The following is a 69685-nucleotide window of genomic DNA, read 5'->3' on the forward strand; positions in this document are numbered from 1 at the left end:
ACGTAAATAAGCATAAGGAGTATAATGATATCTGGAAACCGTTTTTATCCTATATTGTAAAATGATGACTCTTTGTATTGGAAAACTGGCCTTATATTACTCTCCCCCTCCTGGCATACAATGCATAGCATAATGCTTTTTTCCCCTCTTTTTTTCAGTTTTTCTATTATTATAATCTTATGTATTTTGGTAATATGTATTTACTTGTTTACTTCTTTAGGCATACTATGAATATGTGTGTGATATATATGCATATACATGTAACAGTATTTAACTGAAAAGAATAGCTACTAAGTGAGGAAGGGGGAGGAATAAGAGAGGTAGATGAGTGAGATGGCAGGGGGAGGAGAGAGTAGAGAAGGGGGAAGTGATAGAGGGATAAAAAAAATCATAAATATAAATGGGAAAGGTACACAGAGGGGGAGGAGAAGAGGGGGAAGGGGGGAGACAGGAGAAGGGGAGAGGGGAAAAAGAATACAATGGAAGAAATAAAAGTTTAATTTAGTGTTTTGCTGTTTTTGTGTCATCATTTTTTTATATGTATGCATATGTTGTTTTGTATATATATATGTTTGTGCATTTAGAATAAAAAAAAATGAAAAATAAAAAAGAGGGTGCAGGTGGTGCACTTCACTTTAACGTGACTTGTCGTCGGTTGAAGAAATAGCTTTCAAAACAGCCGCCACTCTCCTTACCATTCCAAGTCTGACAATGTTGTTATAACCATCTATGTGTGGACCGCACTACAGTAAGTATACTGAGTCTAACGTGATAACAGCTTGCCACTTCATTGAATATTGGGTCATGTGTTAACCTGTGCAGAGAGCGAAGTAGCATGCAGTCATTCTGGAAAAAAATACAGAAATACAAATTTTAATCTTGTGATCTGCACTGATTCAAGTAGTGGCATTTTTATTAGGGGTATCCTAAATCAAATGGTACAAAAGACGTTTCAGGCAGCAACTAGTCAACTAGTCGGTCAGAAAGCTGGTATGGACTAGTGCTAGTACTTGCATGGGAGAAACTGAAATGTCCTTGGAAAACTGAGTTTCTGGAAGCAGTGTTGGCGGGCCAGTTGGGGGCGATCTTCCCTTTGGTCAAATACACTCCAACCCCCCAGTGCAATTATGGGGACACAATGCTGTAGGAGATCCTGAATAAGACGTTTAACCGAGGTCCTGACTCACTATTGTCATTAAAGATCCCAAAGGCACTCATCTCAAAGACTAGAGGGTTGCCTGGATTCCTGGCTAAATTCCCAAGCTAGTTCTGTCAGCCTGCCACCTAATCATCCCCTGGTTTAATTGGCTAAAAATTGTTCTCTCCCTCTCCGTCTCGGCTGATGTGGTGAGCGCCTGGCACAAAATGGCTGCCGTGCATCAGCCAGGTGCTTGCTACACATTGGTGGATTTTGAAGCAAGTTTCACCCTCAACATTGTAAAGCCCTTTGAGTCACCGGCCAGTGAGAAGAGCACTGTGCAGAGTACATACAAGGAATTTATTCACAAAATAATTGCTTACACAATGCAGAAAACAAAGGATAATGAGAAATCATAAAATTGTAATAGTTTTTTTCTGGGATTACATGATAGACAGTGTGTACAGTGCCCACCTGGATTCCAATTTGGGTGAAGAAGGCAAAGACAGAGTCACATGTCATGACCTTCTCTGTTTACCAGATCAGAACTCAGTCTAGCATTATGAGAGCTTCTGTGTCAATGAAACAGTACAGGCCATATTAGCAGGTTGCCCACCATTTTTCCATTTTGTGTTCACTACCTGCACTACTATGGAATTAACGTGGTATCTTGATAATTGTTTCTGTCTTCCATATTCATTATCACTGATTTTGATATTCAGGTTAAATAATCTCCCCTGAAATAGCCTACAGTAGCACTGCAGTTTTAATCATTCAAACCAAGCCTAACAGCCTATATCCTAAAGAAATGAAACAACAAATATGTTGTGTGTACATAAACAGAGTGATGGGATTCTTTTTGGTTCTAAATATATCAATGAAAAGATCTAGCTTGTAGATTTTGATCAAGTATTTTTCGTTTCAGTGCAGTACTTCCACACAGCAGGTATGTCCGAGGTTTCGTCAGTTCACATTCATAACCGCATACGCCCGTTCGCTTGGTGTGCTGTGGCGTATAGGTGGCCGCGCGACTATAATTTCAGAACTAATTTAAGAGTAATTGAATTCTGTAGACCCCAACTGTGTATGAGAGGCTAGGATGGACTACAGCACAATTGTGGTTTTAATTTAAATCAATACGACCAAGCATACCTGCTATTTAAACAGTTGGAGTCTACAAATTGATTAAAAATAAAATTCTGAGTTGTAGGAAGATCTGAAGTTGTGGAGAAGATAATTAATTTGGAAAAAAGGGTAACTGAATGAAGAAACTCTTACTTTAATTTAAAATATCGCTTTAATTATTTAAATACATTCATATTGTTTTATGAACAATTTATAATAACCTTGCCGTGGTAGCAATTAAATACTATTTACGTTAGCTAGTCTTACACTAGGTCCAGTCGAGGAAAGAAAAGCAAAAGGAAAATAGCTCGATATAACTAGATATGTACTGGGTACTGAAACAATAATGTGAAAAAAGTTTTAACTGTAAGTACTCTGAGTGGAGTCGGTCTCTTCGCCCGCTGGGGGTAGAGGGTAGGCGGGACCGGGGCGGAGCCTTCGCTCAAACCCTTCGGGCGAGCTGGCCCGATGCTGATTACATTTCACCTGCTCGTAAATACTGGAGAGGGCTAGAGACAGACAATAAACGACAAGAATTAAAGATCCGTTTGATTAAATAAGACAGATAATCCCACTCCGTTTAATAGAAACACGTGGAGAGAAAGGGAAGTCGTAAATCTATTTTTATTTTTGTCTCTAACTGGAGAAAAGATAAACTCTACGAGTTTACTCGCACTGCAGGTAAATCGTGGAAAAAAGACCAAGGAAGGTTATTTTCTAAGGATGCATTCGACAGTGTACTACATTGGCGCCTTCGTCTTGTCTGTGACGCTTCTTCAAGGTAACTCTTTTTTAAAAATATATTATACAGAAATATATAAATAGTCATTTCGCTGTGTAAATACATACTTGATTATAATCAACGTATAATACGACTGTGACGGAGTAGGGTATATGACGACGGTTTTAAGGAGCATCATGCTCTGTCTTCAGCTCCGAAGCTTTCCAATACTTGCGTAGAACTACATACTATCGTTCATCGAATTAAGTGTTTTGAAGCATCTCGTAGTTTTAGAAAATTGCCACTCGATTATACTAATAACAGCAGCAACAAGTTTTGATTTCCGAAAGTAGGCTAATTGTGGCGTTTTAAATGAGGGTCTGGGTGTGCGCAGCGCATTCAGGGTTTGAACTGTACGACGCAGAGCATTCTTGCTATTGCGGTCGGACACGGTATACGCTACAAGCAGTAAATTAAACAAAAATATTAATACATCATTAAAATGGTCCACCGATACATCAATACTTGTGAATTGTGTGAAGTGGGCTCTAGGTTAAACTTCGTGCTGCACTGCGCCTGATATAATGTGGTTTTCTTTACAGTTGTTACATCAATATAGCCTACACTGTTCAATAAACATATTAAGTAGATGTATTATGAAATTGCGTAAAACTTTATTTCCTAGTTGTTTCAATGGACACTGTCAGTGGTAATAATTCAAGCTTTTAAATATGATTGGTGGTTCTTGCAGAGTTGTTTTTACGATCTATGAGCTATGGGCAGAATTTAAATTTAAAATGTCAATAACCATGCTTGGCCGTTAAACGTTTCGTTTATGGTTGCAAGTTTGCGCTCGTTTAAAGAAAGCACTCACGCAAACAAGAGTAGCGCGGGCATGCGGCGACTTTGCTGGTCTCTTCGCCCTCTAGCGAGAAATCCTTTGTACCACGGGAGTCCCTCACTCGTCTCGTCATTCTTTTATTGACCACAGTTTCTAGTTAGAGTAGTCTTGTCGGGAAAAAATGAAATCAACTCGAATTAGCGTTACGCGGGTTTCTATGCGGGGTTTTAGGTATTCTGAGAATTTGTCTTGAATTATTTTGAATGGAAGCACCATATGTTGCCGTGCAGAACGGTCGTGCTTCCTTGAAAGTGCTGCCTTGCAATAATTTGATCAAAATTCGCTCGCAGATAATCCACAGTGGACGTAGCCTAATGTGTCTGTTCTTTCCAATAATCTGAAATGCAAGTACCCTCTTCTGATGGTCCCCCAGCCACGACCCCTTCTACATACTCACACGCGCGCGCACACCAAATCCAGCTGGTCAACTGGTCTAGTACGCAGTGACCAAAGATTAAACGCATCATCAATTTTGAGAACACGGCCCACGATGGAAGTAATACTGCAACTAATAGGTGTACCTGTAATAATGCGCACGTGGTACTAGTGAGTGAGTCATCAGCACTGTGTGGTATAGCTTTATGACATCACCCTGTGATCTCTGGGAGATGTTAATGGAGGTTCTCCGGAGAGGGTAATGGGAGCCATTTGGGTGTATTTGCAAAATGCAAATTCTGTCATTCCGTCATGTTATCCAAGCCTCGCATTTCAAATGATGTCCCCTCATCGTTGACGTTTTATGTTTTATTCTACCTGAAAAGGGTAGGGTCACATGCCATACATTCTACTCGCATGGAAAATGCATCCGAGTAACCATATGAGATAGATTACAAAAATATTTGGTTCGGTATCATGCTTATGAAAGATCAAGGAGGCTAACTTATTGATTAATGGTTGTCATCTTGATAGAAATTCTGCATAATTAAATACAGTAATAAAATAAAGCCAGTAGAATGTTGAATATTGTAGTACAGTAACAGAATGTTTGTCTTAAAGGTTTTCTTGCTGCAGTGTTTGAAATGGTCTTTCGCTGCTGGCTGTTTTGGTAACCAGAGCAGTATTTTCCTCTTGGAAAGATGGAACAGTCTGGGCTTTGAGGTGTCCGCTGGAGTCGATGGTGGAGTCTGAGCCTAATTTTATTTTGCTGCCAGCCCGCAGCGATAGGGCACTGGGTGTCCTGTTTCCCCCTCGTTCAGTGTCTGCTTGATTTTATCTAAATAAGTGGCCCTTCGACCTTGTTATCGCCTAGCAAACGCAAGCTGTCGGAAGAACACATGCCTGTTTTGTTACATCCAATGTGAGTTATTGTAAAAAAAAAAAAGTGCTTTTTTCCCCCATGATGTGGGGGGGTGGGGATAAACTTGCCTGGTCTCTCCTGTGCAGTCGCAGAACAAGCTGTGTGGGAACATAATACAGGATTTTCTGCACGGGTGGTGTTGCGGAGAGCCACTGATAGCAGCCGAAAAGCACTGAGAGGAATTTAAATCACACACATACGTGTGTTCATTCTGACACTGAGCCACAGAAACACGCACCAGCACTGACACAATGAAACTGGTGGGAGTAATTGAAAAAAATTCTATGAAAATGCTTTAGTGTTTTATATTTCAGCTCACTGAGTAGCCTATTTAAGAATTTTACCTATTTATAATTAATTAGCCTAAATTATTTTAAGTGTATCTTGAAGAATGAGAGTCAGAAAGATTCAAATGACTGAAAGACCCTTGTTTTCAGCTGTCTTACTATTTGAAAAGTTTTAGCTACTTCCTGGATGTTTAGGGAGGGGGGGTGGGGGGTGGGTGGGTGTAGGTAGGCTGTCCATTGATTGCAGCTCAGGACTATAGACCAGTGGACCCGTTTTTCTTGTTTTTGAATGTAAACAAACGTGTTTCGTTTTTTTTTCAAAGAGCATTTTCTTGTCCAGAACGGAGAACAAAGGAGCAGAGAGGGAGGGAGGGAGGGAGAGGGAGTGGGTGTGAAACGGCGGGCAGGAGAGAAAGAGAGAGATGATGTGGCGGCGGTGCCATAAGAGCCTTTGTCATGACAGAGAGTGCGTCATGATACCCCAGAGGAAACGCTATCCCATTTAATCTCGGAGCCGAACGGTTTTTTTTTAAAAAACGGCGTGCGCACGTATTCATTTGTTTCGCGGCTGTGCGGATAATTGCGTGTGAAAGTTGTGCCATTCTTCTGAGGCCAGACAAACGCTGAAAGCGCTAACGTTGGCGATGGCGTGGGGGCACAGCGGACAGTCGTGGAGCGGTGCGGTCTGAACCTTGTAACCTACGCACTAGCGTACCGAAGTCGGCCCGTGGGCAGTTTCGCGGTCACTTTGAGCTCGTGCCGGCGTCCTTGGGACGGACAGAAGGCCCGAGGCATTAGCCTCACAATGGCAAGAGTCCGCCACCCCACTTTGGACTGGAAATGTCAAACGCTTTTAACGGTCGCGCAGATGTTTTTATTTGAACTGCGTTGGGCAGTGGGGAGTGTGTGTGTGTGTGTGTGTGTGTGTGTGTGTGGAAGGGGGGGGGGTGTGGTGGTGAAAGACAATCCACGTGATCAGTTACAGCGTGTTGTAAAAACCTCGCCTGATGAGATAGTGGTGGGCGTGGCACGGGGGTCATGTTGCTGTTAGGCCGCCGTGCTGTTAAGACCGCTGTTAAAATCCTTTCAGCGCCCCCCTCCCCACCCCCCCAGCCTAGCCCCCCCTCCTCCCCCCCACCTGCAGCCCTTTTTAAGATATCACTGCACACTGTAAACCCCTCGCTGGTTTTTCATAAACGGATTGTGTTTGTTTGTGGATGCCTGTGGTGGGTTGATGTGCGTGTGGGTGTGTGTGTGTGTGTGTGTGTCTGTGTGTGTGCGAGTGTGGGGGGGAGGGGGGTATGTATGAATGTAGTTGTGTCTGTAAAAGGAGCTCCCTTGAGCGCTCTGTGTAGCTAAGACTTACTCCCCCATGTTATAAGGCCATTTGCTTTCAGATACAAGATACAGCGTTTCAGATGTACCAGATATATAGTGTTTGTTTTTAACATCTTTATGCAAGCTTGTCTCTCCTCTCTTGTAAACCAAGGTTTCAGTGTTTCACCCGTGTGATCTACATATTAACTTCTGACCCGTATTTACACGGACGAAGTGTATAAAGTCTTCCACCAGCACCACTATACATCCACAGCCTCCCTTCATTTCTTGTAGTCAAATGATCTGTGAAGGAAAATCAAGCTTTTTTTTTTGTGATAATAAAATGATATGACAGTTCTCTATTGACTAACAAAACAATTGTGCTTTCTTGCATCTCTATCCATGAAGTCTTATCTATTATCTTTTGTTGTGCGAGAAAGGTAAAAAAAGAAAAGAAAAAAGAAACGTTTATCTCCAATTGGAACCGTTGGAACTCTGTCAGGCTTAGATTACAGATAGAGGAGCGCACTTCCCCCTCGAGTGCAAGCTCCCCGTTTTGAAATATGACATGTGATGTCATGTGGTTTGACAGTGACTTCTGTTGTCATGGTAAATATCATGTGACCTACATCAACTGGAAGCGAAGTTCAAGTCATTTATTAAGCCTCTGGAGAGAAGGAGCTAAGGGAAAACAATTCTACATGTTTAATGTGGGGGAAAATGAAAAACGATAAAACCTCTGTGTCAGGGAAATAAAAAAAAAAGCTCTTTTGGGAAACACCGACGCTAATAGCTATATTCACTCATTTGTATGTATTTATTTATTTACATGTTCGTTTTCTTTTTTTCATTTTTGGTCTTGTGGAGTGATATATATTTGTAGACCTTGAGGAGCATAATATGCGTAGGTTAGGTCTAAGGTTCCTGTTCATTCAAGTCAGAGGTCTGTTTTTGTAGTGAAACCACTTCAGTTGAACGATCGTGCTATGTGGCCGTTTTCGAGAATGATAACAGAGCATGAAAATTCATCTTGGTCTGTAAGAATTAGCTTGTACAGGAGATTTTGTGGCCCAAGTAGGTCATTTTGTTAGTGCTTTATGCTGAAGAAAAGCATCCAGCTTAGAACGATTTTATATGGGTTGAGTTGTTCTGACCAATCTGATTGGAATGTGCATTATTTAAGTTATTTTAGTTAGTTTCAGTTCAGTTTTATTTAAACATACAGAAGTAAAAGTAGTAGTCTTCATCTAACACCAGTACAGATATGCAGTGAGAAAAACTGTTTCATGCAATATATTCATTGCAACACTTTTAAGGAACCATAACATCTTAACCACTTAAAATGCATTATGTGTACAAGAAAAACCAACAAAACATGCCGAGCATAAAGTAAAAATACAACATGGCTGCAAACCCAACTTCTTGCTAACCAGCCAGAAGCTGTATACTGAAAGGAAATTTTAAAAAAAAGTTTGCTTCTGACACTGGAATGGACTTATTTTTTATAGTGAGCTTGTCTGGGAAACCAGTCTTGAAAGCTGATAAGTGGACATGTTCCCAACAGGTGAGAAGCACCATTCCATGATAGAAAGCCTCTATTTTTATGGAATGCTTTATGGACTATTGCCAATGGGAATTATCAGAGAAAACAGACCCATTAAATACTTTGTCTTGAGCGAGACATCTGCTGATTTTCTACCCTTTCAACACTTTACACCCCCCATCCCTCACTCCCCCCCCCCCCTGCTGTTCTCCCCCACCCCCACACCTCTGTCTGACCTTTGCCACTTCTGTTCCAGAGGGATCAGCTCTTCATTTGCTAATGGACTCTCTGTGGCTCAGCTGAAGTGAGACCCTACTACTGAAATGCGCTTCTAGGACATTTAATTAATTTATAGGGAAAAAAAAAAAAAAAACGGTTTTATTCATTAACACGATCTCCTTCCTTTCCCCCTTTTCTCTCATCTGTAAATGAAAATGAACATTTTTACTCAAATGTCGAGTGCCCTTGGTGAAACGTATAACGCTACACTTCAATGTCAAGAAAAAGCGAAAAGGAAATGGAATTTAGGCTAGCGCTTGCGTTCGCGTGTACTTGCCCGTCGTCGGTTTGGGAGGACGTTCGGACGTGGGGCGCGTCTCGTTTCCGGCTGCTTGGAAGCGCCCGTCCCTCGGGCCGGAGACGGGCACGTCGGGTGCGAGCGAGAGAGAAACGCGTCCGAATCTCGCGGGGGGGGGGGGGGGGGGGGGGGATTCACGTCGCACCGCGGGGGCCCTCTCCGTAATGCGACACGAGGCTTATGGAAACGCTTCTTAATTCCGGCCGTCACCGGCGTCCCACTGGGGGTGTTCCGATTTCGATTAGATTGTGAAAAACTAAGAGCTGCCTGTCAGGAGGCACTTAACGGAAATCAATTTCCAGAGAGAGGGGGAGAAAACCTTTACTTACCATAGACTCACTTTTCAGTCTGTCACCGAGAAACCGAGCCTTTAAAACGGAGGTAACATGGAATGTATCATAATAACATATTTGCAGACCGTGTAGGGCATTTTATTGGCTGCGTTAGAACGTTAAGGTCCATCTGAATTTTTGGCTTGACATCCATCGGTGTAGAAAGAAAGCTGCGCCGGATGTCTGAATGGGTGGTAGCTAACTTTAGCTTGTTGGCTTTCCCAAAACAGTCACGCTTTTTTTGATGTTTGAGTTGGTACTCGGACAAATCTCCCCAGTTGGCTAGAGCGCACAGATTTGATTTTCCAGGACACAGCGGCTTGAATGCATTCCTCCCCATTAATTCAGGCTTTAATTGGGCAGTTTTAGTTGTCTTTACACGCCCTCGGGCCCAATAATACAAATGTATTGATGTATAAATCGATGCAGGAGTCGGGGGAGAATTAACATTGATCTGCAAAGCACCCAATTACTTACCTGAACCCGTTATTTAACTTGCATTTGCCCGGTTTGACGACACAATCATTTGTCATTTTCTTTTAATAGATCTACATGTTCCGTCTCGAGTCTTGATAATGGCAACGGCGAGGGAACACAATTAAGATTGACTCGGAATCCGTCACGTGGAATGTTTCTTTTTTTATGACGTAAGATGAAGGCATATGTTATCTCTGAAAGACACGTCTGAATCCGAGAGAGGAAGATAAGGCCTCTCAGTTCTTAAATTGCTCTGATAAATCCCCTTAGAGAGCATTGTTTTAAATCCAGGTGTTGATGTAGTCCCACGTTGGAGGAGGGGGAATTCCTCAAAAGGGACGCGAGTTAACAATGCAGAAGGAGGTGGCAGTGGGACTCCCGCTTTCTTTGTTTCCCATCCAGCACGTGCTGCTTGCTTTTTGTGCTTTCAGGCTGTTTCGCGTCGTTATCAATTCCTCGTTCACAAGGGCAGAACCGCATTTAATTCAGAAGAATTCTGACGTGGTGTTTGTTTGTTATTAAGTATATCTGTCTGTCCTGTGGAGACGGTTGCACTTTGCCATTAACAACTTTATCGAATCCAAACAGCAAGCCTTCTGATTCCCTGACTGCACCAATTTAAGCTTGACATTCAAAGCTGTGTGTAACCTTTATGCATTCCATGGTAACCAAAGTAAAGTCGTTTTTTTTTTTTTTTGTTGTAAAAAATCACTTTTGAAGCTTTTTAAATGTCAGTATATACTATATTTTTCATTTTAACTGACGTTTTTTTTTTCCCCGTACAGTCAGATAGATAACAGGTACTCTGCAGGGAGGTACGCGTTGTATGTTTGAGCGTGGGGACGGCAAGGAGGAGCAGGGCCAGAGCTCGGCGGGTGAAATCCATTATGGGTGCGACGGAGCATGGCCATTTTATGGTGATGACCATGTTCAACGAGACTTACTGCCAACAACATGGAGGGAGCGGAATGCCTGACCAGGGTCATGTGGAGTTTTTCCTTCATTATTCCTCTCCGCTGATTTAGCCAATGATAACACCTACAGTGTGTTATTTCGTTGGTGTTTTTTTTACTTGTCACTCTCTCCACTGGTTGCTATTATTATGTCAACTTGTTTTTTTGATTCAACACTTACTTCTGAAGGGGAAAAAAACTTACTTAAGGGTAAATGTGTAAAGTAATAATTGTGCCTTTTTTTAGCTTTTTTGAGACTGGATATCAGATTATTCCCCCTGTAGAGAACTGTTTACCCTCCACAGTATCACACAGTGAGTGAGATGATCGTGGTGAAAATATGGGTGAGAATATCATATGTCCCAAGACTCTATGTTCAGTATTTAGACGGAGAACAGTAAACAGGAAGTCACCCCCATTCGCGCGTAAACAGTGTAGTGTGCAGACCAGAGGACGGACAGCTTCATTCTCGCGCGCGTGCACAAATTGTCGTTTGCCACGAGGATGGATATCCCTGCCACTCGTTTCCGCCTGGCGGCTTATGACAGCGCGTAACGCTAATGGATGCGGTTCCTACCGGTGACAAGATTTAATGCGACCCCTCCCCCCCGTGTTCCGAGCCCATTTACAAGAGGTGTCTAAATCACGGGGAGAAAGCGTGCATTGTTGGTGTGATAGCCAGACACAGCCCCAGCAATGAAATGTTTCTCACATGTTGTGTGATTTGTTGCTCTCATGGGTTGGGGGGGGGGGGGGGGGAGCAGGATATGCGGGGATTGAAGAACGCTGTGGAATGAAATGGCACCCGGATTCCCACGTTCTAAACAGAGGTCACACGAGGTCTTAGAGATGTCTCCATCACGCCCATGCTTGGACAAGGCAGGGCACTGTGTTTGAAGTGTTTCAGTTCATATCACAGAACCTGGGATATCTCATATTAGACTCACGTTGTTTTAATATCTCTAAAAGCAGCCCCCCTTCCCCCCTCCACATTCCCTTCCAGAGTTGCTGTGTTTGGGCTACTACAAAGTTAAAAAAAAATCCCTGGGTTTAAGGGTAAAAATATACCAAAAACTAAACCTTGATCTTCATTGGCAAGGTGAGATGAAAGGTTGCTTTTTCGGTAATATAGTCGACTTTTTCATGCCTCACCTTTCTTAAGAAAAGAGAGGGAAAAAGGGAAGAGCCTGAAAGAAGCTTGCCTTCTCTCCTTCCTTTTGTTTACCTGAGACTGGCTTCTACCTAAAGCGTCAAGGAAATGTCACCCTAGGAGTTTCAATTATAAAACGGAGCAATTGTTTCTCTCTGCTCTGGAGAATGGGAAGACATATCCTGTCAAGCGACAAATTAATAACTTTCTCGCCGCTCCAGGACCGTGCAGCTTTGTGACGCTTCTGCTGCTTGGTAACATTTGCATAATAAAGGAAGCAAAGATAGATGTGAATAAACAGCAAATAATGCCGTCAGTGCTGCTTCTAAAGTCACACCCAACAGTATGGGCTTAGCGAACCTCCATACTGTTAGCTTCGACATTGCCTGGGGCACCTTGCTCTTAATCTGCTCGTATGCTGCTTACGCATCTGTCAGAACCAGAACGTCACGGAAAGTTCTAGCGAAAGGCTGCGTGTTTCTGTTCTCTGCTTCGGCTCACTCGAACAAATCAATGCGAGACGATAGCTGTGGTATTGGAAAGGAAAATATGCGAGCGGATTTTTTAGATTGTTGTATTTTTGGGCGATTGGAGCACTTTGGCGAATGCCTAAAGTGGTGCAGTGTTCTCTCTCTGGTGGTCCTGGGTACTGGAGGGTTTTTCCTGTGGAATGTTAATGGTGGTTCAGTGCCCCTCTCCCTGGCTGTGAGATAAATCCACTCACCCTCTCTCTTTCTGTCCCTCTCTCCCCCCTTTTCTCTCTCTCTTCTTAACTGAAGCTCACTCTCCCCCCCCCCCCCCCCACCACCACCACCACCCCCCTTGAAACTCCACAACAGTGGCCCTGCCATTCAGAGCAAAATGATTTATTTGCCACACAGAGGGGTCAAGTACAATAGTTTCTGTGGCCAAAGAGCCATAAATGTGTGAGAGAGAAATATAGGTGCAACAACCGAACAACAGGAGGGAAGCCACTGTGTGTGTGTGTGTGTGCACCATGCAGAGAATCCCTCAATTGAAATGCATGAAGGTCCCCCTGGGAGGAGATAAAACTGGTGAAGGGGGGGTATGGGGGTGCTGCCTAATCCACTGGGGATTTTTGGAAGCCCTCCTCGCGCTGGCTGGCCTTTTGTTTTCGACAGGAAGTGAGGCTGCGTCTCTGGTGCGGCCTGCCGTTGTTATTCGGGTCGGCCCGCCGGATCCCCACGGAGGGAATTGTAAAGAGGGCTCCTCTAATCAAACACGTGTAAGACCGTGACTTACGCTGTCAGGGGCTTTTCTCATTGTGATGGCGGGTGGAAGCAGTGCGACAGGGAGGCTAGCAGCACGTAGCGGCTCCTCGAGCCGCCGCTCCAGCTGTGATGGCTTTCTTTGAGCGGGGAAGTTCTGCTCTGACCTTATCCTGCGACGCAAATCTACACGGAAATTACAGCTTCTTCTTATTCTTTCTGAAACTGTTTGACAGTCATTATCCGCTGAGAAGGTGCCCGCAAAAAGACAGATCTTTGCAAATTGGTCCTTGTAGGGCCTGACATTCCACACAGGGTTTTAAGTCAGAAGAAAACTCTAGTGAGAAATTAGGAGAGCTAACATCAGAGTGTTTACTAGGCTTCTGTGGAACATGTATTTGAATGGCTAACTTGACAGGGTGTGGTTACAAATGCGCGTGTATATGTGGAGAGTGTGTGTCAGAACGTTTCGCTAACTGTATTGTGTTGTTTGCCGAAGAGGAATCTGGTCTTTGGAATGTGGTAGCCTACGGCTTGTTGAAAGCTTGAAAGTGATAATGAAATTTAAATTTAGCCGTGAATCAGATGTAGCCTGCGACTGCATCCATTAACCCAATCAGATAAATGCATTCAATATAATTTCCACCTCTATGAACACCACCGCCTTGCAATAGTATTCTAAAATATTTTTCAGGAAATAGTTTCTTTCTCTGGCCAGCTAATATTGTTCATGTGAATTGGATCATTGCAAGATATGGCAATTCCAGTTCCTGTTGAGGGCACACTTTCTAAATAGATACCTCCTCTTCTGAGGAGAAAAAAAAAATCAAAGGCATGCGCTTCATACATGTTTGCATGAGATAAAGAAGAGGTGTCATTTCTGTGTTCTTTGTTCTATGAAACTCAACGCGAAACTTATTTCGCTATTGTCGTGGCTTTTTAAGTAACGCTACCCATAGCCGAAATCAGTCTGAGCCACGCGGTGCACGTCTCTTTTGAAGCAACGTAATCCTTACCTTGGAGCTCTTTGGTGGTCCGTAAATTAATTTGACCGCCGCCAGTCCCCAGAATTGCAAATTGAGATAGCTGGCTCTCAGAATCTTTAAAGGTGTCCTGCCCTTCATTATTGATGTATTTTTCTCCAACGGGGGATGAAGGGCAAGGTGCACCTCTTTGTTTTCTGTTCATTTTATTTTATTTCACTGAAGTCTGTGCCTGTTAATGCAACTGGGTCGGCCACTATTAGTCCAAGAGGAGGGACAGTCGCCGAGCCTGGACTCTATTAAACTGCTTCAATTTTCCCGCATGCTAAAAGACCAAATAATTTCTGCGGCTTGTTTTGTTTTCAATTTCAGGTCTATTCCTCTGTCCTTTTTCTTATTGTGTGTGTGTATGTGTTTGTGTACTTGCATGTTTGTGTGTTTGTATGTGTTTGTATATATGTGTGTGTGTGTTTGTCTGTGTGTGACTGTTTGATGCATCAGGCCTTGGCATTCTTATCAGAACACAATATGTACCTCAGTCATCTGAGCTCATGCCTCAAGGCTGCACCGTTTCTGTCTTTCATGTGAAGCCAGACATTCCTGTCTTTGAAGCACCGAATTGTGTGGACCTGACACCATTCAAATTCATTTATTTATTCGCTTATCTTACAGTGTCTTCATCTTTAATGGTCATGAGCTGTCCCTAATTAACTGCACCTTGTTGTGTGTCTTGTAGCTCTGATATTGTTGTACAATGTCGTAGTGTTGTCCAATCCGTATACTCAGTTTTTTAGAACAACATGAGACACTGGGGAAAGTTTAGTTGGATTAATTTCTGATGATGGATATTTTCCCTTAAATATGAAGTTAAAAAAACTGTCACTGAAAGAATGGAAAAAGGAGAACCTACCATTAGCTCAAATTTGTGATTATACTCTTGCTCAGGGACATAAATGGTGATTATAGCTCAAGGACATCATCTGCTTTGGAATGTGTATCGTTGATATTTGTGCGTGTTTACTTTTGGTTCACAAAGTACACCTTCCCTCTGTGAAATGCTAAGAAAATGGAAACAAATGGCATGCCATATTGCACTGGGGAAAAAATAACTCACTGTCACACTAATCTCCCAGATATGCATACTGTTATTGGACTTATTTCTGCATGCAAGCATGGCAGTCACATGCAATTTGCGGGTCTGGTCTTGGGAAAAAAAACGAAACGAATATGTAAAAAAGACATGTTGGCATACACATGATCAAAACCACTTCGCTGCTGGTTTTTCTTCTTTTTTGTTCCTTACATCTTTCCTGGAATTGAGATAATTACAAAGCCGTGCGAACGTTTCGTGGGGGAAAGAAAAAAGTAGCCGATTTGCAAGCGGCGCGGGCTGGTGAATGAGCGTCAGGCTGCGGGCTGTGGCCCCTGGCCCCGTGGCACGCCCATGGGCTCCGAACGCAGGCTGAAGCAGCTGCGCCGGGCCCGTAGCGTTTGGTACCGCCGCCCGCGTGGCGCGCGGCTTCTTCAGGCTGGCTTTAACGCGCGCGGCTCTTTTTTTCGGGTGAAGGAACGTAGCAGCCACCGCACCGCGAACCGACAGCTTGGTTAGCGCCAAGTTGCGCGACGGCTTTTTTTTTTTTTGTCGAAGATTAGCGCGCGCGTCTTCGCCCGACTCTCGCAAAAAACACGCTTCATCACCCGGAGGGAAGGGAGCCGGCTGCTGATTGGAAGCGTTCTGGGTCTTTTCCGACTGTGACCTACCAGAAAAGTCAAGAGTCACTCGCCTCGCTCTCTCCGGGCGCTCGACAAAGATCTCAATTCACGCGGCATTCATTAACAGCGGCATTTGCTTCCTGATCCCCCTTGACCTCCACCGAGAGAAGATTCGAAACAGCCACCAGTTCATTTTTACATGCAGCCTCTGTTACCGGCGCTGTACCCCCGCGCGACTCCCCACCCGGACCTCTCATCTGAAGCGATGCTTAATGAAGCGCTGGGGAGAAGGCGTTCACTTGCGCTGTTCCGCGCTAAATTAATTTAGCTAGCACCTGAAATGGCAGCTCGGTATGGGAGATGGCATGTTGAAAAATAAACTTTCAGGCATTTCATGTTGAATAATGTGCGTGCCAGAAGCCATTACGAAAGGGTTCCTTTTTTCATTCGCCTCCACCACAAAGCAGATTTGCCGAAAATGTATGCATAATAAATGTATCATTCTCGAGTCCCCCTCTCCTAATTTAATGCAGCTGGTTTATTTCTCGTCTGGAGGGTCAGTTAATATGAAATATCAACCGAGAATTTGCATAAGGGAAGCCTGTTTATTTCGCAGTTGGCCGTTCCTGCATTCTGCCGGGGATCTGTGGACAAGTGGTCCCATTATCCCTTTCTTGCTCCCTGCCAGTTTGCTAATAATCAGTCCTGGCAGAGGCAATACATCAAACCGTAAAGCATCACGGCCTCGGTCCGCGGGCTTCGTTTGATGTCACATGTTCATTAGCCCGCAATCTCCACATCAGGACCGCGCCCGGCGACTGGAAACGGTTCGCTCAGATGGCTTCTGGGTATTAATATTTGTCTTTACGCGACGTTTTCACTCAAATTCAGACCCTCCGCGCGTGCGGTCAAGTAGATGTTTGCCACAATTTCTCATTTCTACAGACCGTCCTGCATTTTTTGCTCGGTGCAGAACCGGGTGGGTCTGGAGTGCGCGGAGGTAAATGTTCAGTGGAAGAATGTGACAGCGTATTAAAGTGCGGGGTCTTATTAACCGAGATGGCCAGCGGCGCGCGGGCAGGCTGAGCTTGGCGGTTCATGGCGGTCTGCTGGGGAAGGTGTCGTCTCGGCTGGAGGGTGACTGGCGGTTGGGCCCTGAGTTAAAACAGGAACGTGACTCATGGAACTGAAACGCGAGGCAATCGCTTATCAATGCCTGCCGAAGGCTGCTGGTTCTCGTCTCTCGGCGGGCGAAGGAATACCGTCTCATTATCTATCAGATAAAGTGTTTTTTTACGACGTGCCCGTGAGGTGCTTTCTCCAAACAAGGCCGTGTTCTCAGACACTGCGCACGGACAGCGTCAGATGTGGAGTGTGTGCGTTTGTGCAGCGTTGAGTTAGGTTTCAGTGGACAAATTTCATTTAAGATGAAAAGATTTCATTTAATCTGTTTCAAGATCAGAATTGCAAATAAGAGTTGATTTCTCACGCATTTCGTAGCTACCTTTGGAACTTTTGTCAAAGTTCATTGGATTTCACCCTATGGTTAGAGATAAGGTTTGCTTTATCATGAAGTAGTATTTTTTTTTTCTTCAGTTTGAGTGATGTGTGTACCTTGGAAACGTGTAGCCCTTCAGAAAGACTAAAACAAACGTAAATTGTATCATATGACCTTTTGTCTGCAGTTTTAGTTTATGTTTTGCTATTTGGTATATAGGATACCATGGCACTGTTGGTGGTGTCCGCAGGCAGTTTGCGGATGACCTTGATTTGCCCCCTGATTTTGTAGCGGTGGACTCTGGAATGTGTGGCACAGTCTTCGCACCGTTTGAATGATGAAGACTGCAAGCTCTGCTAAATTTCACCAGTTTTTCAAAGCTAAACGTTAGGCGTAAATATGTCAAGCTGTCCATAAAATGGACACACACGCACATACTCACATATATGCATTTGTTTTAACCCCAGACATTTAATTGTTGTAAATGAAAGATCTTTCGGGAATCTTGCAATATAAGAGACAGTAGCATATTTATGCACAAGTATGTACAACTTTTTATTACAATTTTATGCCTCTCTGAAATTTTGCATAAATTCTCTTTCTCTTCCCCCCCCCCCCTTTCTCTCTCTCTGTCATATAACTTCAGGGCTAGACTTTTATTAGAAGAAGCCCAGAAAATATTGTTTTCCCTATCAAAAGTTGTGCAAACACATCTCTGCTCCTTGTATTATGAGAAAATGAAAAGCCCCATCTTAGAAAATCAGATGGATTGTCTTCAAGAATGGGTCATATTTCTAGTCAAGCTTTAAAGTTTTTTGGAAAGAAACCGTATATGACCAGTGAACAGACAATTGTACAAAAGCGAAGTCAATTTTGAATCTGTTAATATATAAAACTGTCCGCTAATACTTGTGCTTTGATTATTTCTGTAAAGTACAGCATTCAGTTTGTACACTTCTTCCCTATAGTTCGGCATTTCTAATTACATGAGGTAGGTCGGTGCCTTCAGTCCAAGTGTCTAAACATATTAGCAATGCGGTTACTTGAGAGTGAAGAACAATTTCTCACAAATAGTTTTGAAGCGCTTTGAAATACTGTAATTATGTCAGAGGTTCTCTCGGCAGTCCCAGGAGCAGGGAGGGAAGGCTGCCGTTGAGCTCCACGCGGGCTAGCCCCCCGAATCGCATTCGGCTAGCTCTCAGAAATGAAGTAAGGGCAAAAAGTCAAAGATTAACAGGCAGGGCTTCGGCATTGAGGCAAGGCTCCTCTTGGCTGATAACAGGGGCTTCTCTACACGCAATAAAGCGAGCCTTCTGGTGCGTTTCCCAGGCTCGGCGAGCTTCATCGCTGGCCGGGGCGACCCCGCCCCCCCTCCCACGCCGACGACACAGAGCGCTTATCTGTACCCGAGGGCCCAGATGGGCCCTGCATACACCTCTCGCTCTGAAAGGGGGAGTCAAGCCTGCCCCCCGGGAGAACAGTTCGGGGGCGCAGAACCCAGGGTGTCAATCATCGACCCCCGGGGGGATGGAACAGCCTGAACAAAGCCCTGCTTTGATCAGGGTTTGCTCTCTCTGGACTGAGGGGCCCGGGGTAGTTGTTCACATGTCCATGTTCAAGTCGTGCAGAAGCAATTTATGTTGAAACGGATTTGTCTAGATATATACTTGTATATAATACTCATAAAATCATTAAAAAAAAATTATCCGTGGCACAACCCCAGCCCCCCTTCAGAAGTTGACCTTATCTTCAATTCTTTGTCCTGTAACTGAGATCCTAGAGCTCGAGGCTCCTTGTGCTATACAGTGGACTGTACACTCATGAAGACCTTACTCTTCCCTACCATTACACTTTAAATAGCTCTCTTGATAAGCCCAGCATGCACTAGTCTTACAGGAGACCGATTCCTTTCATGTATCATTTGATGTAACCCTGCTCAGATCTTCTTGAAATCAATATTAATATTGAGATGTGCACATCTGAAAGTGAGCCTCGGGCTAGTATTTAGTGGAGTATATCAAGCACACAGGGATGCTGCATTTTTTTCATCGGCCTGATCAAATAAAAAGTAGTCTGTACGGACAATTTTGGTTATTAACCTAGCGACTGTTTCCACGGCATTCAAGGGTAATCATGGCCGCTGGTAAATTTGTGATGGAAAATGTTTAATTTCATTGTTGGAAATGGGAGGATCAGCTAAATACATAAATCGAAACCCTTGAGAGTACAACTCTGTGTTGTTTTGGCCTTTCACAATGTGGGCTTTTGGCTTCCAGTGGACGGGTCAATCAGCGAAACCACCGCTCCTGTCATGCTCCTGTATTTGTTCACTTGTTTTGCCTTGTCACTTTACCAGAAGTCCCAAGGTCCCTTCTAAATGTTGAAACTGGACAGATAACAGAAAAAAATATCTGTATTTGACTTCACTGCTACAAAGCACACAAAGTAGATGCAGTCTTGGCTTGGTTTGTTTATTGAACACGCTGAGTCTTGTACACAAAAAATATCTGTCAGGCGTAGTGGCTTTCCAGGTTATTATAAAACAGGCGGAGATAGGGCACTGTTTCATTAAGTGCTGTTACACATTGACTAGCCTGTTGTAAACAGAGTACTTCAGCAAGGGCTGACCTTCTACGTGCGATATATGAGATTTTTTGTGCTGTTTGTTTTTACCCCATTCCTTTTCTTCTCCATTTGATGGCTCAAGCATCCCATGATCCTCCCTGTCTTTATACATTTACCAGTACTGGAGGCAGGGGCAGGCGCAGCGGAGCGCCCTGGAATGTTAATGATCAGCTCTACCCATCATTCCTGCGTCTCTGATATTGTTCAAAATGAGAACCGCTGAAATTGCTTAAATAAAAACGGGAGCCCTCCCCCCCCTCACACCCCGTACGGATCAGACGTCCGCGTTCGATCCCCCGTGTGGCTGACGCGCGCGGTCGTAGCGGGTTTTTTCCCGGCTCGCGTTGAGCTCTGAATGCTGAGGGCTCCCAGCTGGGGCGAGCTGTGTGCTGGGTAGCGCACTCTGTGACACGTGCTTCTTTTTCTGATGGGCTCGGCTCCTGGCTGGGGGCCGCGGGAGGACCGGGCCTTTCGCGGGGGCTAAATAAACCCCCTGTCTGTTCCCCGCGTTCAGGGGCACGCGGCCATGTCGACGGTTAATTAACATTTCTGTCCAGTCACGACTGGACACCATCAGAGGGGCACATTCATACTCTGGTAGTTCTTATTTTTTTAATTAATTCTTTTTTTTTTTTTTCTCTTTCTTCGTGTCCTATCCTAGATGAAATAAGTAGCGGAACAACGGACGTGACCCGTAAGCTAATTTTATTTAAGATCTGCCGATCTTACTTATTTAAGCAATAGCCCCGCTCCCTTCTGGTTTCTGTAAAACAATGCATGCGTGGGGATACTACAAAGTGACGTGAGTGCATCAGTGTGAAAGGTCATCTTTAGACCTGGGGTTATCAGATTCCTGGAGACCAGGACACTGGAACAGGGGTGTTAGCAGCGTGCAGGGGGCCATCTGTTTGTGTTTATAAAGAGAGGAATTTGGCCTCTGCCAGTAATCAATCCCTGCAGTACGCTGGCTCTGCGCGTGAGCTCCAGGCCACTTGAGTTGGGGGGGGGGCGATGCGCATTTCATGCTCAGCAAAGGGGGGGGGGTGGGCGTATGTAAATCCGCCCCCCGCCCCCGCCCCCCTCATTCAGCTACACCGCCGTCTTTTTTTTTTTGTTTTCTCCATTGCGTCTTGCCTGGCTGCGCGCGCCTGTAGCAGCGAGGCTCTCGCCCGCCCGTCCAGCGCCAGAGTCGCCGCGGCAACGGCGCGCTCGGCTTCCGTTCGCGCCGGCGCGCGGAACCCGGGTGAGAACCGCAAGCGGAACCGCCCGCTGCTGCTTCCCACCCTGGAGGAGAGGTGTCTCCCCCCCCCCCCCTCCCGCCCCCCCGAGCGCTTTCGGCACCAAGATGTCTGGGGTCTGATTCTTATCGGCCGCGGCCCCCAGCGGCCGTAAATAAAGAGGGGGCCGCCTCGCTCTCCAGCTGTGCTATCAGGAGGTGATGTTTTATCTGTGCTGATGTCACTACAGCTCCCTAAGACCGGGAGAAAAATGGCTTGAAGGGGAGAAAGGAAAAAAGAAAAAGAAAAAAAGACAACGAAAAGGCCCTGTTTTTTTTACATTGCCTCTGAATTGGAAAGTGGTTGTATATATATATATAGATTTAAAATTAGGAACATTTCTTTAAATGAAAAATTTTTTGTTTATAAATATGAAACACATTCATGGTTTACAGATGGGTAAGGGAAGTGAGGCTCAGATAGCCTAACCTGATATGAGAGCATAACTTAAAAATAAACAACACATCGACTAAATAAAGTTTTCTGAGACGGGCAATGAGACGTTCTTGAAGGTGGACATTGGGGCGCCTTTTCTCCTACCTGAGGCAGCAGAGAAACCCTATCTAACTGGGAAAAATAAACAAGTCAATAAATAAATAAGTAAGTAATAAATACATGCGTATGCAGCAGACTCCAACTACCGAGAGTAATTTCTCGAGGTCGCTGTGAAACAGGAGATTGCGGTTTTTAACAGTTCCAGCCCTCCCGACGAAAAAAGGCATTGACCTGCGTGGGTCCCGCGCGGTCACCCGGGGCCAGCGTCCAATCACAGCCAGGGATGCGACTGAGAGAGAGGTATCCGGCGGCTAGCCGGCGCTCAGCCCGCCGCGCGGCCTGAGGAAGGGGCGCGGGGAAACGTGCCGAATACCAACGCCATGGAAATCAGGGAAGGAGAAGGGAAGGCGTCCGCGCTGCTAAAACGCTTCGCGCGGGGGCGGGCGCTCTGATTGAGGGACTGGCAGCTGTTTGAACTCTGTCGGGAGGGCGCGCGGGGGAGGAACGGCATTATTAAGGATGCGGCGATTGAATCTCCGCGGAGCAGCGCAGGTTTATTCCGCGCCTGTTCTCTGGAACGGGAGGTCCTTCCTCTTGTCGACATCCGCGGTCGTGCCAGAGCGCGTGTTCCGGTCGTAAACTTTTAATCTAACAAAGAAATTAAGGAGGGACGGGAGTCCGATCTCAGAGTTTGCCTGAGCAGCAGAGCTCCCCCACGGTGGTGGTGGTGGGCACTGGGTTCCAGCGTTTCCCAGTGTTTTAATTGGATAATTTTTGCGCTGCTGTCGGGCGCGTCCGTTTTTTGGAGAGTCAGGAATAGCAATAAAGGCGGATTGATGGGTTCCAGGAGCGGCCGTTGGCGGCCAGTCAGGCCAAATAATAATTAACATCGCGGCACCGGCGCTGCCGCGGCGCTTTGCCATATTTCACTCTGCCCCACGCCTGTTCCCCGTGTTACACTCTGCTGTAAGAGGGGTGGGGGGGGGGCTGAAGGGAGGAATCTCTGCCTGTGCTTAGTGCGTCATTCGGACGCCTCGGCTAACGAGCTGCGCTAATGGGCTGTGGCACCCATCGTCGTGACGGGGCGCGGGCTGAGGAGGTGCCCCTGACAGTCCGCAGGACCCCAGAGGGGCCCGGTGGCCTTTTTGGGGCCCGAGCGTGAGCGAGCCCGGGCCTTTTGAGCTTCAGAGACCTCGTGCCGAAGACTAAAATCTGCCAGATAGTGGGCAGCCTCTCCTCCCTCGTGCCTGAGAGGGATTCTTCACCATGAGCTCCTCCCTCGTGCCTGTTGGCAGAGGGGTTCTTCACCATGAGCGATGGGGGATTAAAGAGCAGACAGGAGGGATGTACCCAACCCCCCGCCCCCCCCCTCTCATCCACCCACCACCCGGCCTTCTGCTCAGGCTCCTGGATGGACTGTGTGTACTTTTCTGTAAGCTCCAGGTCTTTGTTCAAAGAGGAGGGTCATCTCCACCAGCCAGGGCTGCCGTTACCTCAGCTTACCCTCGTGCGAGCCAAAATGAAGCTGCGCCCGCTGCATGAGCTGGGAGGGAACGGCGACGCTCGCTCGGTCTGGAAAGTGAACCGTTTCACGGAAATAACCTCTCCCTCTTTCTTCAGAAATGTGCTATTCTCTCTGGGAATCTGATAATGAGTTTTTTTTTTGTTTGTTTGTTTGGCAAGGACGTGTTATGATTTCATTCATCCATGTATAGGGTGGATATTGGCTGTGTAAATGCTGGAACGAGCTCATCAGATTTTCCTGTTGACTTGTGGTGAAGACTGTGGAACGTGAATCACTGATAGGAGAGTTCCTTATGGCACATGCCCAGTCCAGTACACTCCCTCCTTCAGGGTCTTTTTATAAACCACCTCCGAGGGCCAGATCCAAGTGGAATAAAAACATTTCAAAAACGAAAGGATGAAACCAAATTCAGATTCTTCAGAGGGAAGCCTGTCATAGGTTCCGAAATGAATACTAGTCAGAGCAATCATGGTTGGTTCTTTTCTGTATTGCTCTGTTGAATGTATGGCTGTCGTTCAGCAATTTTGTCAGTCATGCCTAAACATTAGTTCAAAATGAGATCATTAAAGAGTGAAATCAGTCAGATGAGCTAATATGTCCATTTTAATAGTGAAAAATTGCTTTAATTCCTTTTTGCTTTTTTAATTCCTTAGCAGGAAACTCTGAGGTGGTGAAATCAAACACCTCTCCCAACCATGGCGTGTAAATTAAATTTGGTCCCCAATGATCCCCCAAGCTTTTTGCGTCAGTTCCTCTCCTTTGATTTATTTAGGTGGTAAATGGCCTTATGCTGGAGTTTTAAGAGTAGTTCATTAACGGGAGAGATGGTTGCAGGTGGTTGTTTGGGGGCTGAGAGATTGACCCACTCCACCCCCCCCTCCTCACCCTCCCCAGCTGTCAGAACACTTCAGTCACATCCTCCCTAGTGGCTCCTCAACCCCCCCGTCCTCCAAACACATTTATAATTCAGAACTTAATGGCCACGCTTCCAGAGAGCACTCAGTTCTCCACCCGACAGATGTCTGTTGTTTTTTTTTTTTCACTGTGCTGTCTGCTCCCAGATTTAATGTATGTCCTCTGCTGTGTTTCTGCAAGCTCGGGGTTTTTTTTTAAAAGGCGCGTGTGGTGCATTAGCGCTGGGGCCGTGTGGGAGGTGGGCACCGGGCGCGGCGACGCGGCCTTTTCCCAGCAGTCTCGGCCCGCCCCTCGCGCTCGGGGAGTCTTCGCGGAGTCGGCCCGCCCGCGTGAGGGGAATGCTGTCGTTCCTGCCGCCTCCCTCCGGAGGCTGTTTATGTGTGAGGACACGTCCTCCCCTTTAAAACGCTGCTCAACACAAATTGATGTATTGGCAAAATTGAGCGTGCGTTTGTAACGAGAGATCGACGATGAAAAGAACAGGGGAAGCGATTTGGACCTCCAAATGAACAGCTCTATCTCACTCTCTCTATTTCTCTTTTTTTCTCTCTCTCTGTCTCTTTCTCCCTCTCTCAAATGCTTCTTATTTTCCACAAGAAGTGCATTTGAATCCTGTGAAAATTGGATTTTTTTTCTGGTACAGCAAACGGGTCTCGTAGCAAATTGTTTTTTGTTTTTTTTTTTCTCTCCCCCTTCTTAAACGGAAAGAGAGAATTCAATGAATATGTTGTGAGAAAACAAATCTGGCACTCAATGGGTATTTTAGAGAAGGGACAGAAACACAACGGGAAGGTTAACCGGGACAGGAGCTCTTTGTGCCGGAGAGCGGGTGACTCACGTGAGAGCTGGTTAATGAAAAAGCAGCACCTGTTCGCAAACAATGGCCGCCTCTTTTATTCGCTTCACCTGGGGTTTTTTTTTTTTGTGTGTTGTTGTTGCCGAGGGCTCTTAAAGAGACGGGTGAATACGCGGCTTCCGATTTGTTTGTCTTCCCCCTGTTCCCATGTCACGGGCGTCTAATTGATGTGCGCGCCGAGTTTCTCTTATCTGGGAAACGTGGAGAAACCCCAGCGGCGGCCTCGAGGAGCCGTTCCGCGCGCACGCGGCCGGCGATGGAACTCCTACCGAAAACCGTCACGCGGCGCGACAGGAAATGATAGCGTCGCGGCGGCGGGGGTGTGGAAGGCGTCGTGGGGGGGGGGGGGGGGGGCGGTGTAAAACACGGCATGTAGAACACGGTGGCTTACAGTGGATTGCCGTGGTATTTTTTTGGGGGAAAAAAATGGCCTGCTGGTACAGAAGGCGTGTAAGAGGTTTAGTCAGGCACACAAAAAGCATGTCAGGGGGCCTGTTTCGCCTCCTCTCTTTACTGACGGATTTTTCTTGGCACCGGGTCGACCGGGTGATGATTTGCCTTGTACTGGCAGACGCACGCTGCTGCTCCGCCCACTGTTCCTCCCGCCGAGCTCCCCAGTGCCTTTCAGGTGCGGATTTACCTGAGAGAGCCCGCCAGTAAATCTACAATCAAGTATTTAAAGCACTTAAAGCCCGGAGCTGTATTTGCATTCGCATATCCACCCCCCGCAGCCGGCCTGCCTCTCCTCCCTCATCTCTCATGCTAATCAGGGTGCGGTCGGGTGATTGCTGTGCATTGTACCGGAATGGGGGGCGGGGGGGGGCTGCACCTTGGGGATCGCCTCCCAGCAATGCAGATGCCCTGTCGTGTAGTAACCCCCCCCCCCAGCCCCCACCCACCCCTGTTTATGCGCGTGCGGCGAGCATTGTGTTGCTAAATAGGCGGTGGTTGAGCTAGCTCTCCCGCCCTCCACGGCAAAGTGCTTTGAGTTCTGGGAGGGCGTCTTTTCAAACGCGCTCCATTTTTATATGTCGCGGCGAAACAATGCGGGAGAGCGCTCCTTTTTTTTTCCGGGGGAAAGGGGGCGGAGCCAGGCCGGCGCCAGCTGGAGCCGGTTTGGCCGGACAGCTTGGCTCTCCGTCGCCCCTCGCCGCGTCACCCGGAGCCTCGGCCGCCGGTCGCGGAGCCGCGCTCGGGGGCTGATGAACGGGGCCCAGTGCCCAGGTGAAAAGCCTGGCTGGGGTTTGTCTGTAATCCAAGGCTGAGGTGTGTTATATATAGAACATTCTGTTGGAATCAGTATTACTTCAGCCTCCCTCCAGGCTCGCCACTCAGATCAGCCACGGCAGCGCCCCCCCCGCCATAACCCCCCCCCCAAGGCTGTAATTAAACACAGCTCGCGTACTCTGTTCACTCCTCGCTCCGCTCACCTGTGTGTACTGTAGGCCAGCACCTTTACTGCTAGCGGGCTTAGCTGGCTCCAGTCCAGCAAGACAACGAGAGACTGTGGAAAGGCATCTGTAAACTTGGAGTAAATAAGCTAGCCTGGTTCCAGTCCTGCGGCGAGGGTATAACTGAATGCTGTTAGACACACATTACAGAAGCAGCAGAATGTATTGAGTGATGGTAAATGGATTCCAGTGGTGTTCATTTAATTCCTGATTGAGTAGAGCCGGTACATTCTTACTAGGAATGCATGGTGTTTTGAGTATGTTGTTTTTTTTTCTTCTCTCAGCTCAGTTTTTTGTTGTTGTTTTAATAGATATACCCTACTGTTAACCCAAGAAACTAGCAGAGAAACAAAATTTGTGTGGAGCTTTTCTGTGTGTGAGTGTGTGACACATTCCAAGAATTTCCAAAGTTGAAATTGCCCTGTGGCCATTTCTGTTGGCAGCTTCACTGTAAAAAAAAAAATAAATAAAAGGGCTTTAAATGATTCAATGACGAAGGTAGCCGCAGCAGATTTTTGTCCTCGCCTGTAAATGTACATTTTCTTGAACTTCTCTCGCTGGCATTCTCATTTTTGTGTCAAAGTTGAGAACAGACACTTTTTGTTTCTCCTGAGAACCGTAAAAAGACGGACGTCCTTGGAGCAAGTCTGTACAGGTAATATGCCACCATCTGGAAGCTCCAAGGTCAGGAATGATTGGAACTCGAATTTTCTTTGAGTCTTTAAATAACAGCTTGTCACTCGAGATGCGCATGTGAGCTGGAAATTAACAGGCCCTGAAACATATTGGGTCTCCGCTTCGCTCTCGGGGAAACTGAGAACGCGCAGCTGGACAAAGGGAAGACTGTCGAACCTCGTTTCCCCGCTTCACCCTTTTTTCGGTCGGAGGAGATGATTTTTACCCGCAGGTTTTCCCCGTTCCCCGCTTTGGAAAGCTCTTTCCCTCAGGGCCATTCGGGAAGGTAACGAGCGATCCCTGCGTCCTCCAGCATTCCTGCTGCTCCTTTCCCCCACAATGCACCGGCCCGAGCCGCGCGGTTGATGCGCCGAGCGGTCGCACGCTGAGCGGGCATCTGGAGCGGACGGACTGCGGGGGCCTGACCGAACGGCGCGGTTGCCGTCGTGCGATAAGATGGCCGGTACTCCGCCAACCCTGTGTCCCGGCCAGCGCTGCGGCCATTTTGTGTGAGTCCAGCGCTAGCCCGCCGGCCGGCCGCAGAGGGTGCTGGCATGGCCAGGACGGCACGGCCACGGGCCTGACGGGCGCTTGGGCTGGCGGCGGCTCGGAGAGCCCGTTTGCCGGCGATGATGTGATGAAAGCGAGAGCCGAACGCGTTAGCTGAGCAGCTTAGGATGCGGCGCACGGACCATTTGCTTCATGTTCTTCGCCGCTCACCTTAATGGTTTCCGGCGCCGCGACGCTTTTTATGAAAGATGCCATTAAAAGCACTTTCCCGCGCTGACGTCCCGCTCGTTGAGTGCTTACGGGTTCGCGTGCAGAAATGGCGCAATGGCGTAATGATCTCTCGCTCCTCGCTTTAGCTGAGGGGGACGTGCGTGTTTGCGGAAGGCGAGTGGAACTGCGGTGCGATCTTTGCCCTGCGGACGTTACGGTTGGTGTTGAGTAAGTGGGCGGGGGGAGGAGTGTGTGTGTGTGTGTGTGTGTGTGTGTGTGTGTGTGTGTGTGTGTGTGTGTGTGTGTACGTACGTACGTACGTACGTACGTACGTACGTACGTCCGTCCGTCCGTCCGTCGCGCGTGTCTGCATGTGTGTGTGGAAAATGAAGAATAGCCACTTGACGCTGAGCAAGTTCAATCAACCGGTCAGACAGGAAAGGAGGGGAGAGAGAGAGAGAGAGAGAAAGGCGAGCCGGAAAAAGAAGACCCGGCTTCTGTTTAGCACCCGCGGTCGAAGCAGGGCCAGCCCGCACTTTAATTTCATGAGGTCGTGCCGCCGTCCGTGTCGGGGGCCGAACGGAAAGGCCTGAACCCCGGGCGGGGTAATTAGCCTGCGCGCTCCGCTGGCCAGGTGGCGGACGGTCGCTCGCCCCGAAAGCGCCGACGTCCTCTCTGCCGCAGGTTGCGCTGACCCTCGCTAACAAAGACGGTGCCCTTGTCACCACCTGTCCCGGTGTCTGCGCTGGGGGCTACGCGCTGGTGTCGTGGCTAGCGCCGGAGCCCGGTCAGACACGCTCGGTCCTCCAGTCCTGCGCATCGTGAATCTAATCCCACCCCCCTCGCACCCAGACCTAATAAACTCAATGCGCTCTATTCTCCTCTGCTGTAATTTATGCTTATGTTATCTGTCAAGAACATAGAAAACTCCGGAATTATGTACAGAACCATCTAATTAGCATTGGTTGCATTTTGGTATGTATGTGGATATGGTAGCTGCCTTGCATGTCCTCCGTTTCTTCTCCATCATTTGAATAAACAATATAATTAAGTCCGGTTACCAACAAAACACTTGTGATTTAACTATGTGTTAGCTGGTACAAAAAATGTGGATTATTGTTCATTTTAAGTAACGCTGAGTAGTATCTTCTACATATTGAGTTGATATACAGACATGGTTTGAGAGCTTGGTAAAATATTACAGAAATGAAAGAGATTATTATAATGGCACAGACAATTTGGCATCTTATGCTTCTCTTCCTCCACATTTTACTTCCTTCTCATAACCTCCTGTTTTCTGTGTGAATACATCCAATTTTCAAGGTCTTCCTTAATTTGCACCGAAGTTATGGGTTTTTGTTGCCTGAAAACATAAGATATAGTGCAGTATGCTATATATTATACCGTTACAACATCAAATTTTCTAAGTTTGAAATGGCCTCTGCCCCCCCCCCCCCCCCCCCCCCCCCCCATCTGTATTTTTACTGTTAGTGGAGCTCAATGCACAGCTGCAGCTTTTCAAAGTATCAGAAAACAAGAAAGAGGTTTTCATAGATTTCCACAAAAGATTATTCTGTCATCCTAGCCTGGGCGGTTGGAAGAGCTCTCCACTCAGTTCCCACCAGGTACAACCACCCCCACAAACCCCCCCGCCCCCCCTACTCCCCCACCCCCCACCCCGGCCCGCGCACTAAGTAATTTGCCACAGGCTGAGCAAATATTTCTGTTGTAGCGCGCCGTGAGCTGAAAGAAGAGTAGCAGGCTCCTCCAGACCGTCTGCACTCTCCCTTCAGCGTTTCCCCCCCCCCCCCCGCTGCTTAAAACTATCGCGGGCGTTCTACTTAGCGACGCAGACCGACGCGCCGGGTACTATCGATCCGTTGTTGTTTGCGTTGTGGTGGAAGCGCAGTCTTTGTTTAAGGGCCGAGAAGCCTCCCCCTTTCCCGCTGTAAATGGAGCGAGCAAATTGATCGTTGGTTTTTTTTTTTTTTTTTTACAGTCGCATGTTATGGTGCGCACTTCCTGGACAGAGGCCTGTTGTTAGCCTCTTGATGGCTAGCCGTCTGCAGCTTCAGAAATTTCCCCCTCTCGAACTCCGCCGCACTCATTCTTTGGCACACGTGAGCTAACTCCGGTAATGGGATAATATAAAGTGTAGGATTGTGTTAAATTCATTAGCACGAAGCACCTCTTTTAAATCTTGGCATGCTGCCCTTTAGAAGTCTCAGTTGACCCTTTCCTGATAGATTTTTAAAACTTTTTTTTGCAGTAGGAATACGTAAAATTTTAATGAAGTAATTACTGAAGTGTTTCACTGAGACACTCAAACACATGCATGGATGCACGCACGCACATATACAGTATGCACTCACTCATGCACACACACACACACACACACACACCATTGTCTGTTCTTCACTCTGAGCTGTGCTAGTGTTCTGATGCTTCACTGCAGTGCAGACTCCTCAGAATAAAATAATAAAACCTCAGCTCATGGTTTACTTTGGCCATCAGCCTAACCCATTTCCTAGGTTCCATTTAATGTCAACCTGTACAGTCATAGGTGTGGATTATAGCGGGTCTGAGGAGAAACCTGAAATTCCAGAAACCCCATGTCATTCTGGCGCCTGGCGCCTCGGTGAAAAACGACCCCCTTGTCACTCCCGAGTTTCCGTTGACCTCATTTGATAAGAAACCGGTCCAAACCAGTGCTGGATATTTCTGTGACGTCCGTGTTTTTACCACCTTCACTTTTGGAGTTCTTTTCTTGTTTTGTTTGCCGCAAAGAAAACAACCCGCCATCAAGCCCAGGAGCATTGTGGACACTATCTGTAGGGCTCAGACAGGCTGTCAGAAGGTTGGATGATGTTTTGGTAAAGGGTGTGTGGGGGGAGGACAAAAGCCCGGAAAATCGAAGAGAAGGTTTTTGCCATTTTTGCATCCCTGCACCACGGAGAGAGCCGCACAAAAGCCCCTCTAGCAGTGCATTTGCAAACGCATCATAATTGTGGCTTCCCATCAGAAGCATAATTACAGCCCTTCTGCTATAGCTGCTATTGCATGAGCACATCTGCAGCATGACCCATAAACAGGCTGCTCGAGTGACACATGCTTGCGTCCAGTAATAAACAGGTAGCCATATTGGTTAATGGAGAGCCATTAATATAATTATAACTTCATTTACAGGGAAACATAGGGGGGGGCGGGGGTACAAGTTTTCAGAAGTTGATGATAAATCCCATCATATTTAATAAGTGTGCATAACAGCTGTTATGTAAAGGACATTGTCCAAATATCCCTGTTAAAATCATTTTTGCCTTATCTAATCATTTCTCACAGCAACTTGTAAGATCAGTGTGGTCATTAAGCCAGATCAGGTGTTCTTCAGGTGTATGTCAGAGGGTCTGGATGGATGGGCACAAGGGGGCAGTGGGATTGTAGTTTTTCTCTCTTTTTTTTGCAAACTACAAACATTCACTAAGTGCTCGGTGCACCTTCTGCATCCCAGACTGGTCAGGCCCAATTTGGAGAGGGCACTGGCCGGGGGGGGGGGGGGGGCGGTTACAGCTGTTTCGCACATGCTGACTCCGATTCACGTCCACTCTGGCAAGCTCACCGAATCCCTTTCACATGTCTGCCCTAGCCTTTTAACCTGCCTCCCAAGGGGGGAGGAGAATAAAACTGGCTCTGCTTGTGTAAAAAATCAGGTATAAAAGAGAGGGATTACGGAGAGTTAAGGGATCCAATCCAAAGCCTCTGCTGTTAAAATTAGAGTTGCATTTCCTCCGCATTTTAACAGCCAAGAGAAGCCATCTTCATTCAGGAGATGACTCTGCAGCCTGCCAATTCATTTCTTTTTTTCTTTTTTTTTATCCGGAAAGCTGCTTTCTCCTGTCAAAGCTTCTCAGCATTTTGGATGCATTTAACACAAATGTAGCACGATACATTTACGGACACGCTCTGTGTATTTGAATTGCATGGCCGTTAACTGCTTGAAAACTGTATTGCGTGTTGCAGAAAACCACAGAATGATTTTACCTCTGCTTATCTCACGATTACAATTCAGATCTGCAGTGTTTTGTTCAAGACGTGTTGGGGGTTAAAAATCGGTGAGCCAGAATTATCATCTGCTGTTTAGGGAAGTCAAAAGCCTCTATTAGATGCTATTAGCATGCAGCTAATGCTTTCCAATGGGTGATGGGCCCGTCTGAACCTACTCATCGCTCCCCTGCTAATCACCATCTGTTCAGTCAGAGGTCGGCAGCTTCCTGTAAAAAGTTGTTTTCAATTACAACTTATGTTTGAACAAAGCACTTAAAAAATAAAACACTTTAAAAGAAAGGTAATTACTACAAACAGCCAAGGGTCAGTTAGTTAGACTGTACAATACGGTTTAGTTTCACAACTGTAAATTGGTGCAGCCATGTAGCCTGTCTATTCCCCTATTTTTATTATTCCCTTTGTTGTTTTAGTGTGTTGTTATTATTATTATAAATGCTCTAATAATTAAATATGTCTTTACAATCGTATACTATTGTCCTGACCCAATGTTCTGTTGTCATTCTCTTTGCTGACTTTGCACACAGCAATAGCCAGCTCACTTGAAGCGGTTGAAAATCCAACACCTAAAGCTAGCTGCATCAGTTTTGGCAATGTAAATATATTTGAATACGATGGGGCAGTGTAATTGCTGATTGTGAACCATAGGCCTGCCTTTAACATGGCACACCGAGGGATACGATTGGTTCATTCAGCTAAGACCAAGGTCACCATCTGAGGGAACGAATCACGCTGCTGTTCTGGCAATAGCGGGTGATGTCACTTTTGTGTAGTGCAGGGCTGATGTGCTCATTAACATTGTTTATCACTGCTACAGTTCCATAACCTGCCTGTTTGAATGTGCACGCTGTCCTGGTAACAGCACCATTGCTTCCTAAATGTGTTTCATGGTGTGTACGATTTTCCAGGGTACAGCATGAACCAGTTATTGAACCAGCAGTAAACGGCTTCAGTACTCTTGGCCTTTCTCACTGACATAAGATTAGGGGTCGTTTCATTTCATTGTTATTCTTGAAAGAAAACCGAAGTATCGGAAAGAAATAACTAGCATATCATTGTCGTCCTTTCACTAAATTCATAAAATGGTAAAGGTCAAAATTTAGAGATAAAGAGAGTAAATTCTTTCAAGTTTTAAATGCTATTCACATTAAAATGAATAATAGCAGAAATATTTGACAAGCTGGCCAACTGTCTAGTGCATGTAATTTTTTTCTTTTTTCTTCTTCTTCTTACATTCAAAAATAACAGAAATATTTTACATGCTGGCCAACTGTCTAGTGTACTTGTTTTTTTTTGTTTGTTTTTTTTACTTCTTACATTCAAAAATTAACAGGAGCCATAGAATAATATCCTTCCAAAAAGATTTGCTCTGCCTAGCCTGCTAATTGTAATATTGGTTACTTAAAGCGGTAAAAGCACAGCTTCAGTATGCATCCCCTGCTGAAAATTCCAGTTTAAACCAGCCTAAACTGGTCAAGCTGGTTTAAGATGTGGTTTCAACACTTTTAGCTGGTCGACCAGCTATTCACCAGCTGACTGGCCTACACAGTCAGCTAGTCCACCGGTTTGACCACCACTTAACTGTATCAGCTTAACCAGCTTTGTCCAGCTAGAGACCAGCTTTGGCCTGCTACAGGCCAGGTATGACCAGCTGGAAGTGTCAAAAACACAGCTTAAACAATCTTAAACCAGCTTAGAATCCCAGCAGTTTCTGGTTGGAATTTTCAGCAGGGACAGCATAAACTGTTTCTCGTATCAATGATTTTGAATTAATCAGCCTTGGGGAGAGGGCATTGCTTTTTCCAATGGCATTTATTTGCATATTCAAACATCTGTCCAAAGACTGCACTTGACCCACAGCTCACACACAATTCTCAGAGGCAAAAATGGGCCTACAGAGGGACACATGATGGAATGAGGTGGTCTTCACTGAGGTCCTTCAGACCCCACCACCAGCAAGCAATTCACAGCTCAAGCATAGAGGTGTTTCTATTATTTCCTGTTGTAATTAGGAATTGATGTCACATGTTTCAACCACAGCGAAATATAGTACAAATGTGAATTTGATATTGCTACCTTAGGTATGGTGAAGAAGTTTAAAACTTTTTTGTTTTGTAATGAGTCAAACAGAAATGAATGGTGGCCTTAAAAACCATTGGAGCAAGGTTTTAAAACAGATTCCAGTCAGCTAACTCCTTAAGTACAAAAAAGTAAGGCTAAGAGTGACACTTCAAATATAATTGGGTTACATAAGGAAAATTCAAAAACTAATACTTTGAAGTGAACTGTGGAACAAATTAGGTCAGCAGCAGCAAAATGATTCCAAAATCATTTTGTATACACAAAGCCATACTCATACAGAGTATACACAAAGCCATACTCATACAGAGTATACACAAAGCCATACTCATTCAGAGTATACACAAAGCCATACTCATACAGAGTATACACAAAGCCAAAGTCATACAGAGTGTACGCAAAGCCATAATCATCCAGATTATACACAAAGCCAAAGTCATACAGAGTGTACACAAAGCCATAATCATACAGATTATACACAAAGCCAAAGTCATACAGAGTATACACAAAGCCAAAGTCATACAGAGTGTACACAAACCCATACTCATACACAAAGGAGTATACACAAAGGGGAATTAGAGAAATATAATGGGTGGACAAATGTAAAACTAATGGAACATTTTGGGCATCATCCAAAGGTCTTCTGTATTGAACACATTTTTGAAGACTAATTTCAGTGTAATTTCAGCCTGTGCTACCTTGTACTATTTTAAGTCAATCCTCAGCCCAACAATTAGTCCTGATTGACATAACCTAAGGTTGAGCTGCATGACCTAAAATGACAGCGGAAAAAAATACAACTGCTCATAGTTATGTTCCATGAATAATTGGATATTATGACTTGTACAGCTGTATTAATTGTATAGCTTCGTATTTTTAGTGCTTTTGATGTTTCCCTTTGTTATTTCAATCCTCCCGCTAAGCTTTTAGTAAATCTTTGGCCCAACATGCCTTGATGAAAGCACTTGACTATGTATTCCCCAGTTCCTGCCCGACCTCTCCCCTCTCCCCAGTGCTCACAGTGTACATACATGGAGTTCTGCACCCAATATGATGCCCAGTGTAATGTCAATCTGCCAGGCCTCCATCTTCGTACATAAAATTATGGTTTGGAGCATTACAGTGAAAGAAAAAAAAAACGTGTAATGAGATGAGGAAATTGGCATTACCCGAAAAAGGTGACGATTTAGACAAACGGATTAATTTCAGGAGACAATATGAAGAGGGTCAGTTTTTGCATTGGAACATTTTCTATTCCTCTGCTTTTCCTGTTTCCATATTTTTCTGCTCACATTTGTTAGTCCATCTCTAACGCCCCCCGGTCACTTTGAGACTGCAGACTTGCACGGGTGTCCTCAAACAAGAGGCGGCCAACTGTTCCTTTCACTGCAGCGGTCAGGAAGCTGGGATTCGCAGTCATTATGTGGAAGATGCACTAGTCAGACCACCTACACTGATAGGCTGCTTGTGATCAGCTGACCAGAAGATAAAGTACGGATTACCCTGCCGAATGAAACCCTCCCTCCACAGGGGAGGCTGTGGATCTTTACACACGGTCCTGGACCTATTTACCACTGTGTGATCAAGACTCCACTGCCACCCAGTAGCCCACTGGAGGGTAAATAACTTGCTCACTTCAGGTGCTCTTCATTGTCAATGTGGAAGTTCATATATTGAGCCAAACCTAAAAGTATGTGTAGTATAATTGCTTGGGAATTTTAACTCAGAGGTTACAGGCTCAAGGTTCACTGCCACTGTACCCTTGGGAAAGGTACTTATCCTGAATTGCTTCTGTAAATATCCAGCTCTATAAATAGACGGTATGTAAAAGTCTGGATAACAGCATTCACTGAGTAAATAATGTAATTTATAACTTAATTCCATCCTCGGTTTCTGGTTTCATGTAGAAACTGGCTCAGAGTACGTGCTCTCTATTCTTAATCCTGCAATTTAAAAAATTTGTTTTTGTGTTTTTCCTAGCAATTTGCAATGCAATTTTGTGTTGGGTACTTTGTTCAGAGAAAATGCACTTAATGCCATTCCAAGCCATTACCAGCGTTACAGACAGCTTGATTAATTCCATCAAAAATCCCACTTATAGTTTGCGGCTCGTTCTGCCTAATTGATTTAAGGTGCATATTATTAAGATGCTTACTGAGTCTGACATGGGTTGCAAGCTGCACAATAGCGTTCTTTCTTCTGGGGCTTTTCTGTGTGAGTTACTGTTTGAAAAGGAATGAAGAACTCTGGAGTTATTGCCGGATCTGGTGTGAGAGCAGCTTCGTGTTTCCAGACAATCGTGTAAATGAGTGAGCGTGCGCAACACGGAGTTAGTCTCTGCCTGAGCATGTTTTCTGGGTACTGCGACGGTAAAGTTCAGATAATTCAATTATCACCCCGACCTACTTAGAACGCCGTACATCGCTGTGATCACGAGTCCCTGTGGAATAGCAGTTTTTTTCCCCCCGCTGCTCAATAAGTTAAGACTTGCTTTTGATCACTTAATTACGAGTTATCTAGCTTAAAACCAACACCTGGTGCCGTGGCGCTCTTGGAATAGCGATATAAATCCTTAAACCATGGAAATGAGCAGTGTTTATTGAGTTCCACTGACACAGCCACTTAATGAAATATGACCAGGTCTTTGTTTGAACTGAATGAAAATGGCGTGCGCAGGTCATGGAACTCAGTGAAGGGAAACGCTCCTCCCCCCATGTTGAATTGCTTCTGGCCATCCCATAATGATATGGTTGGTTGCGCTTACAGGTGGTTACAGGCCGGCAGAGTAATATGCAGTCCTGGGTTTGAACACTATGTACGAGGGTGGATGGCACTGCACTACGGTGGTCGCTATTTCTGGCACAGAAACTTTCAAACTTTGCTGCACGTCCCCTTCCATTGAAAACAAGACTAAAGCAGGCATGAACACGATGAAAGACCCTTCACAGGGACGAATGAGCGAGGGAAGCCATTTTCCCAGTCCGAATGTCTTGAAGCCTCCCCTCAGACGGAAAGCACCGTTTCGCAACGCGGCTGAAACCTCCGGGAGAGAGAGAAGTGCTTACACACAGGGAGCGTGAGAGCAGTCAACTTAATATATAAAAAGTTTAATAATAAACAACAAAACAATCAAAAAAAAAGCTTCTCCTTTTGCCTGGGGTAAAAATAATTAACTATAACGACAAAGGAAAAATTAACTGAAACCACGGGACAGCAGCTTTTAGGCCTGGTTCTCTTTCAGTGTTCAGCTTTGTCAGCCTTGCTCTGTGTGTGTGTGTGTGCGTGTGTGAGTGTGCGTGTGCGTGCGTGTGTGTGTGTGGTGTGTGTGTGTGTGTGTGTGTGTGGTGTGTGTGTGTGTGTGCGTGCGTGGGTGTGTGTGTGTGCGTGTGCGTGCGTGCGTGCGTGCGTGCGTGGGGAAGCCCCGGTCTCAGTCTAACACCTGGGCTGATTTGCCAGTCCAGCCCAGGTGCATGTGCCTGCTCTGTGACTGGGTGTGGCTCCAGCCCACCGCAGCGGTTTACCTGGCTTTCTATGCACAGCAGTCATTGTGCTCCTGTTTAGTTTTAACTCACAATAAACATGTTTCATGACTCCGGTGTGACTTCGCTTTTTAATAGACTCAATAGATTTGACGGAATGCTGACTGCGGTTGTCCACAGACTGAACCCAGAGGCCAATATCTTAAAGTCCGTTGGGGTTCAATAAGTTATTTCGGAGCCGTGACAGCAGGTTTTGACTAAGTATCGATGCGGCCCCCCTCACTCCCGTCGAAACACAAACAAAAGATGTGTGGAAACGGAGGAATTCTTTAAAGACGATCAATATTCTTTCTCAATGCTGTAATCTGCTGTAAAGGTTTGTGGCTGATTTGACAATGAAGTCAGAACAGAGGTTGCCAGATTAGCAGGAGTCACAGAGTTAGGAGCTCTGCTGGAGCTGTGCCGATCCTTGCTTTCCGCTACGGGGCGACCAGAATCACCGCGTTAAGCGAAACGCGCCCATCTCCGGTTCGGCAGAGACGTTTTGCCTTTTTAAAAAAAAACCCGTGACCGCGCGCCGTGCCGCGTTTCGCAGAAAGCAGCACGGGGCAGATCGTGTAGTTTAACCCCCGCCTCCACGCAAAGCCGCGGGGCGCTCTCTCTCTCTCCGGAGCGAGCTCTGCACACTTTGCCTATTCAAAGACAGGCCATTTGAATCCGGAATATTAGCATGCGATTCAAATCACGATAGCTGACCGTAGACAGACAGACCGGAGATGTCTGCCTTTGCGATATCGGGCATAAAAAAAACAAATTCTCAATAAGTGATGGCAATAACGAAACGTTTCTCTCGGCCGCCTCGGGTCTGAGTATTAGTCTGACATGTTTTCAGTCCCTATTGCCATTGGGTAGTCTTCCTGAATTAGGATTCCACCATGCTAAAATGCTTAGAGTGCAAAACAGGGGATTTGCGCAATTTCTTTTGATGAAATGAAGACTGTTCGGCTTGTAAGGAGGTTGAATGGGGAAAGCACTTCTGTGAGCGTTCGCGGTTTTGTACTGACTTGCACATGTCGGTAGCAGTACAAGTTACACGCTGTGCAGTGTGATCTCTTCTAATCAGAACAGACCCATTTTGAGCTGGCGGTTGTCAAGGCAGCCTGTTAGCTAGATTTGTGTGAACGCTCAGTCATATTAAATGCCAATACTTGGGCACAGTTGAAGACCATAGAAATACCATTGATTGAGAGGGAGAACAATTGCCACAGGCTGGACACTGCGGCAGTCCTCGCAAGCAGATCGCACGCAGTGTAAGTGGCATTTTACATTCTAAGGGTGTGGCCTTCCGTGAGGGCACGTTGTGCCACACAGGCATTTATTCTCAGTGATCTGCTACTCAGATAAAAATAAGGTATACACATCCATTGTGTGTCCTGCCCCTCCCCCCTTCCCAAAGCTAATGCTTGCTCTGTCATTAGCAAACCGCTGTCATTACTCTTTCTGTGCCGCTGAAATGGATGGCTTGTTAACAGGATCCAGTTGCAACTGCCTTTTTATCTGATGTTGTGCTCTCCCCGCCCCCCCCCCCCCCCACTTGGGAAATAGCAGCTGCCTTCCAGGTGATAGCACGTTGTCATAGCAATCTGCACCTGGCCAGGTAGCAGATGGCGGCCGGTGTTTGCTTTGCTCGCCGAAAAAAACACATTCGGTTTCCATTCGCGAGGCCAGCGGCGCCTCTCTCACACGGCCCGGCCCCGCCACCGTCTCCGCTGAGCGCCTCCATCGAGCCTCATTACCCGGAAATGAGACTCGGATGCAGAGCGCCTCGCCCGGGCGGTGATGCATATGCTTTAATATGTTTCTATTAAGCCGGTGCATCATTTGGAAAACGCGGGAGACGTGCACAATCAAACACTCGAACCTTCGGCTGGTGAGCCGCACTAAAATGAAACAATGCAAGTCACATTTTTACATTTTACGTGTTTTTGTTGTTTTTTTTGTTTTTGTTTTTTTACCCTCCGCAGGAAGGAAAAGAGGTGATATCGAAAAGCTTTGATGAATCCCTTGTTCCCACTCCTGTCATCTTTATGTTTTTTAATTAACTCCTTTCTTGCAGAATGGAAGCCGTTCGCTGGTTTCTCTGCTTTAATGGGAAAAAAATGTCAAGTTTAGAGTTTAGAGGCGATTGACTGTGCTGTTGCTGTTGCCCAGGGTCCAGAGCTCGAGTCTCCCTGCGATTTGTGGGAGCTGCCTGCCAGCCTGTTGCAGACAGGAACGCAGAGGCACATTTTAAACAGGGAGCAAATTAGCGAATTACACCCGGCAGCCATTCGTCCGGTGATCTCGAACGCGACGGATTTCCAGCAGACCCCGTCCTCCTGTCGTTGTGGGTGTACGCAGGTTGCATTATGCTAACTCATCCTCCTCCCTGCTGCTGCTGCGTGATTGATGACAGTTGCTAGCAGGAACGCATTGTGCACACCAGCTGCCAATATGAAGAAGCTAGTCTATTTTCTTTATTAGAGAACTTAACCTTTTTCTTCCATTTCACACCGACGTAGTCCTGAATTCTACTGGAATTAGTTCTTTGTCTTATAAATAAAAGGCAGTTTTTTTTTTGCTACAGCAATCACCGAAGGAAGAAAAAAAAAAACGTTTTGCGAGTCGAGATTAAGGACGTATTCTGAATAAGTCCAGAACTTTGTCAGAGTGCCGCCGCTCCTGCAGTTCTGGCGTCTCTTCGTAGCCGAACGGCAGACGGGTCAGGTTCCGTGCAGGCAGGTACGCTGTTTATTCAGCAGGCTCTCTCCTGAATGTTTAATGCCGGCTAAAGCGCTAGTTCTCGGCGGCGGCTGAATGGGTTCCTGTGACTGCGGCGGCGGCGGCGCTGCTAATTGGGTCGGGCGGCCCTGGCCCCGGGTTCGCGTTCGGCGTGGCGGGTTTCGGCGCGCCGCGGTAGAGCGGCTCCCGGACGGCCGCCAGCCGACTGCGTCAGCTGCGCAGTCGTCCAGCGCAGTGACTGCGCAGCTCACGCAGCTGCTGCAGACGGTCAGCAGGTGCGCAGTTGACCGTCTCACCTGGTGGACTGCAGGGTGAAAAGGAAGTGTTCACTGTGCTGCATAAGAAGTGCATTGTAGTCTGCACTGTCCCAGACTGACTGTGCACTCTGTGCTGCATAAGAAGTGCATTGTAGTCTGCACTGTCCCAGACTGACTGTGCACTCTGTGCTGCATAAGAAGTGCATTGTAGTCTGCACTGTCCCAGACTGACTGTGCACTCTGTGCTGCATAAGAAGTGCATTGTAGTCTGCACTGTACTGGTCTGACTGAGGACATTACCTCAAAGCGACAGGCCTACAGATACCACTAGGGTATTCCAGATCAGGAATCAAAAGGATAAATGAGGGGCTACAAAGATGTTAAAAGCATTAAAATTCTTTTGCCTTTTGCTTTCTTTGCAGCGAGCAGTTTGGAGACCATGGTAGGCCTCTACGGGGAGACCATCGAGGTGCCGTGCAACAACGGGGCTTCGATTGCGGCCAACCTGTTCGTCAAATGGAAATACGTGAGTCTCGCCCTTCCGCCCCCTCGCCCCGCTCCGCGCGTGACACCCCCCGCCGAGCGAGCTTTAATGACTCACAGAGGTTCTGCAGTCGTTACAGGTGCCCGAAACATGGCATTACTCTTCCTGCGGAAGATACCCTCTCCCGCGTAAGCCTGTTTCCTGTTTGTCGCGGTCTCTGTGTGGGGAAACCCAACGCAGACTACAGGTCCCTGTTTACGATCCACCCTGCTGAACCTACGTTGCAGCGGGCCCACGCATATTTACGGTAGCACTACATCAAAAGCTGTCTCGCACCTATGTACAGTCACAACACTACGGTGTGTATATATATATATATCAGAGTGACTTTGGACAGGCGTGACCACACTGTGCCAGTGTTATGCAATCACGGCTTGTTATGTAATGCGTATTGTGCAGCAGACACATAAGCAGGTAGGGACGTAATCCACGCCGGCTGTCAGGCTTCAGAAACTGCAGAGGCCCATATTTAACCACATACTGCCAGTGTCTCCCTCAGGTACTAGGAAAACAAATGTGAAACAAATGCGTTATGCTACAGAAGCAATTTTCCCTTCGGCTGACGATAAACATTAAGCCATGCATTCGTATTACCTGTTTAATTATAAGGCGCCGAGTACGAGGCCAAAATATTCTTTAGTGTCAAGCCATTTTCTTTCATCCACACTTTTGAAAAAGAAAAAAAAAGTGTCTTGTCGCTAAAACCTTGGGGGTTTTTTTTTTTTTTTACATTTCATTTTCATGTTCACAGACTCAGACGGTCGTAAAACTTTGAAAAGAGACGTAATTAGTTTTACGGAGAACCACCCGTTTTTTTCTGTCTGTTGTCATACATCACTTTAGGGATAGTGGCGCTCTCGGTTATGTTTTTTTTCCGGAAGCGTTGCAGCGCGGTACGCCGCTATTCATTTTCGCACGGCTTGCGGGGAAACATCGCTCAGGATAATGAGGCTGCGGAGCCGCTCTCTCGCGCGCCGGCGCGTTTTAACGCCTCTGTCGTTTAACGTGGCGCAGGACAAGGACGACGGCACCCCCGGCGACCTGCTCATCAAGAAGAAGGACTCGGCGTCCATCCTGGCCACCGACGGGTACCAGGACCGGGTGAACATCTCGGAGAGCTACGGCCTGCTCATCGCCGAGGCCAACCTGGGCGACCAGAAGACCTTCACCTGCATGGTGGTGACCGAGTCGGACGTCCTGACGTACCCCGTCAGCCTGCTGGTGCACAGTGAGTACCGCCGCTCGGCAGCGCGGAGCCTCGTCTCCAGGGGCGGAGCCCCCGACCCCCGCGGCTCAGCTTGAGCTCGAGGGGCGCGTGATCCACCGCGAAAAAAACCCGAAAAAGGAAGGTCGCTAAGAAACCCGCGGCCGTCCAGGCAGCGTGTTCAGCTGCGGCGGTGTTCAGCTGCGGCGGTAGTCCACGCTGCTGGTCGCCCCAGTCCCAAATCGCATCGCGTATGCTGACTGCGGACGATAGGCATAGAAGGAATTTTTTTACTGTCGGTGCGTTTACATGCACAGTTGATATTGATCTATATTAATAGCTCGATTTGGCCAAAGGTGAGATTTAATTGGATTATTGTCGTTGTCCCAATATACATGGCTCGGAAAGAATCTATTTATTGACCGGAGGTGTGTCTGACGAAGGCTTCTTATAAATCCTGCTTCCTCCAATTTTGTCGCAGCTTTTTTGAATAGTTCGCCATTCCGCGTTTTTCTTCCATCCATGTATTTTAGGATATTTAACTCCTTTAGTTGCGATAGCATGAAGTTGGTCTCCTTGTCCGTCCAGAAATGTGTTTTTTTTCACCATGATACTAGGGAGGGCAAAACGGAGCTTTAGAATGTCGCCAGCAGTGTATGCGCGTGAGCTCAACAATGCATTTCTCACAGAAAAGGTCATTTGTTGCCTTTTTTTTAGTTCATTATAGTGGTGATAGAAGTGACAATAATTAAGTGGTGCTGTGCTGTTAGCCTTTATTGATCGCCGTACAAGGTTAATGTGAAGTAGCTAGCACAATCGGACAGCACTAACCCATAAAAATGTACTTTGAATGGTACTTGCTCAATCGAACGGTAAATGTGAAAAACATTTGATTATAGTCAGCGGCACCAAAATTTTCTGTCACACCCTCAATAAACGGCAAAAGTCCCAGTAGAAGATTGAATTAAATCTTTTAAAGTTATATATTTTCTGAAACGTTATTGATTCCGCTTGGCCACAGTAGTTGCTATGTAAACTACGGAACATGCGCAGAACCATATTTTGGCCTATTGAAGCATATACATGCCGTAGTAAATTGACCCCCAACCGCAATATCTAGGTATGTTAGTCCGACATTGAAAAATTCGAATTAGTTCGATTTCAGTCGGACTACGATGTTTACATGATTTTTAAAAGTCCAGTTTTAGCCGGGCTAATACAATGAATCGGCTTTTTCCAGCATCACGTAAGCCCACGGCGTGTCGTAGCGCGGGCAGAGTGCGTGTAATCGGCGATAGCTCTGGATAGCTCTGCTGAGTGTAGTGTGGCTCTGTTAGCAGAGACTGCGCTGACTGCGCTGCGCTGCCGGGCTCAGCTAAACAACGCCATGGCCCTTAGCACGCTTTGAGGAGGAAGTGCGAGTCAAAGTTAAACTTTTATATCAGACCGCTCAGCCCTTTCATGCGTGTGTGTGTGTGTGTGTTTGCGCTCGTGTGTCTGTGTGTTTGTGTGCGTACACTCCCCCTCAGGAATTCAACGATCGTCAGTGATACGGAACTGCTAGCGCCTCTTGCATGAGACAGCTTTGTGATTTTTTTTTTTTTTTTTTTTGAAGGGGCCTCCTTCGCACACGAAATGAATGATGAGTTTCTCCAAAGAAGGCACCGGAAAGTAATGCCTGAAAGAGAGCTTCGTGTTTACTTCTTAACTCACTGCGTTCGTCCCTCTTCTCCTCCCCCAGAGAAACCGGCGCCTCCGACAATCACAGACAAAGCAGAGGACCTGGAGAATGGGAAACTAACCACGGTGGGTTGAATGTAGAGTTTAATGAACTGATGTTTGCATTCAAGGCACAAGTACTTCCTGAAAGCGTTTTTCCTTTTTCTCCCCCTCAGTGCAGCGTCTCCACTGTAGGGTAGTGCACAAAAGCCTGGATTGCAGCCACTGCTCACAATCTGATCCCTTTGATATATTTCATTCTGCAAATTGTTTCTGCCATCGATTAATTCAGTCCTTACTGTTTTAATAATGTCAAACACTTGCCATTCAGTGTGAGAAGAAAGAAAAGCAAGACATCATGCTTGACATGGACAGACTACAATGAAATTTCCTTATCTCTTTTGAAAGAAATATGGGACATTTACATATAATAATAATTATTATTATTTTATGTATACTGACATGCTGTCGGTCTCTAAATATTCCTTTTTTTGTGACCACGTCCGTTCTGACGGGTTGCAGGCTGTCTGGGCTTCCATCAGGGAGCCTTGGGAAGGGGGGGGGGCAGAATTCGGCACGAACTCCTGCCAAGTCCGGTCACACTCAACAGCACCTTTAGAGTCCCCGGAGAACAGAAGAAGAACAGCCATCCCCCCCCCCCTCCTCCCCCCCTCCCCCCCCGCCTGTAGCTTTGATCTGCTCTCTGCGACCGCTTGTCATCCTCCAGCAGAACACAACCCCCCCCCTCCCCCCCCCCTCTGGAAAGGTCACGGCCTAGCGTAGCGTCCGCCACCGATCCGGTGGAGAAGGAGGAATTCTGGCACGGCCCAAACCGCGTGACAGCCGGCCCGGGAGATAAGGGGGTTCCAGCGCCCCCCACGGGCCGGTGACAGACGCCGAAGAGAGTTTCATTTCACTTATTTATTTGACTTTTTCTCTCTCTCCTATTGTGTTGTTATTCCTCGGGAGGCTCTTGCGCGTGGCGGAGCCTCCTCAGGCTGTAGTTTAAATATCCCGTGATTGATCGCGGCGCCCCCCTCTGGCGGCGAACCCTCGCTTCGGGTTTATATCACTCCGGTCCCTCGCTGCGTTCTCCTTCCGCCGTCAGACGCGGGATGGGATTTTTTGGAGTTCGCCTCGGCAACGCCTTGCCGCGCTCCGCCACGCTTCGGGGGCCCCATGATGCATTGCGCCGCGCGCCTCGGCTCCCTCCCTGCCCGAGCGCCGGAGCCCTTGTTGTTTTCCTCCTCTCCCGCGCTTCGAGCGCTCGGTCCCGTCCTGCCGACGCCGCCGGGAAGGGCTCGCGCGGGTTTTTAATCTGCCCGCGAGCGCCCCGCGTAATCCTGTCAGGCTGTTATTAACGCGGGCCCCGGCTTTTTACTTTAATAGAGTTTTTTTTTGCGCGCTCGTTTTTCTCCGGGCTCGGAAAGTAGCGTTAGCGACCGCGACGGCGCGTTTCGCGGAGAGACGTCTTACGCTCGAGCGGTAAGGCTCCTAAGAGTCCAGCGTAGGTGTTATATTAAGAGTTCTGAAGCTCAGGAGCGAAGGTGTCTGTCAGAAGCTATCACTCTCAAGAGAATCCAAGTGAAGTTGAGGGCGAGGTGGTGGGGGGGGAGGGAGGAGGGGGGAAGGGGGGGGAGGGGGAGGGGGTGGTTTCCTGTAAATCTGAGTTAAATTCCTTTCTAGGCCTGAAAAGATCTTCACTCAGACACGCTATGCAGGATCAACATGGCGCGGACTGTGACAAAAGCCACACTCCATGTGCCATGGATCTCACAGCTGAGTGCATAGAGTCTCTCTATCCTCCAGAAGTTGCACCCGGGAGGGCGATCGAGTAAACTAACGGCACGTACTGTGCTGTCATCAAGCGAACGGTTTCTCTCTCCGGTGAAATCAATTAGTTGATGCGATGCCCATTAGCGTCTTTATGGCTTTACAACAAAAGCGGTTTATGTTTGCGGCGTTCCATAGATTGCAGTGCAGATGGTCATGATGGTTGTGGTTTTTTTGTTTGTTTGTTGTCTCCTCCACAGCTAGGGAAGTGCATCGCGAAAGACGCCAATCCAGCCGCCAACGTCACATGGTTGCGAAACGGCAAGCCTTTGGCCGACGATGGCAAAGGTGAGTTATTCCTTCTTTTTTTTTTTCCCCACAAGCTTCGGTCGCGACAGGTTTTAGGTTAAAGGTTACCTAGCATAAGCGGTTAGCTAATTATTCATCGACCGAAAAAAAGGTCGTCTCACATTGTAAACTCGCTCGCAGCGATCGTGATCACGTCGACCGTGGAGGTGGACCAGGAGACCGGCCTCTCGACCACCGCCTCCGAGCTGCGGTACACCGCCTCCAGGGAGGACATGGACGCCAAATTCGCCTGCAGCGCCCAGCACAGCCTGGGCCCGGACCAGGAGTCTGCCGCCGTCAGCTTCTCCATCCACTGTGAGTGACCCCCCCCCCCCCCCCCCCCCTTCCCGCCAGGGCCCCCACCGCACGCACCCTCCCCGGGGCCGGGCCTGTGACAGACCGCCGTATCGATCGCCCGCTCACTTTAGGCGGCGGCGGCAGCGGCGGTGGCAATGCCTTTCACGGCGAGATTGATCACTGTTTTGTTTCTTAAGTACTGAAAAAGAGCCAGACTGCCGCAAGTCTTTATTCATCTCTCCCCCCTACGCCCCCCCCCCCTCACCACACCCCGCCCTTTCTGTATATTGACAAACGGGTGTCACCGTTTTAATCCGACGGCTTCTAGACGGCACGGGCGGTTGGTTTCTAATGCGCTGAAACCGTAGCGACGGACGAGTGTGTCTGGCGGTTTCGGCGGGTAATTCAGAGCCCCGGCGGTGGCGGGACGGACGGACGGACGGATGGCGGCGGCAACGGCGGCGGCGGTGTCCCTCGCTTTAAGTAGCCCTTGAAATGTGTCATATCGAAAATGTGAAGGGGGGAGGGGGTGCTGTCTGAGTCGTGTCCAGCGAAATGTGGGTAATTTAATTCGTCTGGAGTAGTACTTACCCAGGGTTGAAGGCGGCCGTGTGGCTCGCCGCGAGGTGCAGAGGCAATATGACTCGCTCCACTGCCGCCTTCAAAGAGCTGGGGGGATTGGGGGGGGGGGGGGGGGCACTACAGGAAATAACTTGAGAAAGGAAGTGAGAAAGCCGAGGGGGACTCGCGCGGCACATGAGGAAGGAATCGGGGGGGAAAAGAAGTGATTCAAACGGCAGGGCCCAGTTTCAGAATGAACGCCTCTCTCTGTCTCTGTCTCTGTCTCTGTCTCTGTCTCTGTCTCTGTCTCTGTCTCTGTCTCTGTCTCTTTCTCTCTCTCTCTCTCTGTCTCTCTCTCTCTCATTCTCTCTCTCTGTCTCTCTCTCTCTCTCGCGTGGCTCTCACCCCACAGATCCCACGGAGAAGGTCAGCCTGCAGGTGCTCTCCCAGGGGCCCCTGAAGGAGGGGGACAACGTGACCCTCAAGTGCAAGGGCGACGGAAACCCTCCCCCCGCCAGCTACGACTTCTACATCAAGGCAAGTGCACCCCCCCCCGCGCTCTTCTCCAAGTAGTTTAACCCAATGGAGTGTTGCATGAGCGCGAGCCGTACCATCTGTATGAGGGGGGGGAAGGTGTGTGTGTTTCCTTCCTTTCAGTGCGTTTTTGCTCTCGCTGACAGGGCCAGAAGGTGACGGTGGAGTCGGACACGCACACGCTGGTGGGCGTGACGCGCGAGAGCACCGGCGAATACAAGTGCTCCCCCGTCGGCGACAGCGCGGTGGTGGCCTCTGAGAACATCACCGTCAACTGTGAGGCCACGCCCCTCTTTCATATTTACCTGTAAACGCCGTAAACGATTTATGAAAAATGCCTTTTTTTTTTTTGCTTGGCTTCTAAACGATAGTCGTGAGGATGAACGAATCGCGTATTTTCAAGTCCGTTCTGCGTAATTTGCGCCGTCCTGAGATGATCAGACTCGGATGAGGGAGTTTTTCCACTTCAGATGCTTCTCAGTCTTGTGCTTTGTCACATGGACTAACGGGGGAGTGTTACATGTTTGGAATTCAAATCTTTTGACCTTTTTTTCCCCCCCCATTACAATACCAGTCATTTTCTTACATTCGTTTCATTAACATCGGTGTTGATATTGATTTCAGTTTAGCCCCCGGAGTTCGTAATAAAAATAACATTTATCTTCAAGGCGAAGGAAGAGAAGGGGAGCGATCACGGACAGTGACATGCTCATTTTTATTGGCCCATTGCTGGAGGATATTTGAAAGCGCAGATAAGCGAGGGTTATGGCCCATACTTAATTACTCTTTCTGAGGGCGCGCAGTGATCAAAAGACTCAAACGAGAGGCGAGCGTGTTTCCCGACAGTTAGCCGTCCGCGGAGCTCATTTCGCACCGGTGAATCGCGTAGCGTTTAAATGCATAACGGCGCTTCCGCTATTATCGCAGAGCGAAGTAACAGCCGCCGCAAGAACAATTAAAACAAAAAACGGTGTAGAAAGGCGCAGAGGGGGCCGAGAGGGCAAGCCGAAACTACAGCGTGGGGAGGGAGGGGGGAAAAAAGACTGATGATAAAGACTGTGATCTCTCAGTCACCCATGCGGCACGAAAGAGTGAATCTCTTTCCTGAAAGCAGAAGTGTTTTAATGGATTTCATAAGCAGGATAAATGAGGCACATGCTAACTGTCTGCAGCCAGCTGAAAAAAAAGGCCTTTGAAAAGACCTTCTAACGATTTCTAAAATTATTTTCCTTTTCAGTCCTGGACGTCAGTCTCAGCCTCTCGGGAACGATCGTTAAAAAGGTCGGGGAGAACGTGGCGGTGGAGGTGGAGAAGAACGCGTCCGGCGACGTCACGGTTACCTGGACAAAGGTGAGAGCGCCGGCTTTCTAAAGGCCAGGTGCGGGGAGCGAGTTTAAATACATTCATTTTTTATTCCGTTTTCAAACTTGAAGTACCGCAGTTAAAATGGCCGTTGTTTTGTAATGCGACGGGGGGGGGGGGGGGGGATGAAAGTCATTCAACTGTAAATAGCGCTTGTTCGCTGCTTGTTCCTCGCTGTGGAAACTGCACAATGGTGGCGTCTGAACAGGCAGCCTTGCTTTCACAGGACGGTGAAAATCTGGAGAAGCAGCCCAGGTTTGACAGGCTGAAGTATGCAGACTCTGGGAGCTATGCGTGCCAGTTCTCCATGGCCGGGCTCACACAAAGACGCTCCTTCACACTGGTCGTCGAAGGTACACATCTTTTGTGTTTGTTTGTTTTTTTTGAAGGTGCACGCAATTGTCGTGTTTATAATTGTTGAAGAGATTCGTCAGGTTCCAGGTGTGTTTGCGCTCGATGAAAGAATTTTTTTTTTTTAAATCTCTGGCTGTTCTTTGTTGGCAAATGCCAGTTATCTTTGTTCTGGTTTTGTTGAAATAAAATCACTTTTTTTATTGTTTTGGCATTTGTTTGGTATTGTTTGTTTGAAGGTAAATGCACATTATTTTACCATTTTGAAAAAAAAAAAAAACAGAAGTCAGTGTTGTCATTTTTAATTGATTGCTTAAACTTTTTTCTTGTTTGTGTGTCTATTGTTCTTTTCAAAATGGTGGTTGAATGCAGGAAATACACTAGCGGTACCTCTGTTCAGTTTGAGAACCAAAAAGCAGCCTGGGGCCAGTAAGCAGTGTTCTGCGCATATACCAGGGTCACGGCTAGGCCGCGTAGGTCCGCAGTTTTGGGGCTGGGCTGTCAATCGCTGACAAAATCCCGCCCCCCTCCCAAACAGGTGTGCCGGTGATCAAGAGGCTGGACAAAAAGAGGGGCGACGACGGCAAACACAAGGTCCTGATCTGCGAGGCGGAGGGGGCCCCGAAACCCAGCGTCCTGTGGAGCATCAACGGCACTTCCGTGAGTTTGGGGATCCGCCCACAGGACACGCCTACCCGTGTCCGCGCGGAATACAGTCTTGGCATGTTCCTTCACGGTCTTCTCTACCGTAAAGCAGGCTATTTCCAGAGCTTTCCGCCCATGCGTGGAGATCAGCAGAGCCCGTACAATCGCCGGTGTCTTACGCAAGGCCCCAGCTCCGTTGCCGGAGGCGCGTGATTGGCCTGCCCGGAGCGATCGGCCGTTGCCTGTTGCCGAGCGATTGAGACAGGACCCCGTTCGGCTGCCTTGCGGACCGCCTGCGAGCCGCGCGGTTCTGCTGTCGAGAGGGCGGGAAGCCGTGCGCGCGCGACGAGGCGCCGGGGAATTTTGGGTCAGGAGCCGTTGTGGTATTCACAAAGAAAGGCTGGCAGACGGGGGGGGGGGGTTGGGGCACCTTCCTTATCGCGCACTGCCCTGCCGCTGTCACAGAAGAGCCCGGCCCACTCCCCGGGTGTGCCTGTGGAGAGCTCGGTTTATAGGGGCCCCACTAGGACAGCAGGGAAAGCTTAACAGTTGGCCGTTCATGTAGGGAATGATTCCACAGGCCCAGCCCTGTAGTCTGCGTTGTTTTATGGTCCTTTTTTAATGGAAGGTAAAAGACAGGCATTTATTTTAAAGGGGTCAGTCTTCATTCAAGGTTTTTTTTTTCCATCTGGTTTAAGAAAACCCATTGAACTGGAGCTGTGTCTCTCAGGCTCCAGCGCTGAATGCAGTGGCTCGGTCCTGCGAAGGCCGAGGCCAAGCCACCTCTTACCGAGGGAGAGCATTGGTGTTGAAGTGCCTCTGGCAGCATAGACACCTCAGCATACAATGAGCCCAGATAAGCCGACATCGGAGGAGTTGGGAGTTATATACAAGCTGTCGTCTGTGTGTGCGTGTGTGCCTGTGCCTGTGTGTGTGTGTGTGTGTGTGTGTGTGTAAATGGTAATGGTAAATGGACTGCATTTATATAGCGCTTTTATCCAAAGCGCTTTACAATTGGTGCCTATCATTCACCGGAGCAGTTAGGGGTTAGGTGTCTTGCTCAGGGACACTTCGACACGCCCAGGGCGGGGATCGAACCGGCAACCCTCCGACTGCCAGACAACCGCTCTTACCTCATGTCGCCCCTGTGTGTGTGTGTGTGTGTGTGTGTGTGTGCGTGTGTGTGTGCGTGTGTGTGCACGTACGTGGAAACCCTAGACTGTTGGTTTTCCCATTTGTCCTGAACAGAAAGTGCTGTAAGACCAGCCAGTCAGCCACAGAGTCACATGATTAAACTTCCAGATTTAAGAGTGATGATTTTCTTTTCTCTGCCAAACTTCCTTCTTTGAGCATCTCCAAAGCAAAACAGTTCCAAATTAAAAAGCAAAGAAGGAGAAATATGAAAATGGTTGTAGTCAAACATCGCCGTAGTAACAACGTTTTGCTGTGCCTGAAGTTCAGCTCATGCAAATGGCCACAGCCCCTCAAGCACAGAGGAGTGTTTTTTTCCATCACCGTTGGGTGTGGGTGTGGTGAGCAGGTGGCTCGACAACAGCGAGCTACTCCAAAGCTGCTCAGGTGGTGTTCAGCACCCTCTTGTGGTGATAAGTGGAACTTATTTTGTGTAATGAAGTGTTTCCCCAGGGGGGAGGTAATAAATTAATATTTATTCTCTCCACATAAACAGTCGAGAGTTATTGCTGAAAGGTTTTGACTAGATACTCTAATAATAATCTGGAAGCACTCGGATATAAATTATTTAAACAAACAAAGTTGCTGCGATGGCTCCCATTTTCCGAAGGCAACACCCAGAAACTATTATCATTAGCACTAGAGATCCTTCCGTTCCATTCCGACATCACGGCGACTGTGCTGACTGTGCCGCGCCGTCGCTGCGGTAACCATAACGACCGCGTCTCTCTGAAACGTCCGCAGGAGGAGAGCCCCTACGTCAACGGCAAGATCATTCACAAGATCATCATGGTGCCCACGGCAAACCTCACGGTGTCCTGCACGGTCTCTAATGACCTGGGCCAAGATGTGAAGGTTATAAATGTGTCCTCCTGTAAGTAGCACCCCCGCTCCCCGCCCCCCGCCCCCCAACCCCCAACCCCCAAGCCGCTCGCTCGCTCGCTCACTCACTCACTCACTCACACCGCCTGATACTGACAACTAATCCAGCCCTGGTCTCACTGCCAGCAGCTCTGAACTGCCCACAGGACACGGAGCAATAAGCAGCCATACTTGAAGTCTCGCCAATACCGCTCTATATATTTATTTACTTATGCGCGTATACGCAAACACAGAGAACTGTGCGACAGTAGACAATTGGCATTTTTCTTGCACGGAATTCACCGAGCAGTGCCTAAATCGTAAAGAGCCGTTGTATCAGTCGACCGCGTGTTCTCTGAGTAAGATAAAAAAATTTAAGAAAAAAACAGCTGCAAAGCTCCAGGGAATGGGACTGACGCTCAGAGCTGCTGGGATAAGACGTGACCCTCTGATCAAACTGACCAACCCAGCGCGGCGCTGCGTGTGCTGCAGCCCCCTCTCTAATTAGAGCCGGGTGCAGCGCACGCGCTCCTGACGTTCTCCTGACGAGCGTTTAACGAGCTCCGGACGAGCGTCCGACGTTCTCCTGACGAGCGTTTAACGAGCTCCGGACGAGCGTCCGACGTTCTCCTGACGAGCGTTTAACGAGCTCCTGACGAGCGTCTGACGGGCGTCCGACGAGCTGGTGATGTCACGCACGTGATGACGCCCTGCGCAGGGGCTGGTGATAAATCGGGTGGCACGCAAGAAACAAGAACGTGTTGATTAATGAGCGCTTGGCTCGCAACCACTGTAGTCTGCCATATGCAAAGAGAGGTGATGAAGTTCACAATGTTCTTTGCTTCTTTTTTTTTTTTTCTTTTTTTTCGGAATCCATTTCTACACATTTCACTCGTTTCTATTTCTGGGGTGTTTGTCTGTGTCGGGGTGCTGGGCTCTGTCCCTTTTCCCTCCTGCCTCTTGGGGATTAATTTGCACGCATTTGTTTCACTGGAAAATCTTTTTGCGAATATCACTTTTTAAAAAGTACCGTCACTCGGGAGTGGCATGATCGTCGTCGGCTGAGGCAGCATGTCGGTGCAGGGCTGTGGGCTCAGGGCAGTTTCTAGAACATTATGAGAATTGTTTGTCACTGTAATGCAATTGTAAAACATGTAGACCAACTCATCTCTTGCCAGTCCCATATTAATCCAATATGTATCGAGTAGGTTTCAGGCATACAGAAAGTATTGAGTTAAAAAAAACAAAACAAGTCTTTAGGTGCAAGTCTGACCCCGTGTAGGCTGACCAGTGATGTTAGTGCATTATAAGAATTAGAAACTATTCAAGGAAGTCCAAAATGATTTACTTTTAAGAAGAATACATTTTAAACGATGGTTAGTAATATGTATATATTGTATTTATCGATTATAGGTGGAAGAAATACAATACACAAGATCACACTTAATAGCAAATATGGAAAAACTCTCCGGTTGAATTGTACAATTGGATCAATCTGGTTCTGAATTGAATTGAAAGTCACAGATGTACCGTAACGGTTGTGGTCTTTAAATTACCCACAGCACGTTGCTATAAGTTCACAGAGTTGGTTTGCAGTGGTCACGGTCATAACCGTCTTCCATGAGCCACGATAGGGAGTCTGTATTTAATGACAACACTGATTAAAATAACATAAACACAGGTAATGGCTCAATGATTTTACAACAATCAGAGGTATGTACAGTACAGATATATCCTGTACTGTCCTTAAATTTGTTTTGTTTACACTAGTAGATCAAGAAGAAAACAGCATAAAAATGTACAACTGCACATCATTTGCTTTTTGCTTATCCATTAGTATATGCCATAAGGACACACTAAAACCGGGCCAGACAGTGTTAATCTCTCACGGTACGTTTATTAAGCCTTGCAGACGTGGGCTTCCAGGTGCCAGATTGCACTTTCACCACAGTCACAGAAATGACGTTGCATGTGCGTTTCCTTTCTGTATCGGACGTTAATTTTATTTTATATCTGATTGCAGTATTTAAGGAGGAGGAAAAAATTATGGAAAGACAAGGTAAGTTGCTTTTTAATTTTTAATTTTAATTTTTTTTTAAGGCGATGAGGTACCGGATGAACTGGGAAGTCTACCTGATAGCTGGGGGGGAAAAAAAAAAACTAGAAAAAGCGATAAACTAATCTTGTTGCCGGCAGCCGTGATGAAATAGTGTTTCAAAGACATGAAGCTTTTGAGAGAGGAGTTTTAATCTCCTCATTGTGGCGCAGTCGCCAGACAGCAGTGAGGTGGCGGAACCCGTCCCCAGACCTCAGCGCTGTAGTTTTAAAGGTTTTTGAGTGCAAAGGAGGGTAATGACGACACCCAGTCGAGCAGCCCGACACCTTGACAAACCTGCTCTCATCACCAAACATTTTCAGCCCATTCCTTCATTGCTCAGCTATGGGGAAACGAGTGCAACAGAAATGCATCATAACCTTTTTTTTTTTTTATTTATTTTTTTTTTTAACTTTATGGCTAGAGGATCTATGGCAGCCGTTTACTGAAGAGCAGATTTTCTTTTTTCCTTAATGTCTTTGGTGCAGTGAGGCTGGGTTCAGTATGCTCACAGTAACGGACTGGCAGATCGAAGCGGCGCTAGTCTGCGAGCCGCGCAGTGTGTTTTAGCGAACGTCGCTCACGTCTTCCTGTTCCTTTCGCTGTTCCAGACCAGACGGACGACTCGGGGGACCAGGCCAAGCTGATCGTGGGGATTGTGGTGGGCTTGCTCCTGGCTGCGCTGGTTGTGGGGCTGGCGTACTGGATATACATGAAGAAATCCAAGTAAGACCCCTAACCCTGCCACACCCCACCCTACCCCACCCCCAGGCGCTGACACACAGCTCGTGATGCGGTACTCCATCACGGGCTGTCAGTTGGCCGGTCCAGCTAATGTATCAGTTCCCAGTGGTAAATGGGAAATGGACTGCATTTATATAGCGCTTTTATCCAAAGCGCGTTACAATTGATGTCTCTCATTCACCCATTCACACACACACTCACACACCAACGGTGAAAGGCTGCCATGCAAGGTACCAGTCAGCTCGTTGGGAGCAATTAGGGGTTAGGTGTCTTGCTCAGGGACACTTCGACACGCCCAGGGCGGGGGATCGAACCGGCAACCCTCCGACTACCAGACAACTGCTCTTACCTCCTGAGCTATGTCACCCCCAGTGCAGCCGACGGAGCTGTCGGACGGCTCTAAACATTCAGTTGGCCGTTTGATATTGGGAGAAGAGAGATAACTGAGGCTAAAAATTGGTTGAAAGCCATCAGGCACCGGCTTTAAATAGGGGGCGTATGTACCAGACGGGTGCTAGACGAAATGCCTGGCTCCTCATGCCATTGCTTAATGACAGTTTGGCACTGAGCACAAACAACCCCTGCTTGGACACAGGAGACAACGCAGAGGGATACATAACCAGACGGACAGGTCTGGCCATCATGGATAGCTGCGCGTAGAGAATTAAATTGCTAAAAGTTTGCGGTTGCTAGCAATGTACATTCTCTCCCTTGTGCATTGCGGCTCCGTGTTTATGAAGCATTGATAATGTGATATTACGCTAACGCTGAAGCTTTAAGTAGCTACCCGCACCTCCCCAAGAACGCGGCTCAGAATGCATTGAGAGCGCAACGCAACAATTGCTCTTGTATGGAGCCGCGTCGGAGCGGTAAATTGCTCTCATTTTCACAGCAGGGAACAGTGGGCTAAACCTTTTGAGGCACCTGTTTTGCTCTTCTCTCCCCATTTCAGTACAGAGGTTGAAAGGCAAGTCACTCTCCGTGCTCCTCAAAAACATTAGCAAACACACATTTTAAAAGGTTTAATGCAAAAACAACAGTCGGAAAGGTCTCCGTACCACCATTATGTAATTCTAGTCCATCTACCGCGGTGGTTTCACAAAATCAACCCATTTACTCTGTCAGCCCTGGCACATATTCAATACGGACGTGGCCGATTTCACCCTCCTCTCCCGTTGCTAAGGCACTGCTTTGCAGAAATGTCACCACCTTCCTTGTGTTTATTCAAATCACTTTGGCAGATAAAGTAAAAAAAAATTAAACGGAATAAAAAGCTAAATGGAAAAACGTCCGTTCAATTTTTTTTCCCCCCGCGCATTGTGTTGTGTTGTGTGCAGATGTCAGCTTCGTTTACATAAAACACATTTTATTTTTCTGGCTTTCGCCTGATAAGAAAAAGAGATCCTTTTTGGCTGCCTGTCTGTGGCACGCTGAAAACCAACAGGAAGTGCCTGGGGTGTGGAGAGGGGTGAGCGGTCGGCACCGGGTGGAGACGGAAGCTTCCGTGTGAAACACCTTTTTAAAAGTTCATCCCACTGCGTTCTGAATTTGCGTCCTATGGTCCGATAACGTCTGCCCAAACAGAATAGACTTTATATTCAAATGTTTCAGTCCACAGATATACACATATGACGCACAAATCGGATGCCCTATGTTGCAACACGAGGCAGATTAACAATAAGACAGAATAATAAGACCAAGCGCAACTGTCGATTCCCTTGCAAGGTGCCTGTGAGATTGCCGTGTCACAGATGGAGAAGCACAGCGCTGTTGTGGTTAAATGCTAAACGAACGCGAACCCATTTCAGACAGGGAAGCTGGAAGACGGGAGAGAAGGAGGCCGGGACCTCGGAGGAGAGCAAGAAGCTGGAGGAGAAGCTGGAGGAGAACAACCACAAGGCGGAGGTGTGAAGAAGCGGAGGGGCGTTTTAGGGACGAGGAAGGTGAGGCTCTAACCCCCGCTTCGCCTTCACAGTCGCCTGAAAAATGTCCAGTGTGGATGCAGAGATTTATGGGTAATGAACGACCATGTAACCAAACATTATTACATAAGATGCACATAGGAACTAACGTGGAACAGAGTTGTTGTGCGATAATGCACCGTTATATTCTTGGTAAGTGTTACGGAACTCGGAATCATAGGTTACAGTTAAGGAACAGACTGTAACAGGACATTATTACACATTTAGTCACAGTGATACGATGTGGCAAACAGTTATTCACACATGCGGGCAGCTTCTGAACAGTTGGTGTGGTTTTGGCGATTGCCCAGCCTTATATTTTGTTAAAAATACTGTAATTATTGTAGGACTAGCCAAGCAGAAACTAATGGGAAAAAAGTTGTATGATTGGGCTACGTGAACTTTTAAAATGGCACAATTTGTACCATATCAAATCAAATGTTTCAGCTGGGCCGACCTCTTAATACATTACCTGAAAATTGCTTTGTAAAGCTGTGGATATTAGTCATTGAACATTTTTTTTTCTTTTTCTCTGAAAGGACACTTGAAATATTGAAATACACCAAATATTAACCTCAGGTTATTTCTTCTCATTCCAGGGAAGAAGCAGTAATAAGAGGCCATAGTGCATTCACATGCTGTTTGAGAGAAGAAGAAAAAAAAAAAAGAAAAAACAAATCAAAAGGAGACATCGGAGCCTTTTTTCTTGAACATAGACGACATCCATCAGGCTTTTTAGTGTGCAACTTTGACCAGCAGATATTTTTCTCCCGAAAACCTGAGATGTACATAATTACTCTCCCACGATCACGAAAAAAGAAAAAAAAAAACGAAAGAATGTGTTGTATGTGGATTTTTATTTTGCTGAGTGTGCACTGAAGACTGCTTTTTCCTCCTTTTTGTTGTTCCTGGTGAATGCGCTTTCGTACTCGGTGAAGTAGGTTTCTGGTATATTTTTTTTCCATGGTATTTTTTTTTTCTTTTTCTTCTTCATCTTTTGGGTAAAATGTCAATTCACTGTTCACTTACTTAGGCCTATATTATAAATACACATAGCTGGTGGTTTCATGGGCAAGTTTGGTGCATTTCCTGTGCTCTCTAGCAGGACGGCCGTACCACAAGGACTAATTGGACTATTCTGGGAAGGACCTATGCTTGTTTATTGTGAATCTGTGGGTTTTGCTTGAAGATGCTTCACTGCTGTTACTTCACTACACCTCAAGAGTTCATTTTTTGCGTTTGCCGTTTTTCATTTGAAATGCCCTTTCGGCGTTGAGTCGTTTGGTTTAAGAGTGGAGTACAGCATCTAGGATTTGTTTTCCAAAATAAAAAATGATTGGGAGTTTTTAAGTGCGAGCCGAATTGCCACAACACCCTCTTTATTTGGTTTGCCAAAATCTTTGGGGAAGTTACGCTGCTTAGTCTCATGTATCTGTTCTCTCGTCCCTTCACAACAATGAGTAATATTTCATCACGCGCAGAAGAAGTCAATATACAAAATAAACAGTGCATTGGATTTCATTTTGTCTGTTTACCTCTCTGGTATCCTTGCCTGGTTGGTGTGGGACCGCTCCTGTTGGGCGGCTGCACTGTTAAAATGGGCGTGCATCCACTGTAGCTGGAGGTGATTTACTGTACCTGTAAATATGGCTGATTCAGATGCTTTCCCCCCTGTTTATACTGTACAAGACATGTTAGCTGTGCCTTTGGCGTTAGATAGGTTTAGTCAATTTTGCCTTCATTCCTTTACAAAGTTTATCATTTCAGCTGTTTGAGAAGGTAGTGTACAGTAGATCAACTCATTCATTTAGAATATTGTATGGTGTTATGTGAGCCAGTTTCTTTTGGTTTTGTTTTTTCTTCATTTTTGATTGATTGAAGGACGTTACACATAAGGTGCAGGAGGGTACTGGGGAAGCATTGGCATTGTAGCGTTGATTTTTAATTTTTTCTTTTTACTTGTTAGTTGATTAAATCCATCAGGTCAGCAGTGAAACCAAAGAGGGTGAAGTGAGAAGGCCATATAAGTATTGTAAATACTGACTTTTGTTTTTGTACTTTTGTTTAAAATAAAATGTACATTTTGAAGAAAACAATAAACTCCTGAAAATACAGTTCTTTGAATGGCTGCTTTGGATCATTTCTTTACGGTGTTTCTGGGAAATGTGTGTCCGCGAGAGACTCCATTTCAATCGCCATGTTCTGTAAATGGTAATGTTCCTCATAAATAATATAACATTAGGAAAGGTACTTAGATTACCTGAGCAATAGGAAGGCAAATGTTAGCATTCCAAATATTACCACTGCATTGTATCAGACTATCAACCTCCAAGTTTAACAAACTGAAGTAAAGAAACTTGAGCCTCAACTAATGCTCAGCCAAGCATGAAAAAGCATATTTAATTGCCTAAAAAAGACTGACATTTTACGCCAACACAAAGTCGGTAAAATATGGTCTAAAATCTAGCAGTGCCCATATACATGCACTCCTCATGGGTCTGCTAGCTTACTGGTCGGTATACTTGTACACCGCTGAGTTCATGGGTCCCTAGTGACGCTAAATATGTAGCCACCAAATGAGATCTCTAAAGCATACTCCCCCCCCCGTCCAAGTTGTCAAACTGAATATGGCAGCGATGAGAATCATAATCTTCAAAAGATTTGAGCAGGAGCCCCGAATTCCTCGAAATGGCAGGACTGTGACATCGTAAATTCCAGGAAGTCAACCCCAGCACAGCATTGCTGTGTGCATAGGGCTTTTGAGGGGAATCATTGCACAGTGTAAAATACACCTTGGGCCTTTTCCAAATGAGTCTACAAAGCATGAAATACAAGATTTAATCATCAACGTCCCAATGTTCCAATTACTAAGGTACACAGACTAGAACGATTGGTCTCTACACGCCAACTATACAAAATAATTGACTTCAAAATTCCCTACATTTGTGGGAAACTATTCTAAGGAGGCTTGTACAGTACATTGCAGTATCCTTTCCCATGACTGCAGTCGATGCTTCCATTTCCAGGTAAGGTACCTGTGTCAGACTTTGGCTAGAATGAAGCCTACTGTATACATCCAAATGTAGAGGATTACCACATTGCTTATCCAGTTGGGGAAATTTAACTGCAGAAACGCTGATCCAGTTAGCAGTATACAATTTACATTGAATGGAGTTTACTCTTATTTCAGCCCCTTCAGGTTAAGAACAGAGGCTTGTAGCTCAAAAGAATTCAGTAACAACGTGAAAGATCTATACTGAAAAACTTTCTGTTGAAGCCGGGAGTAAAAAAAAAACCGTCTATGGTATTTCACTACAGGAAAAAGCGTATATACACCAGGGCTGCCCAACCCTGATCCTGGAGATATACCGTCCTATTGGTTGTCATTTCTATTCCAATTTGGCACACCTGATTTGACTAATTAGGAGCTCAACAAGTACTCTAGCTATTGAATGAGGCATGCTTTGCTCGGGTTGGACAGAAAGCCTACAGGACCTAGATCTCCAGGAACAGGGTTGGGCAGCCCTGGCATACACAGAACAACAGCACAGTTACTTATAAAGGCAATCACACAGCTCTTTCTGGGAAAGTCTAAATTAACATGTTTACTGTGGCTTAAGGCATCTCTCCCGCAGCATACAATGCCATTGATCAAAGGACGAATCAATACAAATATCTAGTTGGCTTGCTTAGCGGGAGATAAACTCAGTTTTTACATCATCTCTCCGCCAGATGGTTTTAAGTTTCCACAGATCAAAAAAACAAGTCTTCTTTGAATTGAAGTACGGATTCCTGCAAGCTTCCATCCGTGAGCCTCCGATTTCTGATTTTGTGTCTCTCCACACTGCCTCTTCTACATGCTAGTAGGCTTCCATGCTTCTTTGTTTGTGTTACCGGATGCCAGTTCATTAGATTGCAGAAGCACAGCAGTGGTTAGAGTGTAATACAAGATGCTGACATCTCAGTAATGTTATAGATAAAAATTACCCAGAGCAGCCTTTTTGGCTGGACCGCAACAGCGGGGCCAGCCCTACAAACCCGAATGTCTGTGAATGACTGACTGACTGAGTGAGTGAGTCATGAAGTTACATCATTGGCCGGCCGGATCACGTGTGTTAGGTCCAGCCATATACTAGGTTTTAGGGGAGGGTCGGGGAAGCAATGGAAGACAGTGCCCGCGTGCATGCTACTAAAAGTTTGTTAGTAAAAGCTTTTTGAGAGTATGAATAATTACTTTTCTTTGGCATGGATACATTTGAAGACAATATCGGGTGAGTTCGTTTTGAATCAGTCATTATGCTGAGAAATAGCTAAACCATTCCTGATAGCGCTTCAGTTTCTCTGCAAACGCGCAAAAACACGCTATAAAACAATGCCAGTAAATATATATATATATATATATATATATATATATAGTCTGCTTTGTTCCGTTGCTACCATAATATAACAAACTTTCTTGTGTCAGCAGCTGCAGTTTCTCGCTGCAATTACTAATATTGCACAAAAGACGCAATTTATGCTGTAGTCTGCCAATGTCTAAATAAATAATGATACTCCACGCTAGAAAACACGCTGGTATAATAAAACAATGACGGTAAATATACACTCACCGGTCACTTTATTAGGTACACCTTGCTAGTACCGGGTTGGTCTGCTGCTGTAGCCCATCTGCTTCCAGGTTCGACGTGTTGTGCGTTCAGAGATGCCCCTTTGCATACCTTGGTTGTAACGAGTGGCTATTTGAGTTAGTGTTGCCTTTCTATCAGCTCGAACCAGTCTGGCCATTCTCCTCTGACCTCTGCCATCAACAAGGCATTTTCGCCCAAAGAACTGCCGCACACTGGATATTTTCTCTTTTTCGGACCATTCTCTGTAAACCCTAGATATGGTTATGCGTGAAAATCCCAGTAGATCAGCAGTTTCTGAAACACTCAAACCGGCCCGTCTGGCACCAACAACCATGCCACGTTCAAATTCGCTTAGATCACCTTTCTTCCCCATTCTGATGCTTGGTTTGAACGTGAGCAGATCGTCTTGATCATGTCTACATCCCTAAATGCATTGAGTTGCTGCCACGTGATTGGCTGATTAGATATTTGCGTGAACGAGCAGTTGAACAGGTGTACCTAATAAATGGTGTATAGTCCGCTTCGTTCCGTTGCTACCATAATATAACAAACTTTCTTGTGTCTACAGCTGCAGTTTCTCGCTGCAATTACTAATATACAAAAGACGCAATTTATGCTGTAGTCTGCCAATGTCTAAATAAATAATACGGTACTCCGCGCGCAGTAGCAGCGATGGAGAGTTGATATTTCGTTTTTTCTCTATGTCGTATTTATTATTTGAAATATGTATTATTATTCTATATGTCTCTGAGGCACTCTGAAATGTTCATTCTCTGCTAAACGCAATAGCTTGGAATATGTGTCCTTTTTCGAGCCCTACAGACTCGAAAGTCTGTGACTGAGTGATGAAGTTACACGGTTGGTCGGCCGGATGACGTGTGTTAGGTCCAGCGATATACTAGGTATTGACCTGGTCTTGTTCTCCCCCACGTTGGGAAGTTACTTTGCCTAGAAATGTGTCCCTATCTCAAAGACACAGAAAATTCCATCAAATCAAAATTTGGGTCCTCAGAACTGAACCACTCGGAAATTAGCACAGGAGATTCCACAGCTCGACAGGCACTTCATTGAACACTGAGCACGCTCCCAAAGATTTCACTCTTTACCTATCGAGCACAAAACGGGGTTTCCATGTCGCACCTGAGTAGGCGCGTTATGCCATATAATCCTGCACAGCCCTTACAGTCACAGGCGGTGGGTCGTCAACATTTTCAAAGTTGACACAGGTGAGTGTGGGCGTTCAGCTTAAGAAACATTCCGGGTTGATCTGCGACAGACAGATGGATGCGCGCAATTGCACAGACCATTTTTTAATCAATGGAAATTGTGTTCTAAAATAACCCATTTCACGCAGTGCCGATGCTGCCGTTATGTATATTCTCGGAGTTAGTATTGACAACACATAAATGTACAGAGGCTTTCGAAATGATGCAGGCCCTTGATAGAGATTAACGAAGGCAAAATGTACATCACTAGCTCAAAAACAACCAAGTCGATACTCTCAAATTGGTTTTGCACGCGCGCGCACACACACACACACACACTTTTATTTGTGGCCCATGGGCTCCACATTCTTCATATATGAGCAAATTTATGTAACATCAATCACCACATTATCTTTATGTGGAAGAACACACAAAGAAGCAGCTGATCACCAGTCCTACCAAAGGGGAGGAGGGGAATAATAGTAGTAATAATAATAATAATAATAATAATAATAATAATAAGTTTCTCATGACACAAATTCTTTTTCTGTTTTTTTTTTTCATATGACGGATTCAGGTAATTATATCACAAAACAGGTTGTTTTGATCCTGGATGCTAATTAGCGAAACGGTTCCACAGTGATTATAAATCAGATACAACAACAGATATTCAAACAGCCTGTTTGTAAACAGTATCACTCTACGCACAAACCGTTACTTACAAGCACTGAATAATATTACAAAAATGATATTGTGCCATCCGTTCATTGTTTCTATACGTTGTAGCATTTTTATAAAAGCAATACTGCACTCGACGCTCTGCTGTATCGTGAACAGTCATGGTTACAGGGAGCTGCGGGCACTTCGCATCCCGTTGTGCTTAACAACTCCCCAGTAGCCGTGAACGCATCCACGAAACAGCATTGCCTCCCATGCCGCATTGCCGAACCACTTTGTGCAGACGCTATATCTGACCATTTAGGGGGTGTTCTATTTAAGGCTTCATAACTCCAGGTGCGAGCGTCCCACAGACTTGGAAAATTGCTTAATGAAAGCAACACGCATGTATCATTTACAATACTAACTTAGATGAGATCATATTCATGATTTAGGTAGAAGTAAAATGCCACAAATGCAATTATACTGCATGACCAAAAGTATGTGGACACCCTTTCTACTTAGTTTATTTGGCTATTTCAGCCACACCCATTGCTAACAGGTGCATGAAATCAAGCATACAGCCAAATGATAAACAATGGCATTAGTAGGAGTCGTACCAAAGAGCTCAGTAACTTTCAACGTGATACTGTCATAGGATGCCACCATTCCAACAAGTCAGTTGCTAGAGCTGCCCTGGTGCCCTGGTTGGTGGTGATGAACTTGACTGGCCGGCACATACAACACCTTTGGGATCAATTGGAACGCCACCTGCGAGACAGGCCTAATCACCCATCATCAGTGCTTGACCCCACTAATGCTCTTGTGGCTGAATAGAATTAAAACCCCCCATAGCCATGTTCTAAAATCTTAACTCATTATTAATGTACATGGTTTTGAAGATGTTCAACAAGCACATATGGGTGTGATGTTCGGGTGTCCGTCCACATACTTTTGGGCATGTAGGGTATCTTGGTGAAAATGCAAAAATGAAGTTGTTTTCCGTCAGTTTGAAATTAAATACTGGGAGATTACATATATAAAACAGGTAAAACGATACGTCCTGGATCATAAACATAAACTTGACCACGTGTGCAAAATCTGAAGATGATATGCAGAACTACTAAAGATCTATGAAGCAAGAAATAAGTAGTGTACCCTGGTGTCCCAAAATGTTGCATTGCTTTAAATCATAAGTCAAATATTTCACAACAAATCAACAGTTCTGGGTCATGAAACTCACTTTTGGATCATTTTCTAGTGGTAATTAGAAAATCAGTATAGGAGTCTAAGATATCTAAGGTTCCAAAAACCTATCCTAAAATGAATAAAATTATTTTTGTCCATTATAAAGCATAAAAATGTGCCCCTGATTATGGTTTTAGATTGAACATTGATATCACATTGAAAAAATAATGCAAAAACACGGTGTTTTTACAGTGTGCAACATTTTGTTGCATGGGGATGGAATATTTTACAAATGTTACTATTTATGGCCACTCAAAGGGAAATTTGATGTTCATCTAGCACATATCAGCATTCAGCAAATATGAATGAGTATTTCCCATGCCCTAAGTGACAAGTATAGCCCATGGAGATACAAATACCCTGTATTACACACAAAAAGTGCAATAAAATAATATTCCAGCGTCAGAAAAATGTTGAGGTTCTTGCTTCATGGTAAACAAACAAACAAAAAAAAAAACATAAGACTGAGCCACCTATAAATGTTCACACTTTTTACAGTATATGCCCACATTGAGAATCTTTCGAGAGGTTTGCACTATTCTCTATTTCATTGAGTGGTATGAATTAACAAACAAAACTAAATTAACTAACAAAACAGACCACTACAAGCCACTATGCTAACACTGCCCAGGGTATGCTAACAAGGCCCCTATACTAACAGCTCTTTTGACCTCAATACAAATATGCTGAGCATTATTAGCAAAGGCTAAAGCTGATTTCACGTGACAAGCATCAAAACACTCGTGGCGTCAGATCATTAAATTCCTACGGAGTGTTGATGCCCCACTTGTAGCAATGCTAAGCCTGGCGTAGCACACAGCTCAAAATAATGTCAAGCTGCGATCCTCAAAAAGTTCAAATAGTCTGAAATTTGACCTTGTTTGAAGCTGGCCTTTCATAGCGCGTTCAATCACATCACAGCTTTTTACGAAACAGGCAGATGTAAACATTTAAAAACACTTTGAGATAAAACCAGGATTTTGGTTCTCACAAGCAAATTAGCTTTATACAGCAGATGACCTACTACTATCATGGCTTGTTAGTTTTCCTAACCTATGGCATCAAGCACCACGACTGGTGGCACTAGTGTAGTCACTGCCTTGCTGAGTGAACAGTTGTCTCTTACGACTAATGCAAATATAACGATGTAAAAAATATGAAAACATAAATAACTGAAATGTTACAAGCCGTAATACATACATCTTTGTCATGTATGTATCCTCTCACAAGACTTCATGGTTTCTCCTCTTCTGACTCACTCTTAAAATCCATGTCCGCATGGCGAGATCTTGCTTTAGCCATGCTGATGAGTGCGCAAAATGAGTAAAAGTAGTGCATGGCTGATGTGAATGCCTACCCCGCTTTCAATTTGCATGTTTATCGTGGATTGTTCAGGACAATAAATGACTGCTGAACCTTGAAAGGGACATCGTTATGTGTAAAACCCAATGGTAAGATTGTATATTTATTGCACAGTCATTCACGGATATTGATAGTAGAACGACATGGTATAACTACACAAGAATTCCACTTATTCCGCCATTAAGTGAGCAGCGTTTTTACTGTTCTGCTAGCATACCTTCAGGCTAATGTTGGCTTTACCTTGTTGCTACGACGGAATACAAATTGTTAGTGCTTAAAGAATGTTTTTATGAATTCCCAGATAGACACTATTGTCAAGTGTGTCATGCTTGGGGGGTGTAGCTGCAGACGAGACAGCAGGGCGGGGGTGCACGAAATGCACGCATGAAAATGGTGGCACTTAAAAACTCCCTATTTTGCATAGTTGCAACGTACTTTGGTTCCAAAAACACAGAACGCTGGCATCCTGGCCAGTAGGGGGCGAAAGGGTAAATCATTCATACATCCATATACTACGAAAGGCTTGCAGGATGCTCACAGAACTAATCAAAAATGGATCGTCGAAGACCAGTCGCTGCTCTGTTCGAATCGCCAGGTAGTTTACATGTGAACATAATTCTCAGACCACATCCATTCTGACAGATTGTGTCTGTGACTAAGTGTGTGAAGAATTCTAAGGCATTTCCTTTAATTAGCGTTATAATTCCATTGTCATTAATCACCAGATTTTTGTCATGTTGAACAATAATTGCTTATTTTCAAGGGATGTCCTGAATAAAGGATTGCAAATAAGAAAAAAGACTGATGGTCCGATAACCATCATATCTGCACATGACGCAACATGAATTACATAATTTGATAAATTAAAGACCGAATAAATTCAAATGTTGCAACCAATTTATATAAAACATTGCACAACAGATTATACTGTAGGCCACCAGTATCACAGAAGAAAAAAAAAATCAAAATAATGATTTCATAAAATATAAATTAATTGAACATATCACAGCTTTACATATTAGACAGGGCATTTCGACACATTTTCTCTAAAAATAAAGTAAAAAAAAGACATACTGCCACCTGAAGACATAGCCCACCCAGACAGGCTTATTAGCAGTTTGGAGACTTTTCAAGTTCAGGACAAGAGAAAATGGAAAAAAGTGAAAACAAATTAGGCTTCAAAGTAATGAAAGAAAAAGACGGCAATGGGGAAAAGTGGCAGAACCAGGCAAACTCACAGAAGACACGGGCAGTCGGATCACTCGACGACGGCCCCTCATTAAGACGCCGCCGTGAACTCTAAAGGCCTCATTAAAAACGGCTCTGAACACACCGCTTCTGTCGCCCGTCCGCTAGTTACTCTCCAAAATGGCCTCTTTAACGAACTCCCGTTAACCGCGAGTAAATACACTCACGCATAATTGGAGAATTAGTACACAACGCAACCGGATATGTTTAAACGCTGAGAAAAACAGCAGTCCCTCTGGGGTGACGAGCCCTTCTGCGGCACGTTCAAAGAGGACAGATCTTTTTAAAAGAGACTAAATCCTGGATGTGCGGACAAAATCCATGCAGATATTAGGACTGATTTTGTGTCACTAGCTCATAGAGCATTTGAACTTAAATTGTCAATCAGATGGGTGTGCCAACACTGTCTTATGCCAGCACATTGCAGGACCCCAACCTCCTACAGGATTATTAAGAATCCACCAGTCTTAGAATGCCACAGATGGGCTTCTATAAACCCAACAGCAATGCACATTCAAGAACAATGCGTTTATAAAAAAGATTCAAAGTCTTATATTTTCGTCCAAAAAAAAAAAAACAAAACAAAAAAAAACACTGCCAAACTGTGCATCCAAATCAAGGGCTTTGTAGAGAGGGGCACCCCAAGCATGCATCAGTTTAACATGCATGTCTGAGACAACGCAGCGTAGCTGCTCAGCACCCTGCAGGACTATAAAGGCTAAGCAGAGACTTGACTTGTCTTGTCTCACAGAAAGGCAGTGTTCTGGCTTTGCACACAGAGGCTGTGGCTCCCGTCAGCCCCACGCCCAGAACCTCACACAGCCGGCCCTGTGTGTCAGGCTGGATGCGCTCCGGCCGGAGGGCATGTAGCACAGAAACACGCTTTGGCGCACAGCGGAAGCTCCGTATTCAGCCGGACCGAGGAGGGGAGGGGCGTGGTGGTGTTCCGGAGTGCGCTCCTGTCGCGCTGGCGTCGCAGAAGAGTAGCGTTATTTTCGTTTTCCTTTTATTGTTTTCTGTCGCTGTGAGAACCGTGAACAATCAAATATAATCACTACGGATTTTCCGTAAAAAAAAAAAATCTTTTAAATTTAGATTTTCTCCGAGAACTACACAAGGTGACAGCCAAATGGATTCTGGTCATTGCATATTTGGCAATAAACAAATGGCGTGATTCGATTACGTTTTGAAGACTGTGGTAATACTGTTCGAATGCGAACTCGGGAGATGCCGGACTACACAAATTATCTTCTTGCGATAACAAGAAACAAAATAATTATTTCTGTTGCAGATTTAATTTGGAGATTTTGTTAGGGATGGAAATTGGAACGGACAGCGCGCCAGAGAGTCCCACACCTGCGGAAGATCTTTACCTCGGCGCTGATTAGCATGCTAACGCACGCGCCGCCGCCGCCAAGAGCCCCGCACTCCACAGCCCGGGCAAAGCGTCAGAGGCGGGGGGTTCGATTCCGTTCCAATTCAATTCAATCAATTCAGGAAATGAGCCCGGTTCAATTCATTAATTGAAAAAACAGGACGGAAATGAAACCCTGCACACTTCTCCTGCATTTTGAGGATTGCTTTTCGTGTGACAGTTTTTACTGTAATCAAATACATTTTTTTTCTTCTGAGACGGGGGTTGCTTCGCACATTTCTCAAATCAGTTTCTCCCTTTTTTTCTCTACAGTTTTGAATGGGTTATTGTATCTGGAGCCACTGTTTTCACAGGTACCTGTGCAAGCGGCGTTAAAGTGGAGACGTGTGCTCTATTATGAGGCACTCGCCCACTAACATGCGATTACTTTCCAAACAGCAGGCTGCACAGTGCTACAGGACAGCTAGCACCAATTATGGGAGAACTGTCTTAAGGGGGGAAAAAAAAGAGGTTAGTGGGGGCAAATCACTAACAACAAAATCTCCAAATCTAGATGCTGTGTTCCGTCCATCTTTCCACAAAACCAAAAGACATACATGATCACATGACCAAAGAAAACAAATCACAAGACACCATCATGAGTCGGCCTTGTTCCCCTTTCTCAAAATGGACACCATTTGGAGAAGTCAGGGAAGCGGTTCAGGGAAGAGGTCGCCCAGGTTCTCCCAGACGCGTTAAAACCCCTTTGCATCACAATAACAGCCTTTCATTACATTTTTACGCTTTCAAATCGGGGCCGGCCGCCGGGCCGCGGAGAGTAAAGACGATGTTCTCGGGCGGGAGGACTCGCCCGTAATCGGGGGATAAAAGAACACTTGCGAGGATTTATCGGACGGAAGCGGACGGGAGCGAGCCGCAGCTCCCGGCCTCCAGTCAGGACGAGGACCGAGAACAGGAGAGCAACGACCGGCGGACTCGCGGTTCCACAACACGAACCGCGGAGCAATACCCCACACCGGCCATTTCATTTTTGGCACAATAATCAACATCATTCTGCACTCTTCCGCTTGTTTCTCTCCATAATAATAATAATAAAAAAAAGCTAAATGTAATGATATTATACTATGGCACTTCCCCATTCACGAGCAGCCGAAATGCTAAACGCACGCTCCCCTCCCCGGAACCTGGGTCATCTGGGGCTCGTTCCAATCGCTTGTTTTATCGCCCGTCCTCGCCTGACCTGGAAAACGATCGAGGTCCGCCGTCTTTGAGGACATTACGACCCGTTAAATGCTCCTTGAAGGAGCGAGGAGCCAGGAGTGCTGCCGGAGAATGTC

At 46.2% G+C, this 69685-nt stretch overlaps 1 protein-coding gene across 2 annotated transcripts; it reads left to right on the forward strand.

Annotated features, from left to right (window-relative positions):
- The first annotated feature begins 2722 nt into the window (after positions 1-2722).
- On the forward strand, positions 2723-58739 carry LOC118209938 (CD166 antigen homolog). Of its 2 annotated transcripts, XM_035385667.1 has the most exons (16): positions 2723-3044; positions 40858-40961; positions 41994-42207; positions 43925-43989; positions 45936-46023; positions 46165-46338; positions 47294-47418; positions 47562-47691; positions 48653-48765; positions 49004-49130; positions 49667-49788; positions 51709-51838; positions 53849-53884; positions 54532-54646; positions 56473-56607; positions 57225-58739. In XM_035385667.1, the coding sequence occupies exons 1-15, from the start codon at positions 2987-2989 to the stop codon at positions 56573-56575; spliced, it is 1704 nt and encodes a 567-aa protein (XP_035241558.1). In that variant the 5' UTR covers positions 2723-2986; the 3' UTR covers positions 56576-56607; positions 57225-58739. The 2 variants fall into 2 exon arrangements, with proteins under 2 accessions (XP_035241558.1, XP_035241559.1); XM_035385668.1 differs by lacking the exon at positions 53849-53884.
- Positions 58740-69685: the final 10946 nt, after the last annotated feature.

This window comes from Anguilla anguilla, chromosome 12 (assembly GCF_013347855.1).
Source record: "Anguilla anguilla isolate fAngAng1 chromosome 12, fAngAng1.pri, whole genome shotgun sequence".
NCBI classification, from domain to species: Eukaryota; Metazoa; Chordata; class Actinopteri; order Anguilliformes; family Anguillidae; genus Anguilla; species Anguilla anguilla.

Coding starts and splice junctions, on each gene's coding strand:
- LOC118209938 (XM_035385667.1), top strand. CDS start 2,987: ATGCATTCGACAGTGTACTACATTGGCGCCTTCGTCTTGTCTGTGACG. Junction 40,962..41,993: donor TGTTCGTCAAATGGAAATAC/GTGAGTCTCGCC, acceptor AACGTGGCGCAG/GACAAGGACGACGGCACCCC. Junction 49,789..51,708: donor GGAGCATCAACGGCACTTCC/GTGAGTTTGGGG, acceptor AAACGTCCGCAG/GAGGAGAGCCCCTACGTCAA.